The sequence below is a fragment of the Nyctereutes procyonoides genome, unplaced genomic scaffold (assembly GCF_905146905.1).
Source record: "Nyctereutes procyonoides isolate TBG_1078 unplaced genomic scaffold, NYPRO_anot_genome, whole genome shotgun sequence".
NCBI classification, from domain to species: Eukaryota; Metazoa; Chordata; class Mammalia; order Carnivora; family Canidae; genus Nyctereutes; species Nyctereutes procyonoides.
In genome coordinates, this window is record NW_026575132.1 from 14,919,885 (window position 1) to 14,991,750 (window position 71,866).

A 71,866-nucleotide genomic window follows, 5' to 3' on the forward strand; every position below is an offset into this window, starting at 1 on the left:
GAACTCACGATGGCATGATCAAGAATCGCATCTTGCACCAATTGAGCCAGCCAGGCACCCCCTCTCCTCTTTTGGTGATCTTTTACTCTGTTGATTCCTGCACTGAAGGGTAAGAGTTTTAAAGTTTGATATAGTCTCGTAGGTCAAATTTTCAAAATTTATAAGGACAATATTTGTGTATTGCTTGTGTAATAAATATAATAATTGATTTCATATTGACTACCACTTAAAAAAAGATTTTATTTATTTATTTATTTATTTATTTATTTATTTGAGAGAGTGAGTGGGGAGGGGACAGAGGTAGAGGGAGAAGCAGGCTCCCTGCTAACTGGCGAATCTGAGGCAGGTCTCAATCCTAGGATCCCAAGATCATGACAGGAGCTGAAAGCAGGCACTTAACCGACTGAGTCACCCAGGCGCCACTACCAATTTTTTATCAGTGTTAGAAATTGCCACAAACTCAGCAGCTAGAGGACTATCATTTTTAGTTCATGTGCCATAGTCACAAATGTTAGGTTGTATTTGGCTTGAGCCAGTCTGTCCCCCCAATCGTGAATCACAATGACAGAGGTCTCTATACCTAATGCTGAGGTCCCTAATAAACCCTGTCTCACTATCTGAATGAGTGTCAGTGACTATTTGTTTTCCGTAAAGATGCACTGTATGCGACAGTGTATCGCTGCTTGTGCACAGCACCCGCCCCTACATCGTGCACCACAGTATGGGGGGACCCTGTGCCGCACTCCATGTGGGGTCCTACCTGCACAATGACCTTTAGCACCTGGGTGCACCAGACCGTGCTCCTTATCTCCACCTCCTCTGTGACAATATATTTTGATTTGCCATACCTTAGTCAGTCTCCCGAACTTTCTCCCGGGCTCATCTGTGTGTGTCCTTGTGAAATCCAGTTTTTAAAAAAAGATGTATGCATTTGATAAAGAGCACACCTGCGCAGGCAAATAGAAGGGAGGGGCAGAGGGAGAGGATCTTTCAAGCAGACTCCCCGCTGAGCACAGAGGGGTGGCTCAACTCCACCATCCCTTAGATCAGGACTTGAGCAGAAACCAAGACTTGGAGGCTCAACCAACTGAAAAATCCTGTAAATTCCATTTTTATAAGAATCCTGCTGGGTCAGCTTTGACCAGAACCCCCACCTTCCACATCTGATCACCCCATCCTATTTCTAGCAAGAATCCTGTTTGGTGGCTGTAACCAGAATCCCCCCTCGTTTCCTCTTAGTATTTTCGATCCCCCTCAGTAACCCTGCTCCTTAGCAGGACTCCCACTTGGTGGGGCTGTAGTTGGGGTGGAGGGCGCCCCCCCAAGTGACTGCCACTCGGAGGGCCCCGGTATCTATTGCCAGGATCCTTGCATGCCCGCCTTACCATCCTAAGAAGCATCATGGAATATTCTTCTTCTTGCGGTGGCTCACCATGGACAACAGGGAGCAGGGAGGGTGCCCCCCGATGCCGTCCTCACTTCCATTAGCCTCCCAGGTGGCCCCTTGTGGCTCGCACTTGGCCATGTATGGGCCTCGTGTGGGGGCCACGCGGGGCTCAGCGGGGCTTGGCGCTATTCACAGCACTGTGTGAGGCAGTGTAGGGGGACCCCACTCTCCCAGCTCCCCAATTTTAGCCTGGGAATTGTGGCCACACTGGACGCTAGACAACACGGTGCAGTAGCTCTCATGCAGAAGGGAGCCACAGCAGCACTGCCCTTAGGGGGTGGCCTCTGCTGTGGCGTCCCCTGTGTGAGCCCCAGCACTCCCGGGGTGTGGGTCCTCGGCTCTGTGGGTTGATCCCCATGCCTGCAGGCAGGTGTCCAACATATGGGGCCTACAAATGTTTTAGACAGAGAGAGAGAGGAGCAGAGACGGGGAAAAAGATTGCCCCGAAGGAGGAAGTCAGGGGTATGCTTGCGGTCCCCTAAAATAGGAGAGGTGCTGGGCTGGCGGGGTGCTAGCCCCCAAGGTCAGCGGGCAGAGGGGGAGAGGGCACGGTGGGGCCAGAGCCCGTCTGGAGGATTTGTTGGGGAGGAGTGAATAATGCAAAGAGATGCACAAACATATGATCTAACTGCTTCATCTAGGCTGTTCTCTTTACTGGTTGGAAATTGCTGTAGTGTCTTCTGGTGCTTTGTACTCCTATGGTAGGAGCTGAAATGTCTCCTCTTTCATTCTTGATTGTACTGATTGGAGTCCTCCCTCTTTTTGTCATGGTCAGTCTAATTAAAACTTGTCATGGGCAGCCCGGGTGGCTCAGCGGTTTAGTGCCGCCTTCAGCCCAGGGTGTGATCCTGGAGACCTGGGATCGAGTCCCACATCCGGCTCCCTGCAGGGAGCCTGCTTCTCCCTCTGCCTGTGTCTCTGCCTCTCTCTGTGTCTCTCATGAATGAATAAATAAAGATCTTTAAAAAAAACTTGCCGTATTTATCTTTATAAAAAGAGAACCTTTATTCTTCGATCTTTTCTTTTGTCTTTCCACTGTGTATTTCTTGATTTCTGTCGACTTTATTATTTTCTACCTACCTGATAATTTTTGGTGATATAGGTAGTTCTGTCTTTTGTTCCCTGTGGTTCAAGTTAGATTGTTTTATGACTTCTTTCTTCATTCTTAGTGTAATTTTTCAATGAAACATTACTCTGAGAATGGCTTTTGCTTTATCTTATAAATTTTGTTGTGTTTTTAGTTTTGTTTCTTTTAAGGTACTTTTTGATTTCCGTTTTGATTTCCTCTTTGCTGGGTTGTTCTGGTGCTGTGGTTTAATTCTACAAGTTTGTGAATTTTCCAAAATTCTCCTGACAATGAATTTTACATTCCTACCACTGTGGTCAGAAAAAAAGAACATAAAAAAAAAAAAAAAGAAAAAAAGAACATGATATGTTTCTGGACCTGACACTCTCATCTACTGGGTACTCTTAGAGGCATTCTGTGTGGCGTGGCAGGAGACACTCTGTTGCAGAGGCTTCGTGAGCTGCTCTGCAAGTGACTCTCGACATGATAGCTCAGGGAACACTCAGCTCCTTGAGCTCTCCAATTTTATGTTGGGAAATCATGGCAATACCTGATAAAAGAGCACAGTTCAATAGCCATCAAGCAGTAAGCATGTCAACAACCAAAGGTGCCCTTTAGGCAGTGAGCCTGGCTGCTGATTTTAGTTGGTCAGCCCAAGCAATTCAAGGAGATATCGTCTCTTTCTGGTGTGAAACGATGCTGCTGCCTGCACCAATTGTTCTAATCGTGTTCCCTGGACTTGTTTTGAGGAGAAATCATAAGAGATACGGACATGAAAGTGATTGCCATGAATGAAAATATTTTCATTATACTCACGGTCCCTTAGAAACAGATGGCAGGCCTGCTGGAAAGGCCACTGGGGAAGGAGTTTGCATGATTAGTAGAGAGGGGGTAGGGAGATTGCAGGCGGGAGCCTTAATGGAGATTTTCTCGGCAAGGAAGTCTAAGCAAGGTAAGCAAGGCGTACAGACTGTAATTGGAAAGTTTGAATAGTTTCTGTGCACTCTGGGCTATAGGATGGTCTCCAGTTGTCTGGTACTTTGCCCAGTAGTGATTAGGGTAGGGAATTGAGTCCTGGGCTGTGGAGGTCCAATGAATGGATCCAGGTTGGGGGTATGGACTCAGGGATTGGTTCACTTGCATATCAAAGCTTTGCTAGTAGGCAAGTTGTTTGTTATCTCTTGGAATGAGTTAATCCTGGGTGGGTGGTTTCCCTGGGTCAATGCCTCCAAATTCCACAGCGAATTTATGTGGAGAACACGTAAATAAGAGAATATAGTTAATGTTATTGGCCCTGTGGTGCTTGGGCATCTCAGAGTGCTTTGGTGGAATTATGGGAGATTTATTAGCCCTAGTAGACGTGCGAGATTAATATCTTCTATAGATCTGCTGGGCAACATTGTGCTCAGAGACAATAATACTATATTTTACACTAACAATCTGTTAAGAGGGTAGATCTCATGTTAAATATTCTTACCACGATAAAATAAAATATATGTGTATAATAGTATGGAACTACATTATTGCAATATTTTAAGAGGCAAACAAGGAGGAAATTGATCACTAACATTCTTATTAGTAAAATTAGCCTAATCTGAAGCTGGTTCCTAGCCATCCATGAAAATAATTACAGATTTGCAAAATACAGGACAAAAAATCTTGACCCACGTTTTATAGGTGCAATGCCTCAAAATCTTGGGCAAAATTAGATAAAAATCTTTGACATTCGTTGATAGTTCTGTGTGATTTGATTCTGTCTGTTGATAGAAGTGACCCTGGTCAAAAAGCCTAAAACTCCCAAGTATATGACCTATTCCACATACTGGGCAATAACAATAGGGTCATGTCAACGCCTTTGCCAAAGTGAGGTTGAAGAGAATGGTGCTTGAGACTGATAGTCACGGGAAGCCCCATTGAATGGGAATCCAATTTTTGTAGGGCAACACCAGGTACAGGCGACATGGCCTTAGGCAAAACTAGGATCCCAAACATAATTTTTTGTGGGTTGTATGAAGGCCAAACAGCTCGCCCACCGGGAGAGAGCAAAAACTGCCAGTAACGTTTAGCAGTGAAGGTTGGTATAAATCCTATCTAGAGGATCCCCTAATTAAACTAGGTTTTTGAAACCTGCTTTGAGATTTCAAAAACTCAGAAGTTTGGTATAATGGGAGTGTTGAAGTGAGTTGGACTATGTCTTGGCTGGTTAACTTTCAGTGGTAGGGAACTCAGAGCCATGCCAGTAAGAAATGAATATAGCGGGAGGATTGTAGTAGGTATATGAAGGGCAGGCCCCACAATTGCAGGCATTTGAGTTCTGTGCTGCCATTTCTGAGAGTTGAATGTAAATATTGCCAGTATCAGAATGACTTTGGGGAAGACAGATTGCTTGGCCTTTGGCTATAAATGTGTGGGAGGTAAGGTTGATAGAATGAGTGGTTGGTGGAAGCTGTGAAAAATCTTGTGATGAAGTAGATTTAGAAGGCTGGGTTGGTAAGGTGAAGGGGCGTGAAGAGGCATGAATGGTAGAGGTCAGGAGCTATCAGGAATCAGCAGAGATTTGTAGCACTACGCGGAGAAAGGGCCAATCTTGTAAATGGAAAATTAAGCATGCCCGTGTAGTAGGATTACAGGGTGTATCTCAAGTGATAGCCTTGAAGCTATATTGTTTATGATCTCATGTGCATGTGTTTTTGTGTGTGTGCTTCACTTCCTTCTGCGAATGTCAACCTTGTGCTTCTTTGTCTAAACAGATCCTGCCTTTCTCTCCAGGCCAAGCTCAACTTTGTGCTCAATCATCGTATTGGAGGGTGAATTTTGAGAGATATCGTTAAAATACGGGTTTGTGGTCTTGTTGTTTATCTTAATGACAAGCACAGCTTTGCAATCATGGGGCCTGTTACTTCCAGTTTGAAGGCCGGATAGGATACAGAAGGGTCCTTTGTGAAGCGAATTGCCAGCTCCTGGAAATAGACATTCGGTGGGTGATACTGTTGTAAACGATCCCGGAGAAGTTCAGGGTCAGGAGTCCAGGAGGATGGCCTAAGTGTGGAACGATGCGACTGGGCTGAGGCCAAGGGATAATTTTGAATAAGAGCTCGAGCAGGAGGTGAGGTCACTTTGAGATGTGGACTCATGTGCCGGCAGGGGCGATGGCTCCTGCAGTGAGGTCCTCTCCAGCGGGAGCCAAAATTCTTTCCGAGAAGTCAGTAAGTCCTCTGTAGCTTGGCTCATCTATTTTGATGCCAGGAAGCCATGCGGGCCGTCAGGTGGTGGACAGTCTGTCTGTTGTCAGGGGTGGTTTAAACTAAAAATGTTTAGGCGGACCCAGGTTCAGATGGCAAGGGGCCCCTCAGATTTTGAAGAAAAAAATAACTTCAGTTTTGACTCCAGTTTGCTTCTCACTGTATAATCACCCAGAGGGGATCCTAAAGTCCATCTAGTAGCAGACAGTGTAGACTGTGTTTCTGAGGCTATCAGACTTCCCCCATACACCTTCTTTTCCATGTGCCTGGGGCGGGCTCCTGTTCCAGAGTCCATTACCAAAACTTTATTTCTCTCTTGCATAATGTCTTTTAGTTTGAATTTTAATCTAGCTACTATTTTAAGTGGAAAATATTCAGAAGGGTCATAAACCACAACATGATAAGTACACGGTGACAAATGTTACTCTCCCCACCCTCATCTCCTCATTTCTCACCACCTGATTTTTGCCATAACTGATTTTATTATTTCCCGAGTTTCATCTCAGAGTTTCTTAGTGGAAATATAATCACAAATTTATATTCGAATTTCTCCCTTTCTTACACAAAAATTTATTATACTTTGCTGTTTTCACCTAGTATTTCCGGAGCTCTTCCTAAGTAATTGTTTGAGTGTCATGAATTAATTTTTAAAAACAAGATTTATGGAATTTGTTTTAGGCTCTAAATTCATCCTTATAGCAACTATATTTAAATGGAATAATTCTATGTTATTGCAAGTCGATCAGTGAAAATAATTGGGAGGTGTTTTTTTTTTTTATTTTAGATTTTACTTACTTATTTGAGAGAGAGAGAGCACAAACGGGGGAGGGACAGAGGGAGAGGAGAAGCAGAGAGCCCCAGATGGGGCTCAGTCCCGGACCCAGGGATCATGACCCGAGTCCAAGACAGGCGCCTAACCACCAGAACCACCCAGGTGCCCCAACAACTGGGAGTTTAAATAGAGGGAAAGTCTCAAGAAAATAGTTCTCATATTGATAACTTTGTCATATAAAAGCCAATAGTAATTTTTAAAAAAAATTTCAAGCTCCAGAGGACATAACTTTGAAATGAATTTTGAATTAAAGGAAGGAACAGGGACGCCTGGGTAGCTCAGTGATTGAGCATCTGCCTTCAGCTCAGGTCGTGATCCCGGGGTCCTGGGATGGAGTCCCATGTCAGGCTCCCTGCAAGGAGCCTGCTTCTCCCTCTGCCTGTGTCTCTGCCTCTCTATCTCTCATGAATAAATAAATCAATAAAATCTTAAAAAAAACAAAAACAAAACCAGGGGTACCTGGGAGGTTCAGCGGTTGAGTATCTGCCTTAGGCTCAGGGCATGATCCCAGGATTGGGGATCGATGAATCCCGCTTCGGGCTCACTGTGAGGAGCCTGCTCCTCCCTCCGCCTATGTCTCTGCCTCTCTCTGTGTCTGTCTCTCATGAATGAATGAATGAATGAATGAATAAATAAATAAATCTTTTTAAAAATAAATATATCTTTAAAAAAAGAAAAAAGGAAAGAACAAATGTGTGATTAGTAACGTTTTCAGTCCTGATTATCACTAGAAGTTAAAGGCACTATCTTTCAGGATTATAAATTGTGCTCTGGTAGCAGGACAAAAACAAGAACAAAAAGAGTAAAGAAGCAATATGTGAATAGAAATGAAAGAGGGGAAGGAGTGAAAGCAAAAAAAGGGAAAGAGCAGAATATGGTAAGAATTAGTAAAGAGGGACACCTGGGTGGCTCAGTGGTTGAGCGCCTGCCTTTGGCCCAGGGCATGATCCTGGAGTCCAGGGATTGAGTCCCACATCGGGCTCCCTGCGTGGACCCTGCTTATCCCTCTGCCTGTGTCTCTGCCTCTCCCTCTGTGTCTCTCGTGAATAAATAAATAAAATCTTTAAAAAAAATTAGTAAAGAATTTTTTAAAAGATTCATTTATTTATTCATGAGAGATAGAGAGAGAGGCAGAAACATAGGCAGAGGGAGATGCAGGCTCCCTGCAGGGAGCCCAATGTGGGACTGGATATGGGACCCCAGGGACCAGCCCTGAGCCAAAGGCAGATGCTTAACTGCTGAACCCCCCAGGCATCCCAGGAATTGGTAAAGAATTATTAGAAAAAAACTATGTCAGTGGCACCTGAGTGGCTCAGTCAGTTGAGTGGCTGACTCTTGGCTTCAGCTCAGGTCATGATCCTGTGGTCCTGAGATCGTGCCCCCTCGGTGGGCTCTGTGCTTGACATGGAGTCAGCTTCATATTCTCTCTCCTTCCAGCTCGCATTTGTGCTCTCTCTTTGTCCCTCAAATGAATAAATAAAGTATTTTAAAAATAAAATAAAGAAAAAACCGCAATGTCAAACTCTGCCCTATTGATGTCTTTCTATAACGATGTATTACAGATGTATGCTTAGAATGTAAAAGTGGGAAGGAGTTGGTTTGACTATGTTGAACCAAGAATAGAACGAGAAGGGACGCCTGGGGGGGCTCAGCGGTTGAGCACCTGTCTTTGGCTCAGGGTCCCAGGATCGAGTCCCACATTGGGCTCCCCGCATGGAGCCTGCTTCCCCCTCTGCCTGTGTCCCTGCCTCCCTCTGTGTGTCTCTCATGAATAAATAAATAAAATCTTTAAAAAAGAGAATAGAATGGGAAGAGTATAGCAAAGAAGTTAAACCTCACTGCACATAATTTTAAGTTGCACGGCGGGGGGGGTGAACCCATGAGGGTATTAGAGCCGCAGTCGCCTGTCCTGCTGTCACTCCTTTGCCACATCTACTTCCGACAGACAGATGCAATTATTAAACATTTTTTAAAATTATCTTTCATCCTGGTGGATCATCTGTATGTTTAGTTAAAAACAGACATCTGGGGGATCCCTGGGTGGCGCAGCAGTTTGGCGCCTGCCTTTGGCCCAGGGCGCGATCCTGGAGACCCGGGATCGAATCCCACGTCGGGCTCCCAGTGCATGGAGCCTGCTCCTCCCTCTGCCTGTGTCTCTGCCTCTCTCTCTCTCATTCTATGTGACTATCATAAATAAATAAAAATTAAAAAAAAAACAAACAAAAAAACCCAGACATCTGTTGGGAGGCCTGGGCGGTGCAGTTGGTTTGGCACCTGGCTCTTGCAGGTCCTGATCTCAGGGAGTCGGGCTTGTGCACGGAGTTCGCCGAGGTTCTCTCTTCCTCTCCTCTGCCCCTCCTGCTTGCACTCTCTCTCTTTCTCAAATAAATAAATAAATCTCTTTAAAAAAATAGGTGCATATTGCTTGGTAGTGCTTTGCCGACTTTAGCCATTATTAAATTCTTGTGTGATGGGTGAGGATTAAACTCATCGGCACAATGTCTCCCGCCCTCTTCTCCCCACCTCGGGATCCACGGGCCGAGCTCTGTGTCCACCGTGCAGCTCTGCAACGCTAAGCTACACACTTGAACTTGCATTCCTTTTTCAAGAGCCTCTTTGTTCCGACTACCCTCCTGCCCTCTATCTTTTGAATGAAATTTTTGTCAAAGGTGGAGACACTCTTACAGGGAAGAATCAAGAACAAGACAAAGTGAATAGAGATATTTTGTGATCATTCTTAATAATTTCTAAATTATGATTTGGATGGGGCATGCGAATGAATGCTTTTCTATAAAAGATGCCATTATACTCTTTATACACTCTTTATAAAAAAGCCAGGCTATGGGGCACCTTAGTTGATAGAGTATGAGACTCTTGATCTCAGGTCATGAGGAGTAGCCCTGCAGCCTACTTAAAACAAAACAAAACCAAAAATCCCAGGCTAATGATGGGTAAAAGCTTTATAATGGTATCACCTATGAATAGATAGATGTGCACTACGAGAAATTTGGGGACAAATAAATCAAACTCTAAACTGATAGGATTTAAATTCTTTTATGATTCAGGAATGAGATCTAGGTTTTCCCTTTTTCCCTAAGACATTAGCCTAATGTTAGCTCAAACAGCTTGAAACATAGGCAGTATTGGAATGATTTCTGGACATAAAATAGGTTTTATTCTTCTTTTGAAGAAAGAATTGAAGTAACATGTCCATGTTGAAAGAATTGAAGTAACATGTCTATGTTGAAAGAATTGAAGTAACATGTCTATGTCCCTTTTCTCCCTGGAGAAAGAATGAGGTACATACAAACCCAACCTTGATTTTTAGTGTCCTTTAAATAAATATTTGCTGATCGGGTTTAGATCTTTAATGGGTTAATAAAAGAGTGTGAGGAACTGAAAAAAGTTTAAAGCTTAACCTTATAGATAATTAAGCTCTGCTGGAAAAGTACCCATTGCCAGTAGCCAGAAATCCAGTCTGGAAGGACTTCTAAACTGATGTAGGATGACACTTCCTTGAGTTTTATGATAGTATTATGCTGAAAAAAAAATGCCGTCAACTAAACTAAAGCACGTTGACTTTTTATAATTTAGTATTTTTATTTCCTATGTAATGAAATATAGTGAAATAACCCTTTCCGACTTAGATTTGGTATGTGTCAATGTTGTGCACGCGTATAAAGGGAAATGTACGTAAGATTGGTTAAAGGATTTCAAAAACTTCTTTACATTCAGAACCCAATTTTTCTAAATCACTTTTTGAATCAGTTGGTGATGGCGCTGGTTGTCCATATGGTATTGTCTGCGGTGCCACCAGAAGTGTTGGTGATGCATCAAGTCTTAAAAAGAGTTGCTCTACTATTGAATCTAGTTTTTTTTCCCCCTCCAAGTAGGGGATCCTATTCCTCAGGTTTCCATGCTGGCGTTTTCTGATCTAACTAGAAGAGGTCAATGGGTGGTTTCCCAGTAACATACAGGACTCATTTTTCTCCTTCCATGATTTTTTTGACCAAAACTTAGAGAGGTTGTAATTTACAAACCATGCGATCAGAAATAATACCTAAGTCATTTCACTTTTTTGGAATGTGTGTGTGTGTGTGTGTGTGTGTGTGCGCGCGCGCGCGCCCGTGTGTGCACGCGCACGACTGCATTAGGTTTAACTGTTCAGATGTAGGTTTCTAAACTGCACCGAGAACTAATGTACTTGGTGAGTAATTTAGGGTTCTCAGAAGTCTAAGCTCTTTTGGCCAGTCCCATCTCTCTCTTTTTTATGTGCTGAAGGAAATCTCTTTTTGGTCCTAGGAAAATCTGTTCTTTTTTCCTAGGAAAAGCTCAAGTTGAAGAGACTCCTATGTCTGTTAATTTCCTGGAAATACGGACAATGTGAAAAGCTAGATCCGAGTCTCTGTCTGCGGAGGTGATGACAACGAGGTTAAAACAGCCACCTGGCCAGTAATATTAAGAGATCAGTTTCGAAAATGCACCCTGATTTCTGAGATGTGAAAGTGTGAAAAACGTGTGTCTTCGCATCTGTGAAATACATTATGTCATGGTGGCTGGGCTAATGTATAATGGGTTTTCTTTCACCATTTCTCTCATCATAGTGGGATGTTTGGAAAGAGCTTGTCTTAGAAGAAATCAGTACTTTTTTTTTTTTTTGGTGCGTTAAAAAAAAAAATCCAAATAGGATCACACACCAAATAGATGCAATAGCCCAGGTTCAAAATCGGAGAAAGATGGACTGGGTGAGGCAAGAGGGGCGGGATACACAAAGAATGGAACTATGGATGCAAAAGCAATGGAGAATTATTATTATTATTATCATTATTATTATTATTTTAGTAATGGAGAATTAAAAAAAAAGTCCCTAAGCTTATCAGAAAAATGTAACGATAATTACAACAGCCAAAGAACTAGGTAGCTCGTTGTAAGAGGATATTTATTTATTTATAACCCGAAACAGCAGCTCTCCCTTCGGAGGCTCTCTCCCTTTTAGGGGTGATTGTTCTCCTTATCGCAGACTCTCGGGACCCATTCGGCACGGTGGGCGATGCGGGCCTGGGTCCCCCGCGACGGTGAGCTGGTTCTGCACGGCGCCGTGCTCGCAGCCGGCGGTACCGGGGACCCTGCGCTGACCGAGTCGGGGCCGGGGTTCACGTTCGTGACCCTTTCGGGTGCGGGGGAGCTGCCTGCAGGCCGAGCCTCGCCGAACCCCCGCTGCCTCCTTTGTGCAAAGGGCACGACGGGCCTCCCGGGGGGGTGGTCCCACGGGCCGCCCCGCGCACGCCTTGCACGGACGCCCCCCGCCGGCCGCGGCGCCGCGCGAAGTAGGCGCTCACTAAACCGCAGCTTTTGTTCGCCGCCGCCGGCTCTCCCCGGCCCGGTGCCGCGGCGGGCGGGGGGCGGGCCTCGGGCCTCGGGGCCTCGGGGCCTCGGACGCTGGCGCTGGGGTGGCCCCGCGTCCCGGGTCCGCCGGAGCCCCGTCCTCCTGCGCCCGCGCAGGTTGGATCCGACCCGCTCCCGAGCTGGGCCGCGACCCCGAGGAGGCGCGCGCCGGGACCTCGCGGGGGGCGGGAGGCGGGAGGCGGGGGCGGGGCGGGGGCGGGGCGCGGCTCTGCGTCACCGGGGCCCGGTTCGCACCTTCGCTGACGTCAGAGCCGAGCGGGGCTGCAGCGCTACGTTCCCGGTGGATGTCTACGTGGGCTGAGTCGTGACTCGGGGCCCGCGGCTGGCGGCTGGCGCTCGCGCTGCGCTTCCCCTCTGGCGCCGGCGGGAGAGGCGGGGGCTCCACCGTCGGGCTCCGCGGGCGGCCCCCGGGGGGACGGGGGGGGGGTCCGGGCCCCGCCATGGAGCCGGAATAGGAAGGGAGCGCGCCCAGCGGTGCTCGGCCGGCGCCCGGGCCCGGAAGGAATCCGGGCGGCCTCCGCGGAGGTGAGCCCGCGCCGCAGGGCCCCGGGGGGCGGGCGGGGGGCGGGGGGGGGGCGCGGCCGGGGCGGCGCCCGCGGGCTCGGGGCGCGCGGCCGGGGGTGGGGCCTGCTCGCCCCGCGCCCCGGGCGCCGCCGTCCTCGGCTCCCGCGGCCCGGCCGGCCGGACAGCTCGCCCCGCGCCCGCCGCCGCCTCGCAGGTCCCCGGCGGCTCCTCGGCTGCGCGCCCCCGGCTGCACCGGCCGGGATCGAGGTGGCTGGGGCGCGCGGGGGCGGGGGGCGCGGGGCCGGGCGGGGCGCGGGGGCTGCCGGCCGAGGTCGGAGGTTGCAGGGGCACCTGTGGGGCCGAGACCCGCAGCCACCTACCCCCGGATCCCCTCCCCCCGGTGCCCGGCGCTGGGTCCAGCGGTCCCCAGACCTGGGCCTTCCTTCATCGGTCCCTGGCGATCGGAATATCCTGGGGGAAGCGTTCGATTTCTGTGTCTGTGTGTGTGTGTGTGTGAGTGTGAGCGATCGTTCTACTATCGCCGTGCAACAGTTGTGTGAATCTGGGCAGATTACGCCGTCGTCACTGCGTGCTCCGGAGAAGGCCCTCTGCAGCGTCTAACGTTATCCGTCGCGATGGTTTTGGGCAGCGCGGGGAAGAAATGCATAACGAGGGGAGATGCTGGCTCTCAAGGAACTAAAACGGTTTTGCTTCTTTTTGTTTGTTTTTTTTACCCCCAGAATGGAATTGCGTTCAATCTGTTTTACAGCAATTATACACTCTCGGGGGGTGGGGGTGGGGGTGGGGCAAAGAATAAGCCCTCTGAAAAAGCCCGTAGCGATTCCATCCTCAAGGGAGTCGGTAGAACAGTTTGGGGTACGTAAACGCATATTCGTGTTACATAAAGGGGCTCCTACTGTAATCTGCCTTTTTTTTTTTGCTGAATGCGTTGTGGCTTTTTTTTCTGTAGCGGTGCATCAGCGTCCTTCCACTGCCTTGTTAACTTGCACTGATTTGGACCCAAAGCTGGAAGACAGGAATTTTCTTCTTCTCCCTGCGCCTTGGCCAGTGGCCAACCTTAGTAGAACTCGTTAGAGATTTGATAAAGTATCACCGCAATGGTCAAGATACTGAATAGAAAAAAGCTGAATTCAGGGTAACAGCCATCTTTTATAAAATACTGTCTGTACTGCTTAATAATGTGAGGCAGTGCTTTTTCAGATTGCAGTTTTCACCCATCGGTGAATTGTGAAATTAATCTTGTGGGTCGTAATTAGCCCTTGAAATTAACGAAGTAAGATAGCATAGAAAATACCAGAATGCATTACATGTAAGGAGGGTATCTTGTAAGCTTTGTTTTAACTGCGTGTGTGTGGGCTGGTGTGTGTATGGGGTGCATGCATGTGAGGGTGTGGGCCTGTGTCACTGCGCGCGCGCGCGCGTGTGTGTGTGTGTGTGTGTGTGTGTGTGCTGGGTTGTGATATAAAATGTATTGCTTCCTCTGTGCCATGCTAATTAAGTTTGAAAGTCACTAATCCAAGGTACTGTCAGCACTCATCTCGGAATGGGAGCAATGATGTAATTAAGCTAAACGTTAGCTTTACTCTTTTCTTTGGAATATGTGACAGTGTTTATTGCAGCAAATTAGATTCCTAATTATTTGTTTTCACGTAATATTAAAACAATCAATTAGCATTCTTGAAAATACAGAGAGGAAGCGTTTTATGGAAGTTAAGAGGTTAAGAGCCTAAACTGCTCAGATTGACCTAGGGTCAAATCCCAGCTACACTGGTTATTGGTGTGTGACCTGCAACAGGAGACTGCTTGTCTCTAAACCTCAGTTTCCTGATTTGTAGAGTGGGAGTTACTGGGACACCAATTTCATAAGGCTGTTTGCTGTTCAGATGGGATAATGCATATATGAAACTGTTGACATGGTGCCTAGCCCAGATTAAGTATTCACTGAAAGTTAGCCATTATTATTTTATTAAGACTGAATGGAGGTGTCCAGGATAATGCGTGTCACCAGGTGCATAAGATGGATAATCCAAACAAGTTGGAGGTTGAATATGAGTTAATGTTGTAAGGAGAGGGACAGTGAATTAAAATGAATGGTCTTTTTATTTCATTTGGCTATTGTTTTGTGCTCCCTCCCCAATTGTTTTCCTATTTCTAGACAGGTAATTTAGATGATCTTATTCAGTAAACCAAAGGCCTTTCTATTGTGTTTTTAAATTTAATATTAAGTTGCTGTCTCTCTTGTCAGGCGGTTGAAAAATATTTCCCATAGGGATTCTGGATTTTGTTAGCTCTTATTTTAAAATACTGCAGTCAGCGTGGGAGACACACACTACAACTCTGAACTCATTTCAGTTAGTGTGTTTATCTCTGCAGTGGGTGCAGATTTCAGGTGTGCAAGAAATAGTCCAAAGAAAAAAATAAATGCAATTTTGAGACATTTGTGTTGAAGTCCCCTCAGGCAGTTCAGAGGTCTTTGTTCACGGCCCCAGATCACTTTATGCAGTTTCAAGTGTTTCATAAACCAATGAAATAGAATGTGAGCATTGTCTTTTTAGGATAGCATGATTATTTTTATGAAAAATAAATCGAATACTTTGCACTCAAAAAACCCCCACACCATCGCAAGGGTATTTAATTGCGTGTGACAGCTGTAAAAGGTTGGGGGAAATCTTAAATGTTAGCCCTAATGCTGGTTTTAGAAATATCTTTAAGTTCTTGTTCCGTTTTAGAGGAACCGAAGTGAAAGCTCGATGGTAAATTATGATGTGGTTTATGAAAATATGAAAAAATATGACTTCAAACTCTGTCCTATCCACAAAAAAACCTCAGTGAAACAACAACAAAAAACCTTAAACTTGACCTGAAATCAAACATATATACGTTTGTATATCTTAGGTTAGACAAAATATTGATTATGTGTGTATGTATTTTTAAAATCCTCTTAGTGACGAATTTTTAAATAGTTAACTCACCGACTACTGGGTCTTATCTTGTCATATAAGAGGGCTTTTGTTTTACACAGGTAAAATACTATGCAATCATTAAAGATTTTGTTTTAGAATTATATATAATATCATATAGAGGTGCTCATTGTATATGGTTAAGTGAAAGAGGAGGCTATAGAATAGACTGTATAGTACCATTGCATTTTTGTAAAAACATGTTTAGAACAAAGAATATATGATAAATATTAATGGTGGGTGGTAGGATTATGACTGATTTTATGCTCTTTGTTTTTATAATTGTACCATAATAAAAATTTTCATAATGAAAATAAAAGTAATTTTTTAAAGAAAAAAAATTAATGTGTGTTTTCCTAATTTGCAAGCATAAATGAGACTAAGTCTTTGCTCTGAGGGATACTGATCCTTTGAATTTGGATGTTTTGATATTAACTAATTCTCCAATATTCTAGAAAACGGTGCTGAATATTTGAACTTACCCTGTGAAAAGCTCCTTTGAATAGGGAAGAACCATTGTCCCAGAATTTTCTTAAATTCTGTTCTAGAATTTTCTTAAAGCTCTCTGCATTTACTGCTTTCCCAAAATATATCCACACTGCCTAAATAGGTAGTCTAAATTCTTAAGTTTTCTTTTAAATAGAATCATGTTGAAACTGAATCGACTTTCTTGCTTTATTGCCCTTTAAATTTTTAAATAAAATCTTAGCTCCAGCTGAACTTGTCAATTTACTATCTCTAAATGTGCCTTCTCTTTCTTGCTTTTGTGCTTTTGCTTCTTTGTTGCTTGGAATATCTTTTCCTAATCTTTAAGTAAATCCTACGCATTTTCCAATGTGCATTTTCCAATGTACGGTTAGAAAACCATAGCCACTGTGACATTTTGGCACTTATTATTTGTGCATTTCTCAGATACCACCTGGTATTTTCGCATTCATTTCCTAATGCCATTTTAAACTTCTTGAGAGCAAGAAAGCCTGTCTATTTCTATCCTTTAACGCTTCTAACATGGAACTCTGCACAGGGTAGGCGCTAAGTATTTCTTTGATAATACAAGGCTGTCACTGGCTCTTTTAAATCCAAGTGTTGGAATTTTTTGTTAACCAATTATTCTGGGTGAGGGGTCAACACACTGCCAACAACAATGTGGAAAAATTAAAAAATGCATAATTTGGGTTAATTGTCAATTGATGGAAATGATAAAGCATTGACAGTGTCTTTCACTGAAATTAACATAAGAGCTGAGTTGTCTGGTTAATCCAGGACCTAAAGTTAATTTCATGTAAATATTTCTTTCAAACATTTCCATGAACATTTCTTCTATGGGGTTAAGCATCTTTGTTCTTAACCTTACCAGAGACCCAGTTTATTCTTTTGCAGCTGCTTGTTCCTGGAACCCAGAGATGTGAAATATTTGTTGGTGGGTTATATGGGTGGGCCGTTACAATTACTCTGCTCCAGAGCATTTTAGGAGTGCATGTGGGATTCAGTGAGTCATAGTACGTAAAGTGCTTTGTGTTCAAGAGTTAATCTTTCTTTTCCTCTCATTGAAACAAAATTGTATTATTTTTCAAATTTATCTATGACTGGGGGTATTTACTTGACCAATGGTAGATACTTAGGGGCTTATCTTTTTTTTTTTTAATTGCTTTAATTTACAGATGTTTGCCAGGACTAATACGGCTGATGTAATACCTGTCCTTTCCTGCTCAAGGTAGGTGATTTGTTACTTTATCAAGATACCAGGTACCAGTAGAATTCAGAATTGGTATTCGGTCATGAAAGATAATATAACCCCAGACCCCAAAGAAATGATCCCTTTAATAAGTGAGAATTTTATTAGTACGTAAAAAATGACGACTTATGTAATTGCTTCAGCCTGTCTCAGAATCACCTTAGAGCATTTTAAATACGCGTAATGTGCATGTTCCTGGCTCCCTGCCAGGCGATTTTGATTCCGTAGGTTTTTCAGGTGGGGTTCCTAGCATGCAAAGTTTTAAGAATGCCCATCAGGTGCTTCTGAGTCATTGTAGCTCATTGTCATAGTGGCATGTATGTGACACAAGATGATAGAAATGTCGTAGAACTGTCAGATAATAATACCATGGGAATTGAAGGCTGTAAGTACTGAAGATCAAGAAAATAATTTAAAGGAGTTTAATTTTGTGTATGTATGATAGTAGACTCATACTTCAATTTTGCCTTTCATTTAATGATGGTTTTGTTTGTTTACAGAAGGGAGACTTTCTTTCTTTCTTTCGTTTTTTTTTTTGTTTTTTTAAAAAATGTATTCAATTGACAGAGAAAGCACAGGCAGGGGGGGGGGGAACAGGAGAAGCAGGCTCCTGGCTGAGCAGGGAGCTCAGTGTGGGGCTCAATCCCAGCAACCTGGGATCATGACCCGAGCTGAAGGCAGATGCTTAAGTGACAGAGCCATCTAGGCGCCCCTTAGTGATTGTTTTAAATATATTTTGAATAAAGCACTAAAAAGCTTGTCACTTTACAATTTACAAAGTGCAGGTTTAAGTGCTAGGGTTCTCTCAGCCCGAAAATTGCTGTATTAGGGTTCTCTCAGCCCGAAAATTGCCGTATCTATAAATACAACTTAAAGCTTGCTTCATTTTGTTGCTTCAGGCTAATAAATGAAGTAAATAATGGGGAAAACACCGTATTTTAAGTAAGTCATTTATTATATATTTTCTATTTTAGAGGCTGGTTTAATTGATTTATTTTCCCTGTAAGTGTGGAAGTCAGAAAGTCAAAGTTTCTCATAATAGGAAGTAACAGGTAAGTGAATGTTATGATAGCATTTTGATTTAATAGAGCTCTTCTGTTTTCATTGACTTCAAGGCTGTGATTTCATTTTTAAAGGTTGATATTAATGAGTAGCCTTTCTGTGTTGGAGGATCACCTTATCAGAAATACTCAACACTTTATAGGATTATTCTGTTATGTATTCTCCAATAGACAAGAATGTTTAAAATAATTAGAATTAACACTTGATGAAATTATTATTTAAAATTCAGTTTTCAATTTAACAAAACACAGCCAAGAAACCTGAAATTGTGTTAATTTATTATTTAAGATAATAATTAATTGTAAATGCTTTGTGTCAGTGAATGAATTGGCTATGTATCAGAATTACTTGGGGAATTAAAAAAAATTCTAAATTCTAGGCTCTGTCTCAGTCCTACTAAATCAGAATTTGGGGGGATGATTTTGATATTAAGCCTTGCTTGTGAACCACTGCAATATGTAATGTTGAAGGATTATAGTTTTAAGGGGGTAGAAATTCGGAAACCTTTTTCTTTGTGAGAAATCTCATTTCACCATTTGGAAAAAATCTCCTCATATGTAGTTTGATCTATGTGGTTGTCAGAAGAGAAGTGTCTTGTGTTTCAGTCACAAATTAATTGTTATTTTGATTTTCAGACTCTGTTGGAGAATTTATTTAAAAACCTACCCCTTAAAAAAAAAAAAAACCTACCCCTTAAAAAAAAAACCTGCCCCTTTGTGGCTTAAGCAGAAAACACGTGGTATTTTTATTCTTGTGACAGAATTAGACATTAGGTGTAACACTGAGAGTTCACATGATGTGGGATTTTGTGTAGGAACATAATGGGAAAAATTAATGAGCCTCATTTGCAAATAGTAAATATACTATAATAACAACTTAGAGGTAGGATTTGTCTTTACAAATTGAATACTGAACCAGTTCCTAATAAATCTCACAAGTTATCAGAAAATTGATAAAAAATTTGGTCCAGGCTCCCAATATTGACAACAGACTGTTCATGTAGAAGATGCACAGCTCTCTTGGGGCACGTGGGTGGTTCAGGTCATGATCCCTAGGATCGAGCCCCACATTGGGCTCCCTGCTCAGTGGGGAGTGTACTTCTCCCTCTCTCTGCAGCTCCCCCTGCTTGTGCTCGCTCTCTCTCAAATAAATAAAATCTTTTTTTAGATTCATGAGAGACAGAGAGAGAGAGAGAGGCAGAGACACAGGCAGAGGGAGAAGCAGACTCCATGCAGGGAGCCCAATGTGGGACTCAATCCTGGTCTCCAGGATCACGCCCCAGGCTAAAGGCAGTGCTAAACCACTGAGCCACCCCAGCTTCCCAAAATATTTTTTCTTTTAAATATTTTATTTATTTATAGGAGAGAGAGAGAGATAGCAGGTTAGAACAAGAGCAGGGGGGAAGAAGGAGAAGTAGGCTCCCCATGGAGCAGGAAGCCTGGTGCAGGGCTGGGGCTGGATCTCAGGATTCCAGGATCATGATCTGAGCCAAAGGCAGATGCTCAAACAACCAGAGCATCTGGTTTTAGGCCTGGGTAGGCATCCCTAAAATCTTAAAAAAAAAAAGATGCACAACTCTCCTAAGTATTCCGGGGTCACCGATCAATTCGGTAGCTCATGGCAGCCTTATCTAATTTCATAATTATTAGAAATCAGAGTGGGTCGGACTCAAGAATGAATTTCTGTTCTCTGATATTATCAAAGCTATTTTCCTCATGGTAGTAAGGAATTATTGTTTTTGCCATTTTCTTTTTTTCAGTTTGAGTATTCCAGGACAGTAGCCGCTTGACTTCAATTATTCAACATGCAGAGCAGACAAGGATACTGCAGCTATTGCTGTGTGCGCTACAATAACCTGGAACAGGTGAGAGGGTCCTGTAAATGTGCTTATACCTCAGGAGACCTAGTCCTGACTTTCTCTTCTATCTTATTATATTCATTTATTCGCCCATTGAACAGATCATGTTGTGAGTCTTCTAGTTGGTAGATACTGTTTAAGCTCCTCAGGTTATGACTATCAACAAATCCAGGTCTCTTTCCTTCATGAAGCTTTCTTTGTACTGTGGTAAGACGGAAAATAGTACATATTTCGTACAGAATGTGTCAGATTGCTTTTTTTTAAAAAAATTTTTGTTTTTTTTTAAATTTTTTAAAATTTTTATTTATTTATGATAGTCACACACAGAGAGAGAGAGGCAGAGACACAGGCAGAGGGAGAAGCAGGCTCCATGCACCAGGAGCCCGACGTGGGATTCGATCCCGGGTCTCCAGGATCGCGCCCTGGGCCAAAGGCAGGCGCCAAACCGCTGCGCCACCCAGGGATCCCCAAGATTTTGTTTTTTTATTCATGAGAGACACAGAGAAAGAGGCAGAGACATAGGCAGAGGGAAAAGCAGGCTCCCCATGGGGAGCCCAATGTAGGACTCGATCCCAGGACCCCAGGATCACACCCTGAACCAAAGGCAGATGCTCAACCCTGAGCCACCCAGGTGCCCCAGAATATGTCGGATTGTGATAAATGTTATGAGGCAAATAGAGAAGAGAGTGCAGTTTTAGATAGGGTGGCTGAGTGAGGTTAAGGAAGTGACATTTGAGTTGAGATTTGAAGGAAGCATGGGGATATGAACTTGCTTATATCTGGGGGAAGAATTTCTAGGTAGAGGGAAGGGAGAGCCAAGACAGAGACCCCAAGGCAGAGGGCTGGTTAGCATGCTAATCGAAAGCCAAGAACCAGTGTGGCTGCAGTGCTGGTAAGGTGGAGCATAGGTGTTAGGTGAGAGGTGAAGAATTCAGACGATTAGATTCTATAAGACATTATAGAATAAGGGAAGGACTTTGAAGTTCATGTTTTCACACACGAACATTTTAGTTTTGCTGTAGTTAAATGTAGCTTCCCCCCCACCCCCCGCCAATAGTTGCTTATGTTTTTGGTGTCACAAAAGATTGCCTAATCCAAGGTCCTGCAGAGTTATGCCTCATAATTTCCTGGAAGATTTTTATAGTTTTTGTTCTTACATTTAGGTCTTTGGTTAATTTTCAGTCAATTTTTTTATACGTTGTGATTTTAATTACCTTCTAAAAACCCTGTCTCTAAATACAGTCGCATTGGGAGTTAGAATGTCAACATATGAATGGGGGGGGGCGGTGCACAGCTCAGTCTGTAGCAATTATATTGATTTGAGTTTTAGCTCTTAAACCAATTTGGTATCCCTGGGCTAAATCCCACTTGGTCATGGTGTTTAATCCTTCTGTATGTTACTGGATTTGGTTCGCCAGTATTTTGTTGAGGGTTTTTACATCTATATTCATAAGGGATATTGTTTGTAGCTCTCTTTTATTGTGATGTCTTTGGTTTTGGTATTGGGGCTTCATAGAATGAATTGAGTAGTGTTCCTTTCTTTTCTTTGTGTGGGAAGAGTTTGTAAAGCATTGTATGAGGACATTTTGAAATAAATATTCATGGTAATAGTAGCAGTAGTCTTCTGAGTGGGAGTCTTAACTTGGAAGAGTCTCAGGGTTTACTTCAGGGTCTAAGCTGAGGGATTGTGTCATAGGTGAAGTAATAATATAATGAAGCTCTGGTCCTGCTAGTGCTAAACTGTTTAATTCTAAGTGCTATCTAAGATCAGTAATACATAAAAATTCAGCTGTTTAGTAGCATCTGTTTTGTCAACAGTCATTTAAATTCATACTAAGGAAAAATTTTTACTATGGTGATTTCCACAATTGTGTCTTTTTACAAAAAAAAAATTTTTTTCTAATGCTGTTTAAATACATGAGGCAGCAGATAATAAATCTCAGAGCTCTCTTTAGTGTTTCTGTCATGATTGATAAATTATATCATCACTTGACTGGAAGATTATTTGTTGAATTTTTGATATTAATAAAACATATTAAATCTTTATAAGTTCTATTCAGTAAGCAGTCTTAGCTTTTTGCTTAAGGTTCAAAAAATTTTTAGACGTTCGGATACTCATGCATTTAATAGATATTAAAAAAGACTGTTTAGGACAGTCAAAGTAATTTGTGCTAAGTATAAAGGCTTAAATAAATAAATTAATAAAAGGAAAAATTTCATGACTTTGGAGAACTTTGTATTTGGAGAAATACAGGGCCCAGATCTAGCTGAATATTCAACAGAAAAAATGGAAACCAAAAGATAGACTATAACTGCCAGCTTAGAATTCTATGCTTAATAAATATGTCCTTGAAAAAAAAGAAATAGAAATATTTTCTGAAAACAAAAATTAAGAGAATTTGTCAACAGCAGACTCTTACTGAAGGAAATCCTACAAAGAATTCTTCAGATAGAAGGAAAATGATTCCTGTTGGAATCTCAGAGACAGGAATGCATGAAGATCAGTGGAAAGGTACTAGGTGATCTAAATGAGCAGTATCTCATGAGGTTAACAACAATGTCATAGAAACTGGAAAGAAAGTAAACCAAGTTCAATCCTTGCTCAAGAAGAGAGTAAAAGTAGAAGTAAATTTAGATCTTGGTAGGTCAGGTCTGCTTGTTATAATCTGTTACCACTAATAGAAAAAGTGCCTAATCTATAACTAACTGCCAAATTAACAGAAAGAGAAAACTTGGAATAAGAAAAAGCAGTCCACAAGAAGGCAAAAAAGAACAGAAATAGGGACATCGGCTAGGCAAGAATAATAAAAACAGATTTAAAAATAAAAAAAGATTAAATCTAGATATATCAGTAATGTATTAAGTGAAAATAGACTTGGTGCTTGAGTTAAAACTATATTCAATATTTTATTGGAGGTTCTAGCCAGGGAAATAAGGAAAGAGAAAGAAATTGAAATGTAATTAAGATTAGATAAAAAGAAACAAAACTGTTATTATTTGTGCACAGTGTGATTATGGACATAGAAAATCCTCAAGATACCTAGGCAAACTATTAAAATTGATAAATGAGTTTATTTTTGGTTTTTTATTTTTTAAATTTTTTGATAAGTGAGTTTAAAGAGCTTCTTGGGCCAACATAAAAAGAAATTGTATTCTTATGAAAAAGATACAACAGGGATACCTGGGTGGCTCAGCGGCTTAGCGCTTGCCTTCAGCTCAGGGCGTGATCCTGGGGCCCCGGGATCAAGTCCCACATCAGGCTCCCTGCATGGAGCCTGCTTCTCCCTCTGCCTGTGTCTCTGCCTCTCTCTCCCTGTGTTTCTCATAAATAAATAAAATGTTAAAAAAAAAAAAAGAAAAAGATACAACAGAATCAAAGAACATCAACTCTTCAGGAATAAATTAACAAAATATGTATAAGGTTTTTATTTAGGAAAGTATAAATATCGAGAGAAACTTAGATATTAAATAATTGGTGTGATATACTGTGTTCATGTATTAAAAAAAATCAATGTTACAAATGTCATTTCTCCCCAAACATACATATTGACTCAGTGAAATTCCAAACAAAATTCAGGAAAAATTGTGTTTAATGGAAATTAAGCCAATTCTGAAAATATGTATGTACATGCAAAAGGCTAAGAAGAACTGGGATAATCTTTTTTTTTGTTTTGTTTTTTTGAACTGGGATAATCTTGAAGGAGAAGAACAACAAAACCAGAAGTAATAAATACCAAATTTATTACTAAACTACAATCTTTAAGACAATGGTGCAAAGTTAGAAAGATCATGGAAATAAACCAAAAACTCCAGAAACAGATACATAGATATTTGATTTGTGACAAATGTGGCGCTACAGAACAGTGAGGACAGGACTTAATTCATTAAATGGTACTGGGTCAATTGGTTATCTCTATGGAAAAGAAGAAATGAATCTCTATCACTAAATCAATCTGGATACAAAGGTCAATTCCAAGTAGATGATAGATGTAAATATTGTAGGTAAAACAGTAAAACTTCTAGAAATAAATAGGAGAAAATTTTCATGATTTTGAGGTAGGGCGACAAAGAAAAAAATCGGTAAGTTGGACTTCAGTAAAGTTAAGAAAATGGGAGGTGATTAAGAAAGTGGAAAAGCTGTGGATTTACTCTGTATATGTGTGTAGGCACAAATAAACTATGAATGCCCCCTCCCACAAAGGAAAATAAAGTGAAGAGGTAAGCCACAGAGAGAAAGGATGATACTTGAAACACACATAATTGAACGAGGAGCTCATGTCCAGAATAAATAATTACTATAATTCATTATAAAAATGAACATGCACTTGAAAGACAGGAAGAGACGTGAACAGACGCACTGTAAATGAAGATAGCCAGGTGGCCAGAAAAATGAAGCTATCACAAAAATTGCAAATTAAAGCAACACTGATATGACCTTAACCCCCCACTTCAGTCGCTAAAATTAAAGAGACTGACAATGGCAAGTGTTGATGAGGAGAGAGAGGAATGGAAACTATGATGCATTGCTGGGGAGGGTACAAATTGGTATGGCCACTTCGGAAGACTAGTGAACAGAGGGTACTAAAGCTGAGCGTATGCAGACCTTATGACGCAGAAGTTCCACGCCTAGTAATGCACTCAACAAAAATGTGTGCACATGGACGTTCCAAAAGTCACAGATAAGTTTTTTGTAGTATAATTTGTCATAGCCATGAGCTGTGAAAGACACGTATGTCCATCAAGAATGGAATGAATAAATAATATGATATATTGCTCTACAGAAATTAAAAAATTAAAATAAAACAGACTGCAGGTAATAAGGATGAGTATTACCAATGTGGAGGGAAAGAAGACGAATGTAAAAGAGTATCTACATTGTATGACATTGTAAGACTGTACTTCTAAAAATTCAGAAACTTTCCAAACTAATCTCTATCGTTAAAATTTAGATAATTTGGGGGAAGAGGGAAAGAATATTAGATTGGTATGGGACGTTGGAGGGGTTCTGGGTGCTTAATTAGTTTTTCACAGATCGACGGTTATGGATGTGTTTATTTTACGATAATTTATTGAGCTATATACATATGACTCGTGCACTTTTCCTTACGTAAATGTCAATTCAGAAAGTTGAACAAAACGGACATCTTCTGGGATAAATAGTGTGGTGTTTTCTGGGGTTTGTGTCAGTGCAGCTTCTCCATTCATGTTGCCTTTTTAAAATGTTTACTGTGGCAGAGGATGAGGTTGCATTTTAACTGAACCTTTATTTGTTTCCTTGTCAGTTTGTTCCCTTCCTGAACAAAGCAGGCTAGGGTACTGGGCTGTGGGGAGCTTGGAGGCCAGAAAGTCCTGAGACCGTCATACTTGAGAGTGTTACTGTGGCTAAGGCATCCTCAGAGTAGACTATGACAACTCCAGGAGTTGTAATAGTGGTCGGGAGCTAGCAACCTGTTTTAAGTTCTTTTGGCATCTCCACTCTGATGTTTAAAACATGGCTTTTCCCAGGTATTGTTAAATGAAAACATGTTATTAAATTGTTGTGAATAACTCATGTTGGAAATACGGCATTAACAGTAACATGATGTAGGGAAAGAGGAGAAGCTTTAGAGTTAGACACAGATGGAAATCCTGGCTAGATACTCAGCTTGAGGCAGTTTACTCTGACTCTGTGCTTTAATTTCTTTATATCAACATGGGGACAGGATTCATACTCAGTGAAAATTCAATGAGATTACTATGTGAACGGAGTAGCACTGTGTTATGTTATAGGTGCTCAGTGGATTTGAGATTTCTTTCCCATCCCTCTTGATAGTTCACTGAATAACACTTGTGAACACAGACTCTTTCTGTGGAGAGGATTAACAACAACAAAAAATTTGTGTACTTATTACAATATTCTGTTTAAGGATTTGTAATCTGTGAAGAAAAATGATGGACTTTTTTGTGAATTAGTCTTCAGCTTTTACAAATACAGTGATCCAACCCTCTTCTCTCTTTTAACAGATTTTTATTTTAAAAATATTTGCTTGGTACAAATACAAGAATGCATAAGAAAAGGTTGAAAATTACCTATAAATATACCTCACAGATGTAAATGGCTTTTAAGGTTTTGGTGTATTTTCTTTCACTGACGCGTCTGTGTATTTATTTTATTTTATTTATTTTATTTTATTTTATTTTATTGGTCTGTACATTTTAAAACCATAGTTTCAGGTAAAAGCATACATGTGATTTTTGCATCTGCCATTTTTCTCTTAATATCTAACATTTCTCCATGTTATTTAAAATTTTTTGTATTATTGTAGATAGCTGCGTGGTATTATTAGGTCATATTATACATTTTACTATTAGACACCTTGGAGATTTCCAGTTTTTTATTATTATGCTGTGATAAACATCTTTTTTCCATTAATCATCCACATTTAAGATGATTTCCTCAGGAGAGATTTAGAGAAATGTAATTACTATATTGAAGGGAAAGATAACTTCTGTGGTTTTTAGATACACATTTTAGAATTGCTTTATAGAAAGGGTTTATCAATTTATACTTCTATCAGGAGTATCTAACTGAATCCATTTGTGAAACTCTCACTACTAATGAGTATTACCTGTTTAAAACTATGTAGTATTTTTTCTTTTAATAGCATATGTCCAGTGCTCAGCACAGATACTTGACCACACAGAATCGACAACGGATGGGTACCACTAGTTTGATGGAACGTTTCTTGCAGGATGTACTCCGTCACCACCCCTATCATTCTCAAGAAAGCAGGTAAAGTAGTTGGGTAGAATTATATTAATACAGTTATTACATGTTACAGTAGATGTTTGTGTGAACTTTCTAGTACTTCTAATAATAAAAAAGATTATTTATTCATGAGAGACACAGAGAGAAAGAGAGAGGCAGAGACACAGGCAGAGGGAGAAGCAGGCCCTCTGCAAGGAGCCCGATGTGGGACTCGATCCCGGATACGGGGATCACGCCCTGAACCGAAGGCCGATGCCCAACCTCTGAGCCACAGAGGAGTCCCCTAAAGTGAATCTTTTGATTAAGGAATATAAAGTGAAATTTTACCTAGTAACTTCTCTTTGCTATTATTTTAAAACTTTTTTCTAGCTTAGATAAGAAACTTCACTACAAAAGATAATGGACTACACCATGTTTTTTTCTAAATAAAAGCCTTAGGCCAATAACTATACATCATTAAGGTGTTCTATTAAGTATGTCCTAGGATTAAGCAGGGGCAAAAGGTATGGGCAGAAATTGCTTTTGAATGATTAGGAACAGATATGTTGGTGACAGTAGCAGAGTAAGGGTGGTTTAAGTAAAAACTGAGTCAATTCTATATTAACTGAACTATTTGCTACCTGAATAGAAGAGATATCAAATAGAATTGGCTTTTTAATGATCTGTCAGTATCTTGATAGCTTTTTCTTGTGTCAGTTTTTTGGTTGTTTTAATAAAAATAAATATTTTTGATAATATATAAGAGTTAATGTCCTGTGTTCAAAACATTGGTAGAAGGTTGGATTAATTAAGTAGTGTTGCAAGTTTACAGCTATAGTTGTACAAGGAAAAGTAAAATAGAGTTATTAGCATATCTGTGCAGAATTAGTTGAGATAAGCACCAGCAGTAGAAAAAGGATAAACTTCTTGAATGATTTGCAAGTCACAACCCAGAATTTTGCAAATGGGGAAAAGTTTAAATGGGGAAAAAATTAAAAAAATAAATGTTCTTTCTTAGCTGCTGGAAAGATAGACCATCTTGGGGTCAGTATAAATTTCCAGTTTATAGCTTGTGTAAGCAATGCTTCAACAGACATATTTGTACATACAACTATTTTGGTGGTATAGATTCCTAGAACTTGAACTTCTGAGCTAAAGTTTTTAGGCCTTAAAAAATACTTTTAATTTTTTAACCTTTCATTTTGGAATAATTTCAGGCTTACAGAAATGTTGCAAAAGTGATCCGAGGAATTCTTGTATAACTTTCACCTGACTTCTTCAAATGTGAAATCAAATAATGACAGTATAATGATTAAATCCATGAAATTACATTGATGACATACTAAAGTATAGACCTTCTTCAGATTTTGTCAGTTGTCTTAAAAACGTCCTTTTTTAAGAACCAGGATTCAGTGGAGGATCACACTTGACATTTAGTTGTCCCGTCTCTTCAGACACCCTTAATCATAAACAGTTCCTCAGTCTTTGCTTTCAAGACTTGGACACTGCTGGCCAGTTACTTTATAGGATGTCCCTAAATTGGGATATGCTTGACATTCTTCTCATGATTAAACTTAGGTTATGCATTTGGAACAAGAATAAATTGTAATTGATGCTGTGCCCTTCTCAACATATTACAGAGACTCATGATGTTGCCATGTCTCATGGCTAGTGTTGTTAACTTGAATCACTTAATTAAGGTGGCTTCTCTACCGTCTTGTTCCTTTTTTCCCCATTACAATTAATAAGACTTGAGGGAAGTACTTGGAGACTATGTAAATAAATACCCTGTTTCTCATCTTATTTTCACCCACTTATTTTAAAAATAAATTGATGATTCTCCCCTGAAACAGTTATTCCGTAGGTTAATCAGCCTTCATAAAGAAGAGCTTTCTTGTTCCCCCATCTACTCAAGTATCTGTTTATATCATTATAAACTCATGGCTATGTCTTCTGTGGGTTTTAATCCTATACTATTACTTACTTTGTTGGTCAAGTTGTGTGTGGAAATACAGAATTCTTGAGCCACTTCCTAGAAGGCTATGCCAATTTATATACAATTTATATAACACATATACACCAATAATCTATGAGAGTGCTCATTTTCTATTGCTCTTGCCAATACTGGGGTTAGCAACTTCTTTTTATCCCCCCATAACATAATAGGTCAAAAAAGTGTATCGCTTCATTAGCTTTTATTTACTGATGAGTAAAGTAGAGCATCTCTTTATATATGTTTATTAGCCATATGCTTACATTATGGATTGTTTGTAGATGTTGTCTGTTTTTCTATTGAATTGTTTGTATATTTTGGATTTGTATGCAATATTTATAGATAATAATCATCCTTTGTATTTTAAATATAATCATTTTCCCAGAATCTGTCATGTGTCTTTCATCTGTGTGTATTGTCTTTTTACCATATAGAAATTAAACATCCTGACATAATTAGATCTAAGGGGAATTCTCCTTTATAGCTTCTTTCATGTGTTTTTCTTCATGTCCTTATTTTTGCTTTTAAGTATTTTTAATCTTCCTGGAATTTGTTTCCATATGTGGTGTGAGATAGAACTTATTTTTTTAAATAAATGTATATTAATTATCTCCACTGATACGAAATGTCACCTGTAGGGGTGCCTGGCTGGCTCTAGTGGGTAGAGCATGCAACTCTCTCACAATCTGCTGATTGTGGGTCTGAGCTCCATGTTGGGCGCAGAGATTACTTTAAAAACAAACAAACAAAAATGTCACCTGTAACATGAACTAAATTCCTGTATTTGTGTTTCTGTATCTATATTCCTATCCATATATCTGGTTTTAAATTCCATTTTCTTACTTTGAGTTTTTTTTTCTTTTTTTTCTTTTTTTTTTGAGTTTTTTTTTCTTTGAGTTTTTTTTAATCCCATGCTAACACATTGTTTCTAAGTTCTAAATTATACAGTTTATTTAAAAAAAAAAATTCTTGGGATCCCTGGGTGGCGCAGTGGTTTAGCGCCTGCCTTTGGCTCAGGGCGCGATCCTGGAGACCCAGGATCGAATCCCACGTCAGGCTCCTTGTGCATGGAGCCTGCTTCTCCCTCTGCCTATGTCTCTGCCTCTCTCTCTCATTCTGTGTGACTATCGTAAATAAATAAAAAAAAAAATTAAAAAAAAAAAATTCTTCTCAGGGATCCCTGAGTGGCTCAGTGGTTTAGCGCCTCCTTCAGCCCAGGGTGTGATTCTGGAATCCTGGGATCAAGTCCCACATCAGACTCCCTGTATGGAGCCTGCTTCTCCCTCTGCCTATGTCTCTGCATCTCTCTCTGTGTTTCTCACGAATAAATAAATAAAATCTTTAAAAAAAATTTCTTCTCTTCCCCCTTATCTAGACATAGTAGGTTTTTCTGTTATTTTGGTCTTCTTGAAAATTAGCTCTTGCTTTATTTTTGTTTTCTATTTATTGATTTTTCTTAATTTCCTGGGGGCGGATTTGGTTATCTTTCTATTATCTTCCTGTATTAAGTGCTCATTTATAATTTGTGTGTGCTAATTCTTCTTTTAGTGGAAGATTTAAAAGTGTGAGGTTTCCATTATGATCATATCTCATAGATACGTAGCTTTTAAATTTTATAGATTATAAAAATTTAAAAAATTAGCACAGGAATTATATAAAAGAGGGGCTTTTAATCTTTAATGGTTGGATTTTTGATGGGTTTTTGTTGTATGATTAGTTAAAAATGAGTGAAATATAGATTGTGATTTAGTTGTTACTTTTAACCACATGCACATACAGATGCAAATCAAAGCATCTAGATGGTGATTCCTAACTTTTGGGGGATTTTGCCTAGTTGTTTGATTTTATGATTCTGCCTGCCTTTTCTTTGTCAAATGTCAAAGGTTAACTTTATTTTGAGAATGTTTTAGTAGTCTTTAAGACACACAAATGGAGACGATCTTCTAGAGTTTGAAAAACTAGGGTAAAGTGGTAATTGTACTGCACTTTTATTAATTACAATTCAGAAGTATGAAAAATTCTGGAATATTTTTGCCTCATCATACTATTCTGATACCTAAGTTAACTTTTTAATTTTACAAATACCAAAACATGTTCTTTTAGTGTTAATTATGATAAGTGTTTTTGGGAAAGAAATAGCAGTATTTGTGACATGTTAAAAAAAGGCACATGTATGTGGCTGCCATGAGTATACATTTCTCTTAGGTGATTGAAGCATCTTTCAAATTGAAAAATATTTAATAAAAGTATCTTTTAGGTGTTAAAAGATAAAAATAAATAATAATAAATAATTTATAATAATATTTTTAAAATTTTTCAAAAGTTATTTTAAAAGTTATTTTAAAACTATTTTTTAAAAGTTATTTATTTTAATGGCTACATTTTAGGACAGATTTATATCAACAGAAAACTTGAGAATATAGTACTGAGAGTTCCTGTACACCCTCCCTATCTAGTTTGGCTATTATTAAACCACTTACATTAGAACGACACATTTGTTACTGTTAATGAACCAATATTAATACATTAAGTTCTGTAGTTAATTCAGCTTAGTTTTAACTAATGTTCTTTTCTGTTTCAAGATCCCATCTCAGATAACCATGTTCCATTAAGTTGCCATGTCTCCTTAGACTCCTCTTGGCATTTTTAATTTTTTCTTTTTGGAGGGGAGGGTGCAGAGGGAGAGAATATTAAGCAGGCTCCATGCCTGATGCAAGGCTTGCTCTCATGACCCTGAGATCATGACTTGAGCTGAAATCAAGAGTCAGATGCTTTACTGACTGAGCCACCTAGGCACAACCTGATTTTAGCCATTCTGACAGGTGTGAGGTGATTATCTCATTATAGTTTTGATTTGTACTTCCCTGATGATAAGTGATATTGACCATCTTTTCATGTGTCTGTTGGCCATCTGTATGTTTTCTTTGGAAAAATGTCTATTCATGTCTTCTGCCCATTTTTTAATTGGATTATTCATTTTAGGGGTGTTGAGTTTTATAAGTTCTCTAGATATTTTGGATACTAACCCTTTATCAGGTATGTCATTTGCATATACATTCTCCTATTTGGTAGGTTACCTTTTAGTTATGCTGATTGTTTCCCTTACTGTGCAGAAGATTTTTATTTTGATGAAGTCCTAATAGTTTATTTTTCTGGAGACATATCTAGGAAGAGTTGCTATGGTCGATATCAAAGAGGTTACTGCCTGTGTTCTCTTCTAGGATTTTAATAGTTTTCTTGTCTCACATTTAGGTCTTTAATCCATTTTGAATTTATTTTTGTGAATGGTAGCATTATCTACAATAGCCAAATTATGGAAACAGCCATATGTCCCTTGACTGATGAATGGATAAAGAAGATGTGGTGCACACACACACACAACCACACACACCGGAATATTAGCCATAAAAAAGAATGGAATCTTGCCATTTGTAATGATGTGGAGGAGCTAGAGTACCATGCCAAGTGAAATAAGTCAGAGAAAGACGAGGGGTGGGAGGATGGGTGAAATAGGTGGTGGGGATGAAGGAGTGCACTTGTGATGAGCACTGGGCATTATATGGAAGTGTTGAATCCCTAAATTGTACACCTGAAACTAATACTACACTGTATGTTAATTAACTGGAACTTAAATAAAAACTTGAAAAAACCCAGTGTGTTAAATAATAGCTAACATTTGTGAATGATTATGTTTTCCAGGCTTTTAAAAAATGCTCTTTACATATAACAACTAACTTACTCTTCAAGACAATCTCATGAGGGAAAATAATATTATGGTTTTTTGGGGGGAGAAAACTGGAGCCTAAAAGGTTAAGTAACTTATGTTAAACCTTTTCCTGTTTGCCACTCTGATAACTGACAGATGATAGATGGCTATTTCTTTTTCCTTTCCTTTTTTTTTAAACAGTTTTTTTTTTTATGTTTAGGAACCATTTGTGTTTATTAAGTAGCAATTGGTGGAGCTGCCTCCACCTTCTCTACTGATTTCCATCCCTGAGGGAAGTACAGTCTCATGTGATTGCCTTGGTTCCTTGTTCTATAACAGTGGGGCCCAGGATAGAAATAAAATACAGTTATTGTGCCTTTATTATAAAATTTTAAATATATATCAGAATATTTTTATGGATTTCCCCCCTTGCTTTTTAGATCAACACAAAATGAGAGACTTCTTACAAATACTGCGTCACCTCCTGAAGTGGTTCCTGTTGATGATTCTGTTTCTGAGGAAGCGACTGAGGATGCTGCTGGAGTCAAAGGAGAGAGCTCCACCAAGGGTTTTGAACCTAGTAAAGAGTTACATTCTAGACCCAGTAAATCTCAGGAATATATACAGGGTGTTTCAGTTAGACCATCAGTTATTCAAAAACTGGAGAAGGGACAGCAGCAGCCCTTAGGGTTTGTTCATAAAATTGGGAGTGGCGTGAAGGAATTTAATCCAGTTGGGATTGGTCAAGCTACACATACTAGACGAAGCTTAATATGTCCCTCAGTGATTTCTAGTGCTCCTTCTAGTTGTTTAGCTGGAAGTTCCTATGATAGACCAGTTACAACTAAACCTACTAAGTTACCAGCAGCAGCCAGTTCAGAGACAGTCAGCAAATGTGACCCAAACAAAGCTGACAGATACCTTGAACAGCCAGACAGGGGCTCTAGAAATCCTGGGCTATCGTCCAATCTAGAAACGTCTTCAGTTTCTTATCAGAAACCTAAAGAATCAACTAGGAAATCTTTAGGTATAAGTTCAGATAAATTGATCATACAGGAAGATATAAAGTCTCAACGTAAAACTTTGTCAGCTGGCGCTAAAGGCCGTGACTTTGTGGGTACGGAAGACTCCTTAAAGTCTGAATCTCTTTCCAAATTAGCTGTCAACCAAGCAATCAACCTGAATAAAACTGGCATGCCTTCTAATAAAGGAGTCTTTGAAGATGCTACTGCAAAGCACCGTGAGAAATTCATTTCTGGTATGGGTCCTACCCAAGAGGAAAAGCATTTGGTTTTTAATAAGTCAGCCTTTTTGGAACAGAAGAGCTCAGTGATTTCTGAAGTGAAGTTTGCTCGTGGCTCTCTTCAGTCAGTGTCCAATCCACCCGAAGAGGCTGCACAAGACCTTTGGAAGGAGGAACAAATTGACCAAGAAGAGAAAAACTATGAATCGAGAGCTTCTGAAATGAGTTTTGACTGCAGTTCTCCATTTCAAAATTCACCTACTGACCAATCTAAAGTGACTGCCAAAGAAATAAACCTTTCAAAGGAAGCATATGCTGATTTGCAGTGTAAGAATAATAAATCTTATGTTTCTGAAATAAGTTCTGATCGTGATGGCTCCCTTCGGTTGGTCACCAACCGAGCTCAAGTAATTGTTAAAGGTGTAAGTGTTCAGAAGGCAAAGCCTATCAGGTTAGTCGATGAAAGCTATGAATCTAGTGATTCTGAGATTAATTATGATTGTGATGCCTTACTTCAGTCAACTGATGACTACCCCCAACAGCCTACAAAAGAAGTAAGCCTTCCTAAGGAGGAACACATTGACTTGGTTGATAAGAACTATGGATCGAGTAGCTCCGAAGTAAGTACTGATTGTGCTTTTCCTCTTCAGTCAGTGGGTGACCGACTCCCAGTGGCTGTCACAGAAGCAAAACTTCAGAAGGTTCACATTGGCTTGGTTGATAAGAACTATGGTTCAAGTTGTTCTGAAACAAGTATTGACAATGATGCTTCTCCTCAGTCAGCAGCTGACCATCCCCACCTGGTTGTCAAAGAAAGAAACCTAAAGGATAGACCAGTCTACCTGAAAGATAAGAACCTTAAAACCAGTAGCACTAAAGCCCATCTTGATTTTGCTGTTTCCCTTGAAACAGTGATTGACGAATCTCAGAGGGCTGTTGAAGAAATAAATCTTCTGGAAGAGAAGAATGAACCTGTGGAGATGAACTATGATTCTCATGGTTCTGAATTGAGTTTTCACACTGACCCTCGATTAGTGCCTGGCCAGTCCGGAGTAATAGTTAAAAAAGTAAACCCTCGAGAAGTAGCTGTTGACCTGGAGAGTAAGAGTGTTAAATCTAGCAATTCTGATCAAAGTTTTGATTCTCGTGCTTCTCTTTATCAGTCAACTAATGATCAACGTCAAGGGGCTCTGGGCGAAATAAGTCTGAAAGAGCTAAATGTTGACATGGAAGTTAAGAGCTATGGGTGCTCCAGTTCTGAGTTGACATTTGAATCTGATCCCCCTGCTGTGTCCGGTACTGAGCAATCTGAGATGGACATTGAAGAAATAAGAAAAAGGCACATTAAATTGGAAGGTGAGCGCTCTGGGTCAAATAGTTCTGGAATAACTTTCGATTCTGATATTCTTCTTCGCTCAGGAGGTGACCAGCCTCACGTAGCTGTTTATGTGGAGGAACCTAGTCACCTGGAAAATAAGACTAATACATCTCGTGTTTCTGAAATAACTTTCGATTCTGATATACCTGTTCATTCGGGAACTACTCAACCTGAACGAGCTGTTAAAGACATAATCATTCAGAAAGAAGAATATATACACTTAGGGAGGAAGAATGATGAACCCAGTGGTTCTGAAATAAGTTTGGATTTTTATGTTCCTCCTCATTCAGTTATTGACCCTCCAGAAGTAGCTATGCAAAAGCTAAATCTTCAAAAAGAAGAGCAGATATACTTAGAAAATAAGGACAATGAACCTAGCGGTTCTGAATTAAGTTTGGATTATGGTATTTTTCATTCAATGACTGGCCATTCTAAAGATCCCATTAAAGAAATAAACCTTCAGGAAGAAGAGCACATACATTTAGAAAATAAAGGTAATGGGCCTAGTGTTTCTGAAATCAGTTTGAAATCTGACATTTCTTATCATTTAATGGCTGATCATCCTAACATAGCTGTTAAAGAAATAAGCCATCAGAAGGAACACATAAACTTACAAGATAAGGATAATGCATTAAATGTGTATGAAACAAGTTTGGATCCTGGTGTCCACCTTCATCGGTCAGTGACTCACAAGCCTGAAACAGCTGTTAAAGAAATATGGCTTCAAAAAGAAAGACATGCTAAATTCAAAAGTAAAAGTGCTAAATTTACTGGTTCTGAAACAGATTCTGACATCCCTCATTATTTAGTGACTGAACCTCAAATAGCTGTCAAAGAAATCAATGTTCAGAAAGAAGAACATGTTCTAGAAAAAAAGAGTGATACATATAGTAGTTCTGGAATAATGTTTGATTCTGACGTCCTTCCTCAGTTACTGACTGAAACACCTCACATTGCTATTTTGAAGGAGGACCATGTTGACCCAGCGGGTGAAAGTACTGGATCTAGAGGCTTTGCAATAAATTTGGATATTGGTGTCCCTCTTCATTCAGTCATTAGCCAACCTCCGCTAACCCTCATGAAGGAAAAAAATGTTCATCTGGAAGACAAAAACAGTGAATCTAGTCATTGTAAAATAAGGTATGATACTGGTGACCCTCTTCAGCTATTGACTGGACAATTTCAGGAAGTGGTTAAGAAAACAAACCTGAGGAAGGAAAGGAAAGTTGTAATGAAAAATAAAATGGTTCAAACTAGAGGTTCTAAATTAATGCGTGGTTTTGGTGTTTCTCTGGTGGCTGATCACCCTGAAGGGGCTGTTAAAAGAGGAAACCTTGAGAGTGAAGGTCATGGGAACGTGGAAGATAAGAACAGCCAGTGTAGTGGTTCTGAAATGAGTTTGGATTCTGATTTCTTGGTTGAGTCAATAATTGAACAACCTCAAATAACTATTTTGGATCAGGACCACATTGAGTTAGAAGATAAGCACAGTCAATCTGGTGGTTCTGAAATGAGTTTTGATTCTGAGGATCCTCTTCAGTCAGTGGCTGACCAGGTTAGAGAAACTGTTAAAGAAATAAGCCTTTGGAAGGATGAAGATGTAGAAGATAAGAGGGATGAATCCAAGGGTTTTGAAGTTATGTATGATTCTAATGTCCCTTTTCAAAAGTCAGTGGCTTCCCAAACGGAAGAAGTCATTGAGGGGATGAACCTTTGGAAGGAGCATGTTGACTTGCAAGGGAAGGTTGTGGAACCTAGTGATTCTAAAATAAATTTTGATTCTGATGAACCTCTTCAGTCTGTGGCTAATGAAATTCAAGATGCTATTGCAGGTATAAATCTTCTGAGGGAAGGACATGTTTGTCTGGATGAGAAGGGCTATGAACCCAGTGATTCTGAAATAATTTATGTTTCAAATGTCCCTCTTGAATCAGTGGTTGAGCAACCACACATTTTGGAAGGGGAACACGCCAATTTGGAAGATAAGAGCAATGTTGTCTGTGGTCCTGAAATAGCTTTTATTTCTGATGATCACCTTCAGTCAGTGGCTGACCAGCTCCAAAAATCTGTTAAAGAAGTCAGTCTTTGGAAGGAAGACCATATATACCTGGAAGATAAGAGCTATAAACTAGGTGACTTCGATGTAAGTTATGATTCTGATGTTCCTGTTCACTTCGTGACTGATCAGTCTCCTCTGGCAATCAAAGAAATCAACTTGCAAAAGAGGGGTCATCATGACCTAGGAGATAAGAGCTGTGTACCTAGTGTTTCTGAAATAAAATGTGATTCTGGTGTTCATTTTCAGTTAGAAGTTGATCAATCTGAAGTGGTGTGCAAAGAAATAGATCTTCCGAAGGAAGGGCATCTTGGCATGGAAGTAAAGACCAGTGAACCTAGTGATTCTGAATTAATGTGTGAGTCTGATGTCCCTCTCGAAATAGTGGTTAATGAACTTCAAGTGTCAGTTAAAGAAGCAAATCTTCGAAAGATGCTATTTGTGGATCTGGTGACCAGTGATAGTGACTGTGAAGTGATTGCTGAGTCTGATATCCCTTTTCAGCAGGTGATTGACTCACCTCACGTGACTGTCAAAGAAATCAACTGTATAAATACAGAAGGCTTTGATCTAGAAGGTGAGTGCTGTGACTCCTATGATTCTGAAATAGGATATGTATGTGAAGCCTCTCCTCAGTCACTGGCAAACCAGTCCAAAGAGACTTTCAAAGTGGTAAACCAGAAGAAAGACTATATTATTTTGCAGGAGTCAAGCTGTGATGGTTCTGAAATAAATTTTCAAATTGATCCCCCAGATCGGTCCGTGACTTACTCATCACAAGGGTCTGATAAAGAAATGGTGAAATACATTGATTCAGAAGAGAAGAGTTGTGGATCTGATAGCCCTAAAACAAATTTTAAGTGGGAAGAGGATTCTCAGGCAGTGGCTGACCAACTTCAGAAAGCCGACAAAGGAATCGTTTGTCAGAGGAAAAATCCAGAAACTACCAGCCGAAAAGATAAGCACCATGAACCTGTTTCGGCAGTGCCTCGTAATGCCTCTCCTGGGTCGGGAGCTCATCAAAGGTCTGGTAAAGGAAAACTTTTGAAGTTAAAACATGCAGATCCAGAAAGTATGAGCTGTGAACCATGCAGTTCTGGAATGAGTTTCCAGTGTGATCGTGCTCTCCAGTCTGATGCTGACCAGCCTCAAGAGGCTGGCACTAAAGCAGGACTATTTAAGAAGATGCCTCTGGATGTGGAAGAAGCAAACCCTGATTCCCATTCAAGCTCTATTTTCGTGGTTGATCCTGCAAGGAACCTGGACAAAGCAAAGGAGGTCGTAGAAGACAATCCTGACGAACCCGTCCTTGAAGCCTTGCCTCATGTCCCTCCTTCATTTGTAGGGAAAACGTGGTCTCAAATCATGAGAGAAGATGACATGAAAATTAATGCTCTTGTGAAGGAATTTAAGGAAGGTCGTTTCCACTGTTACTTTGATGACGACTGTGAGACCAGGAAGATAAAAAAAAAAAATTTGAATGAAGGAAAAAAGATTACCTGGGCTGACGCAAGTCAGGACACCACAGCGATTCAAGTTCTTTCAGATTGTGACGATAACGCAGGTGGCATTTCAGATACTGATGACTTTTCAGTGGCCTTAGATAAATCTAGCCATCATTCTACAGTAAAGAGGCCTTATTATGAACAATCATGGCGAGTGGCTTCTCGATGTCAGGCTGTAAAAGTCAGCCATGGAACTCAGACCAATCTCACATGTCTGTCACAGACCAAAGGAAGTGAAGAGGAAGACTCCACGGGGAAGCGTTCGCTTTTACAGAAGGACAAAAAATCAAAAAAGAAAGTGAAAATCGGAACACTTGAATTTCCTGAAACATGTACTAAAGTCCTGAAGCCTTTGCAACCCAATGCCTTAGTCTATGTTATTTCTTCAAATATGAAATTTCAGGACAGTGAATGCGCCAACTTTGCTAAAAAGTACCGCAGCTGCAGAAGTCGGGATGTCAGCGTAGAGTACAAATATAAACGGCGCACCTTTAATTATTATGACCCACTGAACAAGAAAATTGTGATTGATCCTCCGCCCAGCCTAGAGGAGTTGGACAGAAATAACTGGCTTAATCTCAGCGACCTGAGCTCCAGCTCAGGCGATGAAGATGCTCAAGACGCTGACCCGACCGCCGTTCTGACGCTCCGAGACGAGCTGCTGGCCTACCCGGGCGCCCCCGTTTCCCCCGAGCCTGCGCCGAGGCCCGGGACCTCGGGCGTCGGCGCAGCTGCAAAGGGACGGGGCGCCCAGCTGCCGCCGCCGGCCCGCGCCGCGGCCGGGACCTCTCCACAGGCGGCGCCTCGCAAGTTCCTGGAAAGCAAACGGAAGCCCCAGACCCAGAGGAGGTTGACGCCGCCGCCTACTGCTAATCCCGGTTTCCCTCAAAAGGCGTACAAACCCATTACGCTCCACCCCAAACCCAGAACCGCCTCGGAAAAACGCCCAATTTGGATTCAGACCAAGCTAAGTGATATCATTCAGAAGTACATTTCAAAATACTCTGCTTTTCTGCGTCGCAAGTATCAGTCCAGGAGCGCGTTCGTGAGACTGCACCTTAAGAAGAAAACGTGCGGCGTCACTAAGTTAAAGAAGGGAAAGGGCGCGGCCCCGACGCCTCCGGGCTCGTCCGGCCCGCCGGGTCCCCCGGTTGCCCCGGGTCCCTCGGTTCCGCGGGGTCCCTCGGTTCCGCCGGGTCCCTCGGTTCCGCGGGGTCCCTCGGTTCCGCCGGGTCCCTCGGTTCCGCGGGGTCCCTCGGTTCCGCCGGGTCCCTCGGTTGCCCTGGGTCCCTCGGTTCCGCCGGGCCCCTCGGTTGCCCTGGGTCCCTCGGTTCCGCCGGGTCCCTCGGTTGCCCTGGGTCCCTCGGTGGCGGTCGCTGCCTCCGGCTCTACTGCCAAGCCACCTGCGCAAGGTGCTTGCCCCCCGGCAGGAAAAAAGAGGAATGGTGGTAAAAAACGCCCCAGGAAGAAACGCAGGCGGCTTTCCAGGCCCGTTAAGATCTACGCTTTGAGAAGCTTGTACTCTCAGGTGCCCTACTCCGACAGGATGAGGACTCGGCTCTCGGAGAAGCCGCGGGCCCCCGAGGCCACCTAGTGCGGGCGGCCGCCAGCCCCGCCCCGCCCCGCCCCGCCCGCCCCGCCCCGCCCCGGTGGCTTGTGCACACCGCTTGCCCGGCTCTGGTGAAAAAACTACCCTTCGACTATTTTGCTACGGACATTATTTTTCAGAACTTTTGTAATTCATTTAAAATTCGTGTTTAAGGTCCTTTCTCCACCCCACCCCCCCTTTTTGAAATATCCAGACGCATCCTTTGTCCGTTGGCTGTAGAAGAGCTTCATCCTAATTTATACCCATAACTCAGCACCCTACGTACACATTTTTTTCTCCCTCAAATCATGTCCCTCTTATTTATTTTTTTATGACTGTATCTCATGTCAGCAGGTTGTCATATTGCAGAAACTGAATGTGGCAAGCATTAAATGCTATCTTATTTTTACTTTCTAAAAAATCGGAACAAACGAACCCGTACTTCTGTGTGTTTCGGAGTGGCGTTGTCCATATCGTACTCTAACTGGATGACTAAAAAGGAGAAACTAGAATAAATTCGACACTTAAGTGAGGTTGATTGAAATAATCACGAACAACATGTGATCTACCTTTCTTTTTAAAAAAGCATTCAAGAAAATGAGATTCCGTGATCTTTAATCGAGTTAAAAAAACAAAAAAAAACAAAAAACAAAAGCCCGCCTGGGGATTTTACATACAAAAACACAAACTCCTTCTGCTTCATTTAAATTGGATCTGCAAGTCTTTGACTTACCTTATTTGGACACACACACACACATAAACGATCTCTGTAGGTTTTTCTTTAGCATTATTAGATCTTGAGGAGACCATGATCCTGCCAGTGTAATTATGTTTTCTACCACCTTTATTCCCCTCCACCTGAAGCGTTGGTGGTTTAATATGAAAACCTGGGTTGTCTTTACGGCCTTACCTCTCAAAAACATTTCTGCCACCATCGTGTCATTTTTTTCCGTAATAGCTTGAATTGAAATCACTGGGGTGGTAATTTGGGCAGACCAGACCGTTAATTGTTGTCATGAACGAATTATTTGTAATCTTAATATTTCAAAAGATCTAACAAAACCGTGATTAACCTAAGTGGAGGCCAGTTTTGCAAGGGAAACACTACATATTTGTACATTAGTTTGGTAAACTTAAACTTGCTAGCTGATTTTAAGAGTCCACACAAAAGACGTTAAGATAAGCGGTTTCGGTCTGAGATACTCAGAATATGTTTAGATCCTTTATCCAGGGGCACTGGTTGAGCTGGTTCAGACGCATCCAGGTATCCTGTTAAGACCAGGATCCTGGACCCTTTCCTATCGTTAATGTTAAAGGAAACATGAATTTCAACTATATTGTATAAACCACATTTTACTGAAACTAGATCAGTGTACCATGACTTCAGAGATAAAAATGTGTTACTTTAGAATTAATGAAATATAGTGTAACAGTTGGTGTCTAAATGTAGTTTTATTTCAGGGGCCGTTTTTAAGCTGTGGGTATGTTATGATGATCTGTTGTAATTTCTTTACTTCTAAATTTAAAACAGTAATTCTGTTATAAAAAAAGGACAAATATTTATATTTTTAGTTGCAGAGCAACTTCAACCTTGCCTCGTATACAAACATATTTTAATTCCCCCTCTTAAAATAATACTGTGGGCCACTAGTTTAAAATAATCCTCCAATTTTAATTTAGAAGGAAAACTGTCCTACTGATTAGGAAGCACACAAGCAGCTAATATACAAAAATATTCAATTTGTGGATATTGGTGTCTTTTTTTCCTATGAAGTAGACACGGTAATTTCCTTAAGTACTATTAGTAGGCATTCTGGATGCTTTAGGTTTAAACTTAAAAGCAGGAGATCATATGGAAATGTACTCAGTGACGATGATGCATTATGCAGAGAGGACAGTTCTTGTAAGTCAAATGATCAAAAGCAGTTAAAAATTTTACTACTTTTTTCACATTGGAGACTTCTAAATACCATGTTTTTGAGAGAAAAAGGGTTTATATTTAAAATTTATATTACTAAAAATATCAAACTATAATACAGTCCTGGTTATTTTTTTTAACATTTTGAAGATGTTTATAAGTTCCTGTAGTCATTATTTTAGACAAGCTTGAAAAATTGAAATTGTAAAAATTATAATTTAAATTAAATTAGAAATGAATTACTTTCAGAATTTGGTAGGATACAAGATGTGCCCCTTTGTCAAAATATATTTTGGCTTAATTTGCAGATTAGATGAAACAGTTGGATGTTATTTGTGTATTCAAGAATGCATTAAATTCTTTTAATAGTGAAAAATCAAGTTATAACCACAGTGAATATTTTATTAATCTTGTCCTTGTTCAGTATCTTGCATAAATTTTTATTATAATTGTCCCAAGTTATGCAGTGTGTGGACAATATTGTGTGAAGTGTGTTTTGCATTTGTGCATTTAAATTATTTGTGTAATTAGGGCTCTGAGTGACACTTTTTGGTAAAGAGAAACTATATTTAAATATTCAAGCAAGTATATATTTCCATGTAAAGCTAATGTGAAGACTAATGTATTTTTTATAATGCAGTTTAAAGAGTAAATTTGTTTTCAAAGTTGCCAAGATAAAATTTATCAAATATTGAAATTTGTCTCTACTTTCTCCTCATGTTAGGGAAGTTTTTCTGGGAATACTTAAGGAATCAGAGAATAATGAAAACGAGTTCATTTTATAAATGGTCTTAGAGATAATAAATAAGAGAATATAAATGTTGATGCTGGTGAGGAAATAGTTTAACCAAAGATATACAGGTATGTTCATGGAATACTTATATCAAAGGATTAAAATTAAACAACTATTTATTTGTCTGGTGGAGTAGTGGGTTAGCAACTTTTCACTTTGTATACCTGTATTGAAAGAGTCAATGAACAGGACTGAATTCAGGAGGCAGTAGATACATCATTATCTGACACCTGCTGGGAAGAGAGAACTCCAGAGCCTCCAGTATCATAGTGTATGTTATCAAGGACAAGAAAACATGGAAAAAAGTATACGTATGTCACTGAGGTCGGGGCCTTTGGCCCCAGTAGTATTGATTGCTGGGTTTTTTTGGTCCAGGATTATATTGCTAAGATGTAACAACAGCCTACTCTTTGTGAGAAAAAATTACTAAGGTAAAAATATGTGCCGGATGTCCATATTCAATAAAGGACTTTCTATATAGAAATAAAATGTGGAACATACTGAAAAATCATGTAATTAGGGAATTAACACATCAAAATGTCAACTTGAGAAGATGAGAGGCTGAGGAAGAGTCTCAACATTTCCTTAAACTTTATTTAGACCCCAAATATTAGAGAAATAATATAGTAAGTTTCCTTTGTTCTTCTTATACTTTATATGTATATTTAAAAAGTTCTCCCGAAATATTTTAAACTATTTACCTTGACTAAGAAATAGGTCTAGGATGAACTATAATTTGTTGCTGAATCTTTAAATAAGTATGGACTTATACTTTATTTACATTTATAATTTATTATATGCATGTTGTTTTTTTACATGCATTTTATTTTCTAAGTTTTTAAGCTGGACGTGTGTGTATGTGTGTGTGTGTGTGTGTGTGTGTGTGTGTGTACATCTTGAGCCCTTACTTACTAAGTGCCGGGCATTGTTCTAAGCTTTCAACCTGTATTATCTCATTTGATCTTCAAAGAGCCCTTATGAGTTAGGTACTGTGATTGTCACTAAATAGCTCTATGCCTCAATTTTGAGATTACAAATGAGTTGTTATTTACTGTAATCAAACGGGGATTGCAGTTAATCTCCAGTGCCAGGACACCACTAATCTACTGTCTGTATAGTTTAGCCTTTTCTGGACATTTCATGTAAATGGCATCATACAATATGTGGTGTTTGTATCTGGCTTCTTTCATTTACTATAGTGTGTTTGAGGGTCATTCATGTTGTAGCATGTATCGGTATTTTGTTCCTTTTTATTGCTGAATAGTATTTATAATTAGTTTTTAATGAAGCTGGTAACAGAATGCTGGTCTCCTGATAAATATGATAAAAAGCTGTTAGGCTCGAGGCTAGCTGTTCCTTTATTACTCTCATACCTGTTACCCTTGATTATTATTACCCCATTTCCAAAACCAACTGGATATCTGCCTTTTTAAGTGCCCTTATCCCATACTTGAATGCTTTATACTTCCTCTGTCTTTGACTCTTAACTCCCTTTACTGCTCATCTTAGCATTCTTTTCACTGTGCTTTGTGAATTCTCACTTTCAGTATCAACACATTACCCTGTGTTCTCCATCTCTGCACAGTGGATTGCTTGAATGTAACCGAACTGAGAATCACATCCAAGTTAGCCGTTATCCTAATCTACATGTGCTGTAGAGCCAGGAAGTGTTGGTGATGGTACTGGTCATGGTGAACATTTTTCTTTAAAGTTACTCTTCTCCATAACCCCAGTACACATCATCAAAGTCAACATTGATTGGTATGGTAGAACTCTCTACTCCACAGACCTCATTTGGATTTTGCAGATTGTCCCAAAATTTCCTCTAAAGGTCCGGGATTTGACCCAGGATCACACACTGTCATGGCTGTTCAGTTTCCTTCTGTATGGAGCAGTTCCTCAGCCTTTCTTTGTATTTAATAACTTGACATTTTGAAGTGTACAAACCAGTTTCGTTGTGGAATGTCCCTCAGTTTGAGTTTGTCTGGTGTTTCTTTATAGTTAATGCTTTGGGGGGGGTGGGGCAGAAATTCTGTGGACTTTTCAATGTAACATAACCGCAGCCATGTGATGTCAGTTTGAATAAAAGTGGTGATTGAAAATATCCAGTCTTTGTCTTTATCTTAGAGGAAAAAATGTTAACAATCTGAGATGGGGGCTGTCATAGTGAGTAAGTTATCAGCAGTTATATTTTTTCACGACTGAATTTGAGACAATTGTGACTGAAAATTTGGTTATATCTATCATATAACTCCTAGATTAGACAGTAGCTAATGTGTACACTTAACAAATATTAATTAAGCCCCTACTATGTGCTTGGTCCTCTGATGGGTGCTGAGGATCCAAGCATCAACCACACAAGTCTCTAGTTGCTCACTTTCATTAGCTGATATGAGTGAAAGAGAATTTCAGTAGTGATAAGATAATGAACATGCAGCATAATTCTTACACTTTCAAAAGATTGTTAATAAACCTCTATAGATAACACAGGATACTGCTATTTGGCATGGAAAAATTTCTCAGTTTTCTGCACTGAGGCCATTTGCAAGGCATTATCTGGAAAGATTGCTTTCCTGTGTTTGCATTACTATGAATAGTCTCCCCTCTGTTGGTTTGTTGCATCAAGATGAATTGTTACATAGGCTCCCTTAGTTATTTGTCTATCAGGGTACAGAAAAGACTTCCTAAGGACAAGTTGGTATATTCATCATACATTTAGTTTTTGAGTTGAGATATTGTCAGCTCTTTTGAACTGGAAAAATAGAGGGTTAATTAATTTTTTTTGGAGAGTTGTTATTACTGGTCACAGATAATGAATAAATGATACTATACCCATTGAGCTGAAATTATGAGGTGAATGACCACTTGAAAATTCAATCATTATCCACCATGATTATTTCACTGCACCAAATGGTGGTATCCTAGTAACTGACTATTACTGTAGTTTCACACAGGGTCCTTACATCTAGAATATATTTATTTAAGTGAGTGTTTGAGGTAGTATTGATGGCTCTATAGTCAGAGAAACCACTTGACCTTGATAGGTGATAATTTTTAGGTTTTCATACTGGGTATACTACTTCACATATCTATAACCCAGCAGAACTACAAAGTTCCATTTTTCCTACAGAGAAAGAATCTCAAGTCAAATATGAAAAGTTGCATCATAGTGTTTGACAGTCTATTGAGAACGAAGTTACCCCAAATTGCCCAGCACAGTCAGTAGCAACTGCCAGGTAGCATTTGGAGCTAGGATATTTCTTCAGCTATGCTGAATGATTGTGTGAGACAGCAGAGCATGAGGATAGTTTTAAGGGGCAGGATAGAGGGACTGTGTGTGGGGGGAAGGTGGTAGAAAAAAGTGGCAGAATGAAAACAAAGCTAAATTTTCGTATTACTTATAACCAAGTGGTCCTTTTAAACGTTGATGATAGTGGGCACCTGGGTGGCACAGTCGGTAAGGGGTCTGATTCTTGATTTTGGCTCAGGTCATGATCTCAAGGTTGTGAGATGGAGCCCCGTGTCTGGCTCTGTGCTCAGCATGGAGTCTGCTTGAGGTTCTCTCTCCTCTCTACCACTCTTCTGTCCCTTTAAAATAAAAAAAAATCTTCAAAGGAAAAAAAAAAAGCTGATGGAAGCATGGCCACTTTTAATATCTTTAAATCACCTTATTAAATGACCTAACGTTCATTTATTTATTTATTAAAGATTTTATTTGTTTATTCATGAGAGCCACACAGAGAGGGGCAGAGATACAGGCAAAGGGAGAAGCAGGCTCCATGCAGGGATCCCCATGTGGGACTTGATCCCGGAACTCCAGGATCAGGCCCTGGGCCGAAGGCAGGCACTCAACCACTGAGTCACCCAGGGATTCCCCCTAACGTTTTTTTTTTTTTTTAAGATTGAATTTATTTATTAGAGAGCACGAGCTAGGCAGGGAGGAGCGGAAGGAGAGAGAGAAGCAGACTCCCTGCTGAGCAGGGAACCAGACTCTAGGCTTGATCCCAGAACCCTGAGATCATGATCTGAGCCAAAGCCAGATGCTTAACTGATTGAGTCAGCCAGGCTCCCCTAAATGACTTAACATTTATTTATTTTTATTATATTTTATGTGACTTTTATTGAAATAGAATTCATATACCATAGAATTTACTCATTGAGAGTACAATTCAGTGGTTTTTAGGATATTCACAGTTGTGTAGCCATCACCACAATCCAATTTAGAACATTTTCATCAATGAAACCCCATGCACACCAGCAGTCAATAAATTGCATTTGAAACCAGAAAGAAACTCCATACTTAACAGTTGCCCTCCACTCCTGCAACCTCCCTTTATCCCAGCCTCCCCGCAGTCACTAATCTACCTAATGTCTCTATGGATTTGCCTATTCTGGCCATTTTATAAAAGCAGGATGAAAAGAAAAAAAAACAGGATCATATAGTATGTGGCCTATTTGTGACTGGCTTTTTTCATCTATGTTGTAGCATGATTTGGTACTTCATTTCTTTTTATTGCCAAATAACGTCTCATTGTATGGATATATCCCATTTATTCATCCCTTCATCTGTTGATGGGTGCCAACCCTGATTCTTTTTTTTTTTTTTAAAGATTTTACTTATTTATGAGAGAGAGAGAGAGAGAGAGAGAGAGAGAGAGAGAGAGAGAGAGGTATAGCCAGAGGGAGAAGCAAGCTCCCTGTGGGGACCCTGATGCGGGACTCAATCCCAGGACCTTGAGATCACACCCTGAGCCAAAGGCAGATGCTTTAACCACTGAGCCACCCAGGCGTCCCCCAACCCTGATTCTTAATGGCCCCTCTGGTGTCACCAACTCCAGGAGGCCTTCCTTACCTTGTCACAGAACAGTGAACATATCTTTTCTCGACCATAACACTGTGAGGGCACTGTTATCCCTGCAACTTGGCAACTGGCCTAGCTTGGTGTCATCCCCCTCACACCCCCTCTTCAGCCGTCCCTTCTGGGTGAATTTTGCACATCTGTATGCCATCTATGTTATTATTTATATTGAGAGATTTATAAAATAAAGGAGAAAGTAAGAATACTTTATTATGTATTCTTAATAAAGCAACATCCATGTTGCTTTCATTAGATTACTAACATAATGTTATATTTTCTTCAAGTCACTTTCCTTTTTACAAAAAAGAAATTGAAATTTTTATAATTTTTATTTCCTTTGATCATCAATTTTGGCCACATTCCTTCCTCTCTTCCCCTTTCTGGGGGAGAAAAATTTTAAGGAAAAGTGGCAAGAGGGGCACCTAGGTGTTTCAGTTGGTTAAGCCTTTGGCTCAGGTCAGGATCCCAGAGACCTGGGATGGAGCCCCACATTGGGTTCCCTGCTCAGCAGGGAGCCTGCTTCTCCTTCTCCCTCTGCCCCTCCCCCCAGCTCATGTTCTCTTTTTCACTCTGCTCTCTCTCTCAAATAAATAAGAAATTAAAAAAAAAGTGGCAAGAATACTCCAAGTGATTATTACAGCAGTTGGCCTCATCTGCATTTTCAGTTCCCCAAGTCAACCTGGGTCTGGAAGCCGGTGACCCACCTGCTGGCAAATCACCACAAGGTCAATAGTAGCCTAACTCAACTGGGCTACACCTCCGCCATTCACCACACTTCATCTCCTTAGGTAGGTGTTTTATCATCTCACATCAACTCAAGGGTGAGACATTACAATAAGATATTTTGAAGAGACTACATTCACATAACTTTTATTACCGTGATGTTAAATTGTTCTATTTTAGGGACACCTGGGTGGCTCAGGGGTTGAGCCTTTGGCTCAGGTTGTGATCCCATGGTCCTGGGATGGAGTCCCCTGCATCAGGGTCCCCGCAGGGAGCTTGCTTCTCCCTCTGCCAGTCTCTCTCTCTCTCTTTCTCTCATTAATAAATAAATAAAATCTAAAAAAATCGTTCTATTTTATTACTAGTTACTGTTGTTAATTTCTTACTGTGCCTAATTTATAAATTAGACTTTATTATTGGTGTGTACGCAGAGGAAAAAACATAGTATATGTAGAGTTCAGTACTATCTATGGTTTCAGGCATCCTCGAGGGGTCTTGGAATGTATGCCCTGCAGATAAGGGGCAACTACTATATTTCAAGAAAACCATCTCTGAAGGCTTTTGAACTAAAGCACAAAGCCCACGCATAGGATGCCACAGAGGAGTCCCTTCAGAGCCCTTACTCTAATTCAGACCAACATGCCTCTATTTGGAGATAATTTCTTTCAGAGATAAAAAATGTATGGAATTCCTGTTAAATGAAAGATGTGGATGAGGATTATTTTGAAGAAAAATGGCCACTTCATTTTAGGTGTTAATCAGGATGACTAGCATCTTCTCAGATAATGTTGATTATACTGTTTCCAAATGCTGTGGCTTAAATTACATGAATTTAAGCTCTCTAGAATAGGTAGGCATATTCTTTTTTCTACATCCTTTTCAATTATGAAGCAGCTAATTTTGCTTGCCATTGGTGAGACGATGGGCAAAAATTTCTTATGTGCAGGTATATTGTGGCAACAGATCTTTTGTTTAGCAGTCTAAGTCCTTAAACTACTTTTAGTACAGATTCAGTGAGTTAAATTACTCTATGGAATAGCCACGAAGCCTGATACTCTTCCTCAACCCCTGTCCAATGGAAAAGCTTGTGACTGAGTTTTCAATATGTGACCTTTCTCTCAGACATACAGAAAGGTTTACATTATATAGTAGTTTGGGCTTAGCATTCATACCAAAGTGATTTTCCTTTCCTTCTGAACCACAACAGAACTGGGTGGAACTTGTTCAGGAAATATTTGCTTGAGATGCAAGTGCATGATGATAACTGGAGGCACTGAGTGCTCGTCCAGGGGAAGGGAAGAAGGCCCAGTGTTTAAGCAGAGGCCACTCTGCCTGTGAATCACCCCAGCCTCTGAGTGAACATAATGACCCTGTGGTTGGGTTGGGGAGAATAACACAGCTGGCTCAGCTTCATCTCTGTCTCCTCACTTTCTTGGCCACCACATCTTAATACAATGTTGTATCAAATATTTACTCACAGCTTTTCCCACATTGGTTATCTCCACTCCTGTGGCCACTAACCTAGTCTTGAACTTCTTCATCTTATGCCTAATGTAGTCTAGAAGAGGCCAGGGCCTCTGGAATGATAGCATGAAGACCTCTATAAATGTTCCCTTCCATAAAAACAGGGGAAATACTGAGAAAATATGTCAAAAATCAGCTTTTTCAGAACTCTGGAAATTAACCAAAGACTTGCATTAATATCAGGAATGTTCATGCAGGAAAAACTGCTGAATCTCTGTAGGAACAGTGGGCTTCATGACATTTTACTTATCCTGCTCCCATTACCCTTTTCCCAGCTGCACTGTGGTCTCATGAGACCAGGATGCGGCATAGTATATACTGAGCTCCTCAAAGGTGCTATCTCTAGAACATTGACCCTATTTGACCTGTCCTGCAGCTTCCTTGAAGAAAACCCATGAGGGAAGTGTGGTTTTTTTTTTTTTTTTTGGTCCTAATTCAAGTTTAATCTGCAGAAGATCTCCTTCCTCTGGACTCTTTTTAAAAACAACCAGTGGCAATTGTTTAACATCCTAGCTAGGACAGGAGTTGGGGCAAACAAGACCCCAGCCCAAACTTAAAAGGCAGATGGGGGGAACAGGTATGTGTAGGAGGATTTGAAAAGCTCTGATATATTGCTGGGGTTCCAAAATGCCCTGCAAATGTACAGGCTGTGTGCATGCCTGGAAAAGTCCCAAAAGGGCCCCTAGTTTCTCACCTCTGGCTGGCTAGAGCTGGCTGGAGGCCCTGTGTAAGCAGAAGGTGACGGATAAAGGCCGAATTATAAACAGCCTGAGTGTCGAGGTCACGCCCCAACATACCTACACACAGAGCTTCTCACGAAAGGTTGCAGTTCTTACTGGTTCAAGGCATTTGAGGAAATCTCTAGCCAATCATTAGCTGGCCACTAAGCTAATCAGAGAATTCAGTGACTGCACACTATAGAGAATATTTATAAAATTAGTCTCTACAGGAAGGTCACTAAAGGAACAAACAGCAGCCCCAACAATAATAAAACAGCAACAACAGACACTGGGGTGGGGGAAATCTGATTTCCAGAGTTGTCATATTGTATTATCTAAAATGTCGACTTAAAAAATTTTTTTATGTAAGTAATCTCTACATCCGATATGGACCTTGAAGTTCCCCTCTCATTGAACCAGCCAGGCACCCCTAAAAATGTCCATTTTCAATAAAAAATTTTTATATAGTTGCAAAGAAACAGGAAAGCATGGCCCATACCCTGAAAAAAGAAAAAACACTCTTAGAAAACTATTCCTGAAGGGTCTGAATTTTGGACTTATATTTATAAGATAAATGTAAACATGAATACGTAGTATAAATACATAAATGTAAATAACTAAAGGAAACCATGTCTAAAGAACTAAAGTGTGAGAACAAGGCTTCACCACATAGAGAGTATCAATAAAGAGAAATTGGAAAAAAAAAACCCCAGAAGTTCTGGAGTTGAAAAGTTTTTTTTCAGAAAAATTTGTCTATAAAAAACATAAACATGTCCTCCTTACGAGGTAGGCTCCTTCAAGAAGGAATGGTTACCATGTACATTACATTTTTGTGTCTCTCAGTAGGTCTAGTATAATACCTGGTATTCCTGCTTAGCACACATTATTTTTGACTATATTTATTGTGTGCCTGTCTTCCCATCAGCTTGGAGACTTCATGAGAATTGGGCCTTGTCTACTTTATTCTCTAGTATCTATCCCATATCTGATCTAATATCTGGCTTTTAGTAAGTCTTTTTTTTTGCATTTTTTTAATTTTATAAATTAATTTTATTGGTGTTCAATTTACCAACATACAGAATAACACCCAGTGCTCATCCCGTCAAGTGTACCCCTCAGTGCCCGTCACCCATTCACCCCACCCCCCGCCCTCCTCCCCCTCCACCACCCCTAGTTCATTTCCCAGAGTTAGAAGTCTTTATGTTCTGTCTCCCTTTCTGATATTTCTCACACATTTCTTCTCCCTTCCCTTATATTCCCTTTCACTATTATTCATATTCCCCAAATGAATGAGAACATACACTGTTTGTCCTTCTCCGGTTACTGTGGCCAAGTTCAAAAAGGGTGTTGCCTGAGTTCTCCTCTGGGATTTTGATGGAATCTTGTCTCACATTTAGATCTTTCATCTATTTTGAGTTTATCTTTGTGTATGGTGCAAGAGAGTGGTCCAGTTTCATTCTTCTGCATGTGGATGTCCAATTTTCCCAGCACCATTTATTGAAGAGACTGTCTTTCTTCCAGTGGATCGTCTTTCCTCCTTTATCGTATATTAGTTGAGCATAAAGTTCAGGGTCCACTTCTGGGTTCTCTGTTCTGTTCCATTGATCTATATGTCTGTTTTTGTGCCAGTACCACACTGTCTTGATGAACACAGCTTTGTAGTACAACCTGAAATCTGGCATTGTGATGCCCCCAGATATGGTTTTCTTTTTTAAAATTCCCCTGGCTGTTTGGGGTCTTTTCTGATTCCACACAAATCTTAAAATAATTTGTTCTAAGTCTCTGAAGAAAGTCCATGGTATTTTGATAGGGATTGCATTATACGTGTAAATTGCCCTGGGTAACATTGACATTTTCACAATATTAATTCTGCCAATCCATGAGCATGGAATATTTTTCCATCTCTTTGTGTCTTCCTCAATTTCTTTCAGAAGTGTTCTGTAGTTTTTAGGGTATATTTTGAGAACCATTTGAATGGTAAATGGTTCTCCAACCTTTTATTTTCAGGTTGTAGGTGTCCTTCTGTCTAAAATGAGTCTCTTGTAGACAGCAAATAGATGGGTCCTGCTTTTTTATCCAGTCTGAAACTCTGCGCCTTTTGATGGGGTCATTAAGCCCATTCACGTTCAGAGTTACTATTGACAGATATGAGTTTAGTGTCATCATGATATCTATTTAGTCCTTGTTTTTGTGGATTGTTCCACTGAACTTCTTCTTAAAGGGGAGTTTTAAGAGTCCCCCTTAAAATTTCTTGCAGAGCTGGTTTGGAGGTCACATATTCTTTCAGTTCCTGCCTGTCTTGGAAGCTCTTTATCTCTCCTTCCATTTTGAATGAGAGCCTTGCTGGATAAAGTATTCTTGGTTGCATGTTCTTCTCATTTAGGACCCTGAATATATCCTGCCAGCCCTTTCTGGCCTGCCAGGTCTCTGTGGAGAGGTCTGCTGTTACCCTAATATTCCTCCCCATGAAAGTCAGGGACTTCTTGTCTCTTGCTGCTTTAAGGATCTTCTCTTTATCTTTGGAATTTGCAAGCTTCACTATTAGATGTCGAGGTGTTGAACGGTTTTTATTGATTTTAGGGGGGGATCTCTCTATTTCCTGGATCTGAATGCCTGTTTCCCTTCCCAGATTGGGAAAGTTTTCAGCTAGGATTTGTTCAAATACATATTCTGGCCCTCTGTCCCTTTCGGCGCCCTCGGGAACCCCAATTAAACGTAGGTTTTTCTTCCTTAGAGTGTCATTTATTTGCCTTAATCTGTCTTCATGGTTCTTTAATTGTTTATCTCTTTTTTCCTCAGTTTCCCTCTTTGCCATTAACTTGTCTTCTATGTCACTCACTCGTTCTTCCACCTCGTTAACCCTCGTCGTTAGGACTTCTAGTTTGGATTGCATCTCATTCAATTGATTTTTAATTTCTGCCTGATTGGATCTAAATTCTGCAGTCATGAAGTCTCGTGAGGCCTTAATGCTTTTTTCTAGAGCCACCAGTAGCTGTATAATGGTGCTTCTGAATTGGCTTTCTGACATTGAAGTGTAATCCAGATTTTGTAACTCTGTGGGAGAGAGGGCTGTTTCTGATTCTTTCTTTTGAGGTGAGGTTTTCCTTCTAGTCATTTTGCTCAGTGCAGAGTGGCCAAAAACAAGTTGTATTGGAACACGGGGGAGTATCACTGGTCCCTCTAGCTGGTCTTCTGGGGGAGGGGCCTGTTGCGCTGATTCTCAGGTGTTAGCACTTGGGGGAGCTGCTCTGCCCCTGCCTGCTGCAGGGCTCAGCGGGGGTTGTTTACCCCGTGAGGTCTCAGGAGGAACAGTTGCAGTTGCTATGGCAACTCTGGAAGCCTGGATTCAGCCTCCGCAGGAACTATGGGGCTCGGGGCTCTCGGCTCTCGGTCCGCAGGGCCTGGAGGCTCCGGGGCGGGGCCGCTGATCTGCTCTGCTCGGGCAGGAGCGTCCTCGCTGTCCTGGGCCCTCCCGGCCTCTGCCTGTCCCGGGGGAGGCCGGATCCTGGGCTGTGTCCCGGCGCCCTGTGCTCCGGGGCCTGTGTTGTTGGATTTGCGCTCCCGCCCCGCAGCTCCCTCCCTGGAGCCGCTCCCGAGCCCCTCCGAGCTGCTCCGGTCGGTCCCTCCGTGCGCGCTGCAGCCCTTAGGGAGCTCGGAGCACTCTCCTGCGCTCGCAGGTGTCTGTTAGTGTCCCCGGGAGCCCGAGGGCATCCCCGCCCTCCTGGGTCCTGCTCCAACTCCCTGCGAGCCCCTTTCCGCCCGCCCGGGAAGGTTGGTGCAGCTCCTGCTCCTCCGGGACGGGGCTCTCCTGTCCTGGGGACACTCGCCCCGGCCTCAGCCCGGCTCCTCGCGGGGCCCCTCCCCCTCGGAGGCCTTTTGTTTCTTTATTTCTTTTTCCCCGTCTTCCTACCTTGATAGAAGCGCGAACTCTTCTCACTGTAGCATTCCAGCTGGTCTCTCTTTACATCTCAGGCCGAATTTGTAGATTTTCAGGATGGTTTGAAGGTTATCTAGGTAACTTGGTGGGGACAGGTGATTTGGGGACCTTGCCCCTCCTCTGCCTTTAGTAAGTCTTTTAAAAGTATATGTTAGCCATTAGAAACAACAAATACCCACCATTTGCTTCAACGTGGATGGAACTGGAGGGTATTATGCTGAGTGAAGTAAGTCAATCAGAGAAGGACAAACAGTGTATGTTCTCACTCATTTGGGGAATATGAATAATAGTGAAGGGGAATATAAGGGAAGGGAGAAGAAATGTGTGGGAGATATCAGAAAGGGACACAGAACATAAAGACTTCTAACTCTGGGAAATGAACTAGGGGTGGTGGAGGGGGAGGAGGGCGGGGGGTGGGGGTGAATGGGTGACGGGCACGGAGGGGGACACTTGACGGGATGAGCACTGGGTGTTATTCTGTATGTTGGTAAATTGAACACCAATAAAAATTAATTTATAAAAAAAAGTATATGTTAAATAAATAAATGACAAGGAGGGCGCCTGGGTGACTCACTCGATAAAGCATCTGCCTTCGGCTCAGGTCATGATCCCAGGGTCTTGGGATCCAGCCCCGTCTTAGGCTCCCTGCTCATCAGGGAGTCTGCTTCTCCCTCCTTCCTCCCTCTCCCTGTGCTCTCTCTCTCAAATAAATAAAATACATATTTTTAAAGATTTTATTTATTTATTTAACAGAGAGAGAGTGAGCGAGCACAACCAGGCAGAGCAGCAGGCAGAGGGAGAGAGAGAGAAACAGGCCCCCCACTGGGCAGAGACACCTCCCCCCCCTTGTGGGGCTGGATCCCAGGACCCTGGGATCAGCACCTGAGCTGAAGGCAGATGCTTAACTGACTGAGCCACCCAGGTGCTCCTAAATAAATAAAATCTTTTTTAAAAAAAGTTTAAAAATCAATTACAAGCAAACTGATGGATGGAAGGAGCTATCATTTGATGAGCATCTGCTACATGCTATGTACTGTGCTCGCTTTTTATATCTATGATCCAAATTAGTCTTTACAACCACTCCAGCATGGATGTCATTATATCTACAATCCAGATTAATTTCCTTGTCTTCGAGGTAGTAAAGACCATTAGTAAAATTAGTTTGGTTTGCATACTATTTGCAGGCTAACCATCAGATGATCTCGAAGCCAGGAATTTCTGGGCCTCCCTGGTTCTCCCTACTGAGTATTGTTGGTTGGGTGTTTGGGTTCCTCCTACCCTTTGCAAATAAGCATCCACATAATTCCAGATGTTTGAGTTTTTACATAGGATTCACAGTGATAGAATTCATGTGGGGCCTGTAGAGGAAGGATCCACATGGCACTCGGGCAACCTTGCACATACCAACGTAGGTCATGTCTGCAAAGTCGGAGCTACAGCTCGTCTGAATCTTAGTAGAATGCCTTATTATTCTCCCACAACATGAGAGGACGGGAGGTCTGTGATGAGGTGGTCCAAGGCCATCACTCCTGAGTTCCTCATCGCCTTGGGGGCACTGGTAAGGTATGGAGCTCTCTATTATGCTCCTTTGGAATACAGCTGCAGACTATACAACCACCTAGTCACTGTCTAGAATTAGCTCTGCAGCAACGGGACATTGCACGATGTATTGCTGCAATCTTCTGTCTCCTATTATTTGGGGGTCATCTTTGTTGTGAGGGACAAGGATGACAGGGAGCTGGAGTTTTGGCTACTCTTTGGCTGTCTGTGTAAGTTATAAGCCGCCTAACTCTAAAAGGGGCTGGTGTGTTTTTAGCAGTTGAATCTGTCAGCTGGTCGTGGCCCTGGCCTTGCTTGCTACTGTGTTCTTGACAGAGCCCTGATCCCAGAGTGGCAGTCCTCTCGATGCAGACCTGTGGGCGCCTCTCCCTCATCTGGCTATGCCTTTCCCCCTCTGTGGAACTTAGCCGATAGGCTTTGAAGTCCAGATCCTGGTTGTTTCTCCTAGATTCCTTTTAATTTTTAAGACTTTGTGGGGTGGGGTCTGCGTCATTGTGTTTCGTTTTGTTTTCAATTTTGAAACTTGAGTAGAAGGAGAGCCTAAGAACCGGAGAGGGGAAAATTTACTGAGACATATACACTTGGAGTGGCAGCCTGCTTTTTTCCCCCTTATGATTGGCCTTGAAAAAAGATATAAATATACATATATGTATCTATAATTAATAGCTTTAATTATTTATAAAGCATTTATTAAAATTCAAACACCTAGCATTGAGATTCTGGAAGGGTTAATCTCTTTGCAATTCCCACACAGCTTTTGACTTCTTATTATGCAGAAGAGGTTTTTTTTTTTCCCTTCCTTCCTTGAATTTCATTAAAAAATCCTTTCAAAAAAATCCTCTCTAATAACTTGATATTGTAGAATGCCAAGTGTGTGTGTGTGTGTGTAGTGTTCATATGTATGTTTTTTCTTAGGAGAGGTAGGGAAGAGAAAAAGACCTCCTAAATGAGAGAAAACTGAGACATAGAGAGGTGAGACCAATTATAATCAATCAATAAATGTTACAGGAACATTGTGTTCTTGAGCAGCTTTTCTGATGTGCCTATTTGGCACGTGTGCCTCCTGGTCAGAGGCTTCTGAGGACACCGGTGTCTGGGACTAGTTTCCCTTCAGGCTAGTGGCTAGAAAATACGAGGTACTTTAACCCCTTTCTCAGATGAAGGGCAGAGAGGGGGAGGGCTGTGGCCATTAAAAATATTCAGTTCTAGCCCATCACCAGCTAACGACCTGAAAGTCATTTGAAAGATTTACTTACGGCTCTTCAAGTCAGAGAGGTTGACTGACTTCTCTTTACCAAAAATGAAAACAAAAACACAAGCATAAGAAATTTAAGGTAGCAGATTAGATAAACTTATCTGTTTATTGTAGAACATTTTGAAGCTGAGAATAAGCAAACTGGGGAAATCAAAATGATTCATGATCCCATCATCCAGAAATAACACAGTTGGTATTTTGGTGTATGTGCTTGCAGATGCACATTTTATGGGATGATCCTATAACTAGTGCATGGAGTATTGTTTTGTAACCTGCTTTCTCTGACTACATATGTTGTGAACATCTTTCCTTGCCCTATTTTCTATGACATCTTTCTTTTTTTAAAAGATCTTATTGATTTATTCATGAGAATACACAGAGAGGAGAGAGAGAGAGAGAGGGGCAGAGACACAGGCAGAGGGAGAAGCAGGCTCCACGCAGGGAGCCCAACGTGGGACTTGATCCTGGGTCTCCAGGATCACGCCCTGAGCTGTAGGCAGCGTGCTAAACCGCTGAGCCACTGGGGCTGCCTATGACATCTTTCTTAATGGCTATGCAGTATTCCATTGCATGGATAGCCAAATGTTTATGTAAATCGTTCTAGATTGTTATATATTAGGTTGTTTTCATTTTCATTTTATTTTTTTAAAATATTTTATTTATTTATTCACGAGAGACACACACACACACACAGAGAGAGAGAGAGAGAGAGAGAGAGGCAGAGGCATAGGCAGAGGGAGAAGCAGGCTCCATGCAGGGAGCCCGATGTGAGACTCGATCCTGGGACTCCAGGATCATGCCCTGGGCCCAAGGCAGATGCTCAACTGCTGAGCCACCCAGGCATCGCTATTAGGTTGTTTTCAGTTTATTTTTGCAAGTATAAACACTGCAACTAATACTCCTGTGAAGAAAGCTTTTTGAATAGCCAAGATAATTTATTGGGGATAAACTCTTAAAAGTAGAAGTTGGAACAAAGCCTATGTGCATTTTTAATAAGTACTTTTTCTAATATAGACCAAATTAGATTTAAAATGAGTTTTTTGTTTTGTTTTGTTTTACCAAAAAAATGCAGCAGAGGTTTTATATCTGATTCTTTCTTATATTGGTCCATAATAAAAAGCTCAGACTAACTTTTGGCTGTCATATTGTGAAGGGCAATTTCTTTGAGGAAAAAAAACCAATATAGTATAGGTGTACATTTTTCTTTTTCTTTCTTTATTTTCTTTCTTTCTTTTTTTTTTGGTGTACATTTTTTCGGTGGTCTTTTTTTATTGTCTGTTTGCTCCATTCGAACATAAGTTCCAGGGGCGCCTGGGTGGCTCAGTTGGTTAAGCATCTGCCTTCAGCTCAGGTGATGACCTCAGGGACCTGGGATGGGGCCCATGTGAGGCTCTCTGCTCAATAGGGAGTCTGCTTCTCCCTTTCCCTCTGCCCCTCCCCCGCCTTGTGCATGCTCTCTCTCTCTCTCTCTCTCTCTCGTTCTTTACCTCTCTCAAATAAATAAAATCTTAAAAAAAAAAAAAGAATGTAAGTTCCATGAAGAGAAGGAATCCTTTTTCCTGGTTTATTACTGCATTTCTAGGGCTTGTATCTAGCACAGAGTAGGTACTAAATAAATAATTGTTGAATGAATACATTAATGACTTAGGGCTTTTTATAGGAGTTGGGGCTAACAATAAAAATTGAAATCATTAGTAAGTGTTTGAACTGCATGTGTTAAGTGGGGGCCCATTGGTGAGGCAGGAAATGTAAGTTAATTTTATTGTATTGACTGGTCAGAAAAATGTGATTAGTGATTATTTTAAGTGTCAGCTCAGGTCCTCCAGGAAGAAACACTGGGATAGAGTTACAAATGCAAGAGACGTACAGTGAAACATCACTGTCAGGTCAAGAGTGCTGTGAAACACAAAGAGCAGGGAAACCAGATTAGGCACAGAAAGTCTTCGGATCCAATGTATGTCTGATGCCTCTGAAAGGAGAGAGGGTGCAAAAGAGGATTGAGTGGGAGGAGCCCGAAGGTGCTGCAGATAGGGGCTGTCAGCTGGCTGCACCCCCAGCTGCGGGCCAGCAAGCTCTTCCTAAGGAGGTCCAGGTGATGCAGCTCCATGGTTACCGTGGGCCTCTCCTGAGCCGCGCAGGCCACTTCTCTACACACGTTGGGGGAGTGCTTCTCCAGGTGCATTGCCCTCGCACCTCGGCAGGCCATTTCACTGCTGCTGGAGGTTGGCTGCTTTTTGGATAGGATTGTATATGATACAACCATTGGATCCATGGTCATCGGCCCATTTCTCTCTTTGCAGTGAAGCTGTTTGGATGTGATGTCATGTGTGATTTCATGGCTGCAGGGGAGTCACACTAAGCCTTCAGATCATGGTTTTGGCAGGAACGAGGCAGGAAAAATACAACCTTTTACTTTATTTTTAAATTTAATCTAATTTTTTAAGATTTTATTTATTTGTGTGTGTGAGAGAGAGAGCACAAACGGGGGGAGGGTTAGAGGGAGAGGGAGACTCCCCGCTGAGCAGGAACACCCCCCACCCCCCGCCCCAATGTGGGGCTCAATCCCAGAATCCTGAGATCATGACTTGAGCCAAAGGCAGACTCTCAAATGACTGAGTCACCTGGGCACCTCTAACCTTTTAAGTGTCTTTTCCTGAGAGAATGAGTCACATTGGTCCTTTCAGGACATCAGAAGTCTGGAGTATCAACGTGCCACCAAGTGGCTAGCTGATCCTCTCAAGAAACAGTGCCATATCATGGGTCCGGCACTGGTCTTTATTATTGGCAGGTTACAGTACCTAAATCAGCCTTGGTAAGTAGAAGGCCATGCTGCTAGGCCCCGTATGGCCTCCATCTCTGACATGCCCATCTTTCCAGTTCTCAAGTAACTGATGATGAAGGCTGGCTAACATCACCTGGCTTATCCATTTTATCTACCCCGTTGTTTATTGCCTCTCTGTGGTGGATGTTTCCTGATAGGTGTTAACGTGCAATGCAAACATCTTTACGCTTTGTGCCCCTCCTCATATATCCATTCACTGGCCTTTACTCCAGAACTCCTTGCTCCAAGCTTTCAGAATTTTCCTTGTAGGTCCTTAACTGGTCTCTCAGGCCATTTGTTACTGTCCACGATTGTCTCACTATATACTTCCCTTGGACCCTTTCTCCTTCTGCACAAAGTGAATGATCAGGTGGGTGTACTGTCAAAGCTCCAGCCACTGTAAAGATTTTTCTCTCACCACTGTCTTTCAAAGTCACCCCTGAATAGCACTGTACTGCAGCCTCCATTTATTTCCAGCTTTCACTCACATTCATTTTCAAACCAAGTGCAGCCTCCGTCCTCCTGCTTCAGCTGGTCCTGGGAGGCTCTCCATATGACCAGAAGGTACAAACTAAAGGAGGAGCATTGGTGCAAATGGGGAAGGTAAGTGGGAACCCAGACTACTCCCTCATGCAGCTTCCACACACGCTGGTCCTGCTTCAGCTTGATCCTGGTGTCCCTTTTTTCTCTTAAAAGGGCTTCTGCTGGGCAGTTGTGTGCCACTACCTGGCCTCTACTATTTCGGGGACCCATATCACCATTATCATTAAGGAACCGCTCTCTGTGACAGCCTGTCCCATAGTTAGGACTAATTTGCAGAGGAGGACTAGCATGGAATTTTGAGTGGTGTCAGTGCCCCTCTTACCACTGCATTTCTGATGGCCTTTGAGAGTGGCAGCCTTTGGTTTCCGTGGAATATGATCCTCTGATTGGTCTTTTGACCCTACATAATATATGCATCCCAGCAAGTCCAATTCCCTGAGCCTCTTAATTATTTTCTCCACTGTCTGCCATGGCAACTCATGCATTTCAAATTCACTTAGCACGGGCCATTACTTTCTTCAGAATTTTAAAGCCACCCTACCAGTGAGCTTGTCCCAGCCCTTCTGGTCCTTACCAGAGTGTGAACTCTTGTGTTCTGAAAGAGTGCCGGTACGTGAACTCCTGCTTGTACAGGAGTTGGTCAAGCGTACTCAAAATCCAGTCCTCTAGTGTCTATGAACACATCCTAGCTAATCCTTGCAGATCATTTAGGGTGCAATCTCTTCTTCCCTTGTCATTTCCAGCATGTGCTCAGTTGTGTTATGCTGGGATTTTGCCCTTGTTATTGACTCAGCAGCCTGGTGAGGAGGAGGAGCGACCAGTTGTCTTGCAGGGGAGAGGTCTCTGTGCAATGTCTTTCTGCATAGAAGCAATGCTAACTCCAAATAGGGTCTCACGGAGGAAACGCTAACTCTAAATAGTTTCTGCAGTCTCTGCAGGTTCAGGGAGTCCACAGACCTCAAGTCTTTTGGAGGATACATCCCCATTCAACGTTTCAGCATTCCATATTTTCTGGCCAGAGCCTCAAACTTAGCATAACAGACTGACCTTGGCTGGGTATTCAATAGTCTTTGAAGTTTGACTACCCTGATTTCATTCCACAAGCTGTGTCTATTCTCTTACTACAGGAGATAAGACTCTTGGGATGCCTGGGTGGTTTAGTAGTCGAGTGTCTGCCTTCAGCTCTGGGCGCAATCCTGGGTACAGGGATCCAGTCCCGCATCAGGCTCCCTGAGGGGAGCCTGCAACTGCCTTCAGTTTTTCATTACCTTTTCATGTCTCTTCATAATAACCATTCAATTCCATTTTCCTTGTATGCGTTGTTCACTTCCAAGTTGCTGTATCGCTGCACTGGCCAGAGAAGTCTCCACCACAACCATTTCCTGAGTTACTACTGGCAAAAGTTTAGTGCCTAGACTGCCATCTTGTGCCATCTTATACTATCAATGCCACTAGGGCACGGGGTCATCATTTACAGCTGGGCAGTGAGTAACCTACTCCCGAAAGTCCATCTTGCTATTGGCTGCCTTGGACCACTCCTAGTATTAACTGAGTTTGGATCCTCTGGGAAGATAATTATCAAGCCTAAGCTGGCAATGCAACAGATTCATGGGAGTAACCTTGTGAAATAGAAAAAGGAGAGAAAATAGGAATAGGCAGGAAAGGAGAGAAAGAAGGAAGATGGATTAAGTAGGCAGAGCTAAATCTCAGCCAGCTCCATGAAGAGCTCTGGCATAAAGACAGCTAGTAGAGAGGTTCTATGTTGTGCAGATTACCAGCCCCTCGTATACCTGCCATGCTCAGTTATTGGCTTGGGGTGCTAGGGAGAGTATGGCACATCCTGGAGGTGCTGTTGGCTAGTGGCACTCCTTATGCTGACTGGCAAGTTCTTTCTCAAAGGCAGATCCAGGTGGTGCACACCTATGGCTGCCATCCCACATCAATTATTTACATATAAACCAGGTGTGGTAGGTTGATAATTTTTCTCAAAGCTCTATCTACCACCCAATCCCTGGAACTTGTGAAACGCCTAATTCATAAAAAGAGTCTTTGCAGATTTGATTAAGGATCTTGAGATAAGATTATCAGGGTGGATCCTAAATGCCATCACTAGTGTCCTTATTAAAAGGAGTCAGAGGGAGACCACACATAGGCATGCATGCAAACACACACAGAGAAAGCAGTGTGTGAAGACAGAAATTGGGGTAATGTGGCCAAGGAATGCCAGTAACCACCGGAGCTGGAGAAGAGGAGGGGCAGATTCTTTCCCAGAAGTTCCAGAGGGAGTGCAGCCCTCCTGACACCTTGATTTCAGACTTTTGGCCTCCAGCACCGTGAGAAAATAAATTTCTGTTGTTTTAAGCCACAAGTTTGTGTTTGGTTGTTATAGCAGCCCTAGGATACAAATACATCAGATTTATACTTTCTTTTAATGGTTTTAAAAATTGAGATATAATTCACATGCCATAAGATTCTCCCTTTAAAAATGTATAGTTGGGGCTCCTGGGTGGCTCAGTTGTTTAAAGAGTCTGCCTTCAGCTCAAGTTATGGTCCCAGGGTCCTGGGATCGAGCCTCGCATTGAGCTCCCTGATCAGTGGGAAGTCCACCTCTCTCTCTGCCCTTGCTTGTGCTCTCTCACTCTGTCAAATAAATAAATCTTTAAAAAATGTATAACTGATTTTCTAGAATGGTAACAAAACTGTGCAAGCTTTACCACTAATTCCAGAATGTTTCATCGCCCCCAAAAGGAACCCATACCCGTTAGCAGCAACTCCTCATTTCCCCTTACCCCAGTCCTTGACAATCATCAATCTACTTTCTATCTCTGTGGATTTGCCTGTTTTGAACCTTGCAAATCGATGCAATCATACAAATGTGGCCTTTTGGTCTTTCACTTAGCAAAATGCTTTCAAGTTTCATCTATATTATAGCATGAATCAGTACCTCATTCCTTTTTTTTTAAAAGATTTTATTTATTTATTCATGAGAGACACACACAGAGAGAGGCACAGACACAGGCAGAGGGAGAAGCAGGCTCCATGCAGGGAGCCTGATATGGGACTCGATCCCAGGTCTCCAGGATCAGGCCCTCGGCTGAAGGCGGTGCTAAACTGCTGAGCCACCTGGGCTGTCCCCTCATTCCTTTTTATGGCCAAATAACATTCCATTTGTTTTGAGATTTTAAAATTTTATTTGAGAGAGAGAGAGAGAGAGAGAGAGAGAGAGAGAGAGAGAGAGAAAGAGAAAGAGAAAGAGAAAGAGAAAGAGAAAGAGAAAGAGAAAGAGAAATAGAGAAAGAGAAGGAGAGAGAGAGAGAGAGAGAGAGAGAGAGAATGAGCAGGAATGGGGAGGGGCAGAGGGAGAAGAAGAAGCGGACTCCCCACTGAGCATGGAGTCAAAGGTGGGGGCTCGATTCCAGGACCCCAGGATCATGACCTGTGCCAAAATCAGACAACCAATTGAGCCACCCAGGGTGTCCCAACACTCCATTCTCTGGCTCTACCCCATTTTATTTTCTATTCATCAGTGATGGACATGTGAGCATTATTTTTTGAAATAAAATTTCAATAGCAGAGTTTTTCCTATTATAACTTATGTTACCTAGATGTCAGTTTATTTTATTTTTTAAATTTTTATTTATTTATTCATGAGAGACACAGAGAGAGAGGCAGAGACATCGGCAGAGGGACAAGCAGGCTCCCCACAGGGAGCCCGATGTGGGACTTGATCCTGAGACTCAGGGATCACGCTCTGGGCTGGAGGCAGATGCTCAACCACTGAGCCACCCCTAAATGTCAGTTTAAATCATCCTTCTTCTTAATATTTTGAGTAAATCCCAATTCTGGATTTGAGAATCTACACTATTTCTACAGATCCAGAAGCAAGGAGAGTGAGAAAGACTTATATTCTCAGTCACCTCTGGCTCCTGTGTCCTGCATTGATTGGATTCTTTCTCTTTGTCCTGAATACTGAGTTGGATGCTTCGTTGTCTGTATTAATGCGATGCCAGTCTTGGATTTGCCTTTTCCTCACTATCAGTTCTAACTTCAGTTCCAAGTGACAAAAAGCAGACTTCAGCCTAAGCAAAATAGGACTTCAGCATCTTGAGCAGTGATTCTCAAACTTTTTGGACTCAGGACCTCTTTATACTCTTAAAAATTATTGAGGATCCCAAAGAGCTTTTGTTTACGTAGGTTATATCGATTGAGATTTACTGCATTAGAAATTAAAACTGAGGTGGTGGGGCAGGGTTGTGGGCTAGTCATGGTGTCCCTGACTGGGAGGCTGCACACCAAACCAGTCATTACTTGTTTCAAGAGCGTCCTCTTGATCTACACTTTCATCTTCTGGATCACTGGTGTAATCCTTCTTGCCGTTGGCATTTGGGACAAGATGAGCCTGGAGAATTATTTTTCCTTTTAAATAAGAAGGTCACCAATGTTCCCTTTGTGCTCATTGGCACTGGCACTGTCATCATGCTTTTGGGCACCTTTGGCTGTTTTGCTACCTGCCAAGCTTTTGCATGGATGCTAAAACTGTATGCAATGTTTCTGACTCTCATTTTTTTGGTTGAATTGGTCGCTGCCATCGTAGGATTTGTTTTCAGGCATGAGATTAGGAACAGCTTTAAGAATAATTATGAGAAAACTTTATAGCAGTATATCTATGGGAGATTATAGAAGCGATGCAGTAGACAAGATTCAAAATACGTTACATCGTGTTGTGTCACCGACTATTGAGATTGGAGGGATACTATTACTCAGAAAAAGAATTTCCCAAGAGTTGCTGTAAACTTGAAAATTGTTCTCCACAGAGAGATGCAGATAAAGTAAACAATGAAAGTTGTTTTATAAAGGTGATGACCATTAAAGAGTCAGAAATGGGAATGGTTGCGGGAATTTCTTTTGGAGTTGCTTGCTTTCAGCTGGTTGGAATCCTTCTAGCCTACTGCCTCTCTCGCGCCATAACAATTAACCAGTATGAGATAGTGTAACCATCAAACCACGGGCTTACTATTGTCCAGCTTTAAGGACATATACATTCCCCCCCCGTAAGCTATGAAATTGCCTGGATGGAAGACTGCCTAATACTACTTAGGATAGAGTAAAAAATTCCATCAATAATAGTCTGATTCAGACACATAGATCAATGGAACAGAATAGAGAACCCAGAAGTGGACCCTGAACTTTATGGTCAACTAATATTCGATAAAGGAGGAAAGACTATCCACTGGAAGAAAGACAGTCTCTTCAATAAATGGTGCTGGGAAAATTGGACATCCACATGCAGAAGAATGAAACTAGACCACTCTCTTGCACCATACACAAAGATAAACTCAAAATGGATGAAAGATCTAAATGTGAGACAAGATTCCATCAAAATCCTAGAGGAGGACACAGGCAACACCCTTTTTGAACTTGGCCACAGTAACTTCTTGCAAGATACATCCACGAAAGCAAAAGAAACAAAAGCAAAAATGAACTATTGGGACTTCATCAAGATAAGCTTTTGCACAGCAAAGGATACAGTCAACAAAACTAAAAGACAACCTACAGAATGGGAGAAGATATTTGCAAATAACATATCAGATAAAGGGCTAGTTTCCAAAATCTATAAAGAACTTATTAAACTCAACAGCAAAGAAACAATCCAATCATGAAATGGGCAAAAGACATGAAGAGAAATCTCACCGAGGAAGACATAGACATGGCCAACATGCACATGAGAAAATGCTCTGCATCACTTGCCATCAGGGAAATACAAATCAAAACCACAATGAGATACCACCTCACCCCAGTGAGAATGGGGAAAATTAACAAGGCAGGAAACAACAAATGTTGGAGAGGATGCGGAGAAAAGGGAACCCTCTTACACTGTTGGTGGGAATGTGAACTGGTGCAGCCACTCTGGAAAACTGTGTGGAGGTTCCTCAAAGAGTTAAAAATAGACCTGCCCTACGACCCAGCAATTGCACTGTTAGGGATTTACCCCAAAGATTCAGAGGCAATGAAACGCCGGGACACCTGCACCCCGATGTTTCTAGCAGCCATGTCCACAATAGCCAAACTGTGGAAGGAGCCTCGGTGCCCATCGAAAGATGAATGGATAAAGAAGATGTGGTTTATGTATACAATGGAATATTCCTCAGCCATTAGAAACGACAAATACCCACCATTTGCTTCAACGTGGATGGAACTGGAGGGTATTATGCTGAGTGAAGTAAGTCAATCGGAGAAGGACAAACAGTGTATGTTCTCATTCATTTGGGGAATATGAATAATAGTGAAAGGGAATATAAGGGAAGGGAGAAGAAATGTGTGGGAAATATCAGAAAGGGAGACAGAACATAAAGACTCCTAACTCTGGGAAATGACCTAGGGGTGGTGGAAGGGGAGGAGGGCGGGGGATGGGGGTGAATGGGTGACGGGCACTGAGGGGGACACTTGATGGGATGAGCACTGGGTGTTATTCTGTATGTTGGCAAATTGAACACCAATAAAATTAATTTATTAAAAAAATAAAAAATAATAGTCTGATTCAATCAAGACATTTGTGTAGGTCCACCTTTTGTCCTATTGATGTTAATCATTGAAACCCCTGTATGACTGTGAAACACTGGAAGAGCTAATAAATTATAAATGAAAAAACAACAAAAAAGAAGTTAAAGCTAAGAAAATTTAAAAAATTTACATATAAATCCAATTAAAATTAACAAAGAATTATCTACCTGCTAACATAAACAACATGTTTTTGATGAAATATAACTGTATTTTCCCACATAAAAAAGTAGTGATGAGTGGCATTGTTTTACGATTTTTCAAATCTTTTTTAGTGTTTGATTTAATAGAACACACTTAGATTTTCATGTCTCTGTCTGCATTCCATCTATGACTCTGGTTGAATTATGAAGAAAATTTGCTCTCAGATATATAAATTGAAACAAAGAGGGCTGTTTTAATAACATTGTCCTGTAATAGTGAATATTTGTCTTTGAAATTACATTGACACATGACAAGTGGTAGTTTCTTAAACATAGCTGCAGTGTGGAATCTAAAACCATCCCAATGATCTTTTTATGGTTTGCTACATTAAAATCCATTGATTGGTCTTGCACTTTGAATGGATCTTTTACCCATGCGTCATTTTGTAACATCATGCATCGGTGTGGAAAATACCATTTCACTGAGTTATGCAGATCTTCCAAATGTTGACACATTTCATTATGCAGTATCGAAAAATCACATTTGTTTATATTACTACCAGTTTCATCAGAAAGTCTTTAAATATTGGTAAGCTGTTAAGCTCACGGTGTTGGATACAGATTTCTAAAATTCTAATTTTCACTTGAAAGCTTGCATTTTATCACTGGCAACAATATTGTCAGTTGTTTTCCTTGAAGTTAAAGGCTCAGTTTATTTTCAGTAAAATGTCTGCCAAATACCCAAGTCTGAATAAGCATACTTTGCCTGTCAGTTGTTTTTTCAAATAAAATGGTAGCACATGAAAAAGCAGCATGTCCAGTCTGCAAATTATCTGCTACAAATGCTCTTCCTGGAGAAAATTATTTCACTTTAATATACAGTTCTTCTTTTTTAAAGAGTATTTTATTATTAAAATTTATTAGAGTATTTTATTATTAATTTTTTTATAATGAAAAAATCTTTTTATTGAAGTAGAGTTGACAGTGTTAGTTTCAGGAATACAACATAGTGACTCCACATTTCTATACATTGTGTAATGCTCAGGATCCTAACTCTAGTTACCCTCTGTCACTAGGGAGAGTTGTTACAATATTATTGACTATGTTCCTTATGTTGTATTTTTCATCCCCATGACTTATTTATTTTATGTCTGGAATTTTGTACCCCTTAATTCCCTTTGCCTACTTCGTTGCCCATCCCCCACCCCAACCACCAGTTTGTTCTCAGCATCCTATAGTTCTTTATGTGTACTTCTCATTTCATTTTACAGAATATTTAAAAGACATGTTCTCGACCATCCAGATTTAATAAAAATAATAATAATTCATCATGAGCCCTCTGAAGAGAAATTGTCTTTTATTTTGTTTTGCTTTTTATTATTTTTTTTTTCAGTAAGTGCATTTTGGTAAAAATAAAGTGGCTGCTAGCACAGTTTGGTACCACTATCATGATATGTATTTAGGTGCCAGTGGTTTCCTCCCCCCGCCCTGTTTTGTGTTATCAACAGAAATGTTAGCAAGGTGAGTCAAAATCCTCAGAGAATATCTTAATAATATTGTGAAATAGATTTTTTATCTCATCAGCCCCTGAAAATATCTCCCAGATTTCCAGTGGTCCTCCAGTTGTGCTGCTGTTGCCCTAGCGTAGCCTTCTCCCATATTCAACTCCTAGAGGTTTAAAGTGCTCATCATCTTAGCCAAGGAGCCTGACAGTGGAGGTGAGAGGACTGTAAATCTCACAATTGTACATTAAGTTTGGGCAGAGACAAAGGAGTTTTGAAGTTTTGACCTGTTTAGTCAACCAACTATCTATCATCTGGCTCATTTGGTTATATATTTCTATCATGTGGTTCCTATGGTTTATATTATAAGCTATTGCAGTGAAATTATTGATAAATTTTTAATAAATATTTCGTAGATGGTATGAAATAGATTGATGAGATAAAGGTAATTTTTTGCTTGGCAAATGAAGCTGTTCACTTCTATAGGCTCTAGAATAAAAAGTCTCTTATAAGAGGGGCCCTGGGTGGCTCAGTCGGTTAAACATCTCACTGTTGATTTCAGCTCAGGTCATGATCTCAGGGTGGTGAGCTCAAGCCCTGCGTTGCACTCCATGGAGTGTGCAGCCTGCTTAAGATTCTCTCTCTCTCCCTCTGCCCCTCCCCTGCTTGGACATGCTCTCTCTCTCAAAAAAAAAAAAAAAGAAAGAAATGAAATAAAATAAAACGACTTGATTAAAAAAATCTCTTACAAGAACAAAAACAAGGGCAAAATCAACTTTGGTGTCTCATGTTTGTAAAATCCATTTTCATGTTCCAAATCTAATTATCATTACACCAGAATCTAAAAGCATGGCATTTCAATAGGAATTGTTTTTGTGAATTGCTGTTCAAAATGGATAACATTTACTGATAAGTAACTTCACAGAAGTTCCTGTATTTTTTTAAGCATATGTTTCAATTTAGGCCAGTTTCAGTTTAAGCATCAACAAGATCAAAAAGCTGTTATGTGGGTGGGGAGTTCCACATAAAGATTTTTATTATGGTCATGAGAAGATATGAAAAGAGAATTTCAGTGTGTCTTCAAATGATATGAAAGGATGTGCTTTATTCTGGTAGTAGACAGTGGGAAAAAAATAGAAATTCACAGAAAATACTACCTTAAGGGAATTAAGATGTGATATGCAGTTGCCTTGAGAGAGAAATTGGAAGGTCTGACCAAAAACTGATAGACTCTCTTCTAGATAAAGGATTCTGTTCCTAAGAATTTAAAATCTCCTTGTCAGGGTGCTTGTCTGAAACAGTGACCTTCAAAATGTGATGCAGCTCATTCATTCCAACAACACTTTTTTTTTAAATTGAGGGCCTGTTGTATTTCAGTGTACTTGATCTGATGGAAAATTATGAATATGTGTTAAATCTGAGTGTTGGCATTAACCAAATGCTTCCAAATAGTTCAGCAATATAATAATCTGAGACAGAAAAATGGAAACATGGCATAAGGTTGAATGCATGTATTTAGTCCTCCACCCCCTATTTGTTTATTTCCATTCCGACTACCCTGCACTTTATCCTTTTGTTAGTTTTTCACCTCTCGAGTGGGTCTCAGGTGTAACACATCTCCCTCCTTCTTGCTTCATTTATTTATTCAGCAAATATTTATTGGTCATTGCTTGTGTGCTGGGCTCTCTGCCAAGCCCTAAGGATACAACCATGGGCAAGGCAAACAGGTTCATCTGGCACTCGCAATCTAGTTAAGGACACAAAAATTAGACAAATAATTGCATAACTAATGACAGTTATGGTAAGCGTTACAAAGGAAAAATAAAAGGGCCATGAAAAAGGAAAAGTACAGCAGTAGAGATGACCTGGTCTTATACTCTGCATCATGTGCAGTTCAGGCAGCCAGAGTCACCAGGATGATGACTAATTGTGCAAGCCGGAGGACGTAAGTTAGGGTGACCAATGGCCTAGGTTTGCCTGGAACTGAGGGGTTTCCTGGGACATGGGACTGTTAGCGCTGGAACTAGGGAAGTCTGGATGACGAGATCACTGGAAGCTACCCCCGTCCCAGGACATTTTCTATCCAGAGAAAGGCCAGAGCCTCCCTTGGAACTGATGAACCTTAAGAAGTGCCTGGTAGTGATACAGAATTTCTCCTCCTTGCCATCTATAGGGGGTAAATATAAAGGGATGGGTTGTAAAATGTATGAACCTGGTCACAGCAGGTGAGTCCTGAGGGCAGGTCTCTGCCACTGCAGAAGATTGTTCTGTGTGGCACTGGGGATTTTCAGTGGCCCCGAGCTCAGTAAGACTTCAATTACAGGGGGAGTTGTGGTTAAGTGGCTTTACTATGGTTACAGAGCTAGTTGAGAGAATAGGTGATGCGGGTCTGGTTTCCATGGAAACAGACTCTGAGCTGAAGATTCTGTTGCCGATGATTCATTAGAGCTTGCTCTTGGGAATGAGGAAGGCAGGGCAGAGAGAGGTGGAACAGTGATGCAGCTGGATCACAGGCGAGCCTTAGCCAGGAAAGTGGAAAGCTGGGGTGGACCTTGGGAGATGTATGGACTGGGGCAAGAGGTCTGGGCCCACCAGTCATTATATGTAGCTTGACTCTGGGAAGAAGCATAACCTTTTAGCTGAGGGCACTCCTCTTCATTCAACGGAGGCAGTGAGTGCTTAG

At 41.0% G+C, this 71,866-nt stretch overlaps 2 protein-coding genes and 1 pseudogene across 2 annotated transcripts; 2 read left to right on the top strand and 1 right to left on the bottom strand.

Moving 5' to 3' along the window:
- Positions 1-11,579: 11,579 nt before the first annotated feature.
- Positions 11,580-12,435, bottom strand: LOC129522696 (proline-rich protein 2-like). The gene is made up of 2 exons (XM_055344990.1): positions 12,228-12,435; positions 11,580-12,112 (listed from the first exon to the last, which is right to left on the bottom strand). Exons 1-2 carry the CDS (start codon positions 12,433-12,435, stop codon positions 11,580-11,582), a joined length of 741 nt encoding a protein of 246 aa, XP_055200965.1.
- On the top strand, positions 12,380-40,335 carry ZDBF2 (zinc finger DBF-type containing 2). The gene is made up of 6 exons (XM_055344991.1): positions 12,380-12,518; positions 17,140-17,192; positions 18,188-18,265; positions 20,035-20,139; positions 26,778-26,905; positions 33,000-40,335. The coding sequence occupies exons 4-6, from the start codon at positions 20,080-20,082 to the stop codon at positions 40,333-40,335; spliced, it is 7,524 nt and encodes a 2,507-aa protein (XP_055200966.1). The 5' UTR covers positions 12,380-12,518; positions 17,140-17,192; positions 18,188-18,265; positions 20,035-20,079.
- A 24,897-nt stretch (positions 40,336-65,232) lies between these two features.
- Positions 65,233-65,974, top strand: LOC129522972 (tetraspanin-6-like; annotated as a pseudogene).
- The last annotated feature ends 5,892 nt before the right edge of the window (positions 65,975-71,866 follow it).

Excerpts from the sequence above, each read along its gene's own strand:
- LOC129522696 (XM_055344990.1), bottom strand. The coding sequence starts at position 12,435 with ATGGCGGGGCCCGGACCCCCCCCCCGTCCCCCCGGGGGCCGCCCGCGG. Across the intron at positions 12,113-12,227 it reads CGGCTCTGACGTCAGCGAAG|CTCGGGAGCGGGTCGGATCC; the intron begins GTGCGAACCGGG and ends GTCGCGGCCCAG.
- ZDBF2 (XM_055344991.1), top strand. The coding sequence starts at position 20,080 with ATGCAGAGCAGACAAGGATACTGCAGCTATTGCTGTGTGCGCTACAAT. Across the intron at positions 20,140-26,777 it reads GCTACAATAACCTGGAACAG|CATATGTCCAGTGCTCAGCA; the intron begins GTGAGAGGGTCC and ends TTCTTTTAATAG. Across the intron at positions 26,906-32,999 it reads TATCATTCTCAAGAAAGCAG|ATCAACACAAAATGAGAGAC; the intron begins GTAAAGTAGTTG and ends CTTGCTTTTTAG.